The sequence below is a fragment of the Eschrichtius robustus genome, chromosome 9 (genome assembly GCF_028021215.1).
Source record: "Eschrichtius robustus isolate mEscRob2 chromosome 9, mEscRob2.pri, whole genome shotgun sequence".
In the NCBI taxonomy this organism is placed as follows: domain Eukaryota; kingdom Metazoa; phylum Chordata; class Mammalia; order Artiodactyla; family Eschrichtiidae; genus Eschrichtius; species Eschrichtius robustus.
The window spans coordinates 86,914,998-86,987,086 of NC_090832.1; positions in this window are offsets into that span (position 1 = coordinate 86,914,998).

Consider the following 72,089-nt stretch of genomic DNA (forward strand, 5'->3'; position numbering starts at 1 on the left):
ACTTGAACTGAATTACAAAACAGAAGAGAGTCACACGTTTAGGAAACACACTATGGCTCCTTAACGGGAAAGGTGAGGTGGGGTGATGCATAAAACAAGGGTTACAAATTAGCTCAGATACCGTTCCATAAACCCAATATGTAATAGACAAGACCTACTCCTTGCTCATTGAACGGGACCCAACACCCCCTATTCACCGCCCAAGAATATATCTGACTAGTAAGAATCTTAAAACCTATGTATTGCAATCTCTCTGTAAGTGAGTCAAGTGGGTGTAAAGCGGCATAAACACAGCACTGAAAAGCAGCTAAACCCCATTATAAAAATCAATTACTTTTAAACACCCGTGAAACAAAGACAGTGAAAGAGAGAGAAATTCTTACAAAATTCGTTCAGAGGCTGTGATGCCACCAGGATTGACCATATCTAGACCCACAGCTGATTGAGACATAGGGGTGGACACTCTTGGGGCTTTGAGGTTTGGTGAGGTTGGGTGAGCAAATGCAGACCCTTTAAGTAATACTGCGTGGTACCCATCCCATGGGTCCCAAATCTCCAGGTTCAAGGGCATCTTCCTACATCGAAAACATGCATGAGAAACCCAGAAGATGGTACACCGTGTGATCGGGAAAGGTTTCTAAAACGCACCTCATTTCTCATCTCCTTGTGCTCGGGTTCGCCATTCCAGCCGCTTTCCTAGCAATCTCCCTCCTTGGAGAATCAGCACCTTTAACCTCCTGTTCCGTACAGGTTGCAATTTGTCCTGAGGAGGAACGGGAAGAGGGGGAACCAATGAGAGACTAGCTCTAGGTCTTGGGACAGGCACAGGTCACTCTATTTTCCCAACAGGAAGAAGAATTAACCACAGGCTCAGCCTGCCGCCCGGAAGGAGATTAGGGCCTGAAGCAATCCTGCGCTTTTGCGGCCAGCTCCCAAGAAAGCGAGTTGAAAAATGGAGCTCAGGGGCACTGCAATTCACAAACCTGCAGAGTTATAAATGATAACTCTCGTCCACAAATATACTGAGGAAAGGCAACGAAGAGGATTTGAAAGCAAGGCAGAATTGCAGGAAACAGATTTCAGGAGGGAGATTCTAATTGCCTTTAAAGCACAGGAAAAGCGGCAAAACCTCGACAATGATGCCCTTGGCCAAAAAGGGCGTATGCGTTTTTTCCTGAATATATTCAGGAAAAAACGCATACGCCCTTTTTGGCCAAGCAAGCAACCTGGAAAGGCAAATCAGCGCTACAAAGAAGACTCGCTTCCCATTGGTCAAAAGGGCCATGCTGAAAAAAGTGTCAAAACCAGAAATGCAGGACAGGCCATGGAGAAACGGGAGCCTTGCTACGCTGATGGGCGGGATGTAAATTGCCCACAGCCAATCTGGAGAGGGGTACGGTTTGTCTTGAAACATCTAAAAAACTCAGCTTAGAGAGCATAGGGCACTTCCACTCATGGGCGTATAAATTGGGAAAACTAAAAATCAGCAAGACACAGGCACCCCAAAGTTTAGGGCTGCTCTGTTGACAAGAACCTCCACTTCGTTACACCTTAAATATCCCAGGAAAGAGAAAAATGGATAAAGAAGTTGTGGTCCTTATGTACAATGGAATATCACTCAGCCATGAAATCTACGTCATAAGGCTCATAGCAGCATGATGAGTGGATTTAGGTACGACGATTCTACGTGAAATAAGTCACACAGAAAAAGTCACTTATCATAAGATATCACTTATAGAGGGAATGTAAAAACCGCTACACCTGAACTAAATTACAAAACAGAAGAGAGTCACACGTTTAGAAAACACACTATGGCTGCTTAACGGGAAAGGTGAGGTGGGGTGATGCATAAAACCAGGGTTTCAAATTAGCTCAGATACCGTTCCATAAACCCAATATGTAATAGACAAGACCTACTCCTTGCTCAGTGAACGGGACTCAACACCACCTATTCACCGGCCAAGAATATATCTGACTAGTAAGAATCTTAAAACCTATGTGTTGATATCTCTCTGTAAGGGAGTCAAGTGGGTGTAAAACGGCATAAACACAGCAGTGAAAAGCAGCTAAACCCCATTATAAAAATCAATTACTTTTAAAAACCCGTGAAGCAAAGACAGTGAAAGAGAGAGAAATTCTTACAAAATTCGTTCAGGGGCTGTGATGCCACCTGGATTGACCATATCTAGACCCACAGCTGATTGAGACATAAGGGTGGACACTTTTGGGGCTGAGAGGTTTGGTGAGGTTGGGTGAGCAAACGCAGACCCTTTATAGTAATACTGCGTGGTACCCATCCCATGGGTCCCAAATCTCCAGGTTCAAGGGCACCTTCCTACATCGAAAACATGCATGAGAAACCCAGAAGATGGTACACCGTGTGATCGGGAAAGGTTTCTAAAACGCACCTCATTTCTCATCTCCTTCTGCTTGGGTTCGCCATTCCAGCCGCTTTCCTAGCAATCTCCCTCCTTGGAGTATCAGCACCTTTAACCTCCTGTTCCGTACAGGTTGCAATTGGTCCTGAGGATGAACGGGAAGACGGGGAACCAATGAGAGACTAGCTCTAGGTGTTGGGACAAGAACAGGTCACGCTATTTTCCCATCAGAAAGAAGAATTAACCAAAGGCTCAGCCTACCGCCCGGAAACAGAATAGGGCCTGAAGCAATCCTGCGCTTTTGCGGCCAGCTCCCAAGAAAGCGAGTTGAAAAATGGAGCTCAGGGGCACTGCGATTCACAAACCTGCAGAGTTATACATGATAACTCTCGTCCACAAATATATTGAGGGAAGGCAACCAAGAGGATTTGAAAGCAAGGCAGAATTGCAGGAAACAGATTTCAGGAGGGAGATTCGAATCGCCTTTAAAGCACAGGAAAAGCGGCAAAACCTCGACAATGATGCCCTTGGCCAAAAAGCGCGTATGCGTTTTTTCCTGAATATAGTCAGGAAAAAACGCATACGCCCTTTTTGGCCAACCAAGCAACCTGGAAAGGCAAATCAGCGCTACAAAGAAGTCTCGCTTCCCATCGGTCAAAAGGGCCATGCTGAATAAAGTGTCAAAACCAGAAATGCCGGACAGGCCATGGAGAAACGGGAGCCTTGCTACGCTGATGGGCGGGATGTAAATTGCCAACAGCCACTCTGGAGAGGTGTACGGTGTGTCCTGAGACATCTAAAAAACTCAGCTTAGAGAGCATAGGGCACTTCCACTCATGGGCGTATAAATTGGGAAAATTAAAAATCAGCAAGACACAGGCACCCCAAAGATTAGGGCTGCTCTGTTGGCAAGAATCTCCACTTCGTTACACCTTAAATATCCCAGGAAAGAGAAAAATGGATACAGAAGTTGTGGTCCTTATGTACAATGGAATATCACTCAGCCATGAAATCTACGTCATAAGGCTCATAGCAGCATGATGAGTGGATTTAGGTATGACGATTCTAGGTGAAATAAGTCACACAGAAAAAAAAAAAAAAACTTATCATAAGTTATCACTTATAGAGGGAAAGTAAAAACCACTACACTTGAACTGAATTACAAAACAGAAGAGAGTCACACGTTTAGAAAACACACTATGGCTGCTTAACGGGAAAGGTGAGGTGGGGTGATGCATAAAACCAGGGTTACAAATTAGCTCAGATAGCGTTCCATAAACCCAATATGTAATAGACAAGACCTACTCCTTACTCAGTGAACGGGACACAACACCCCCTATTCACCGACCAAGAATATATCTGACAAGTAACAATCTTAAAACCTATGTATTGAAATCTCTCTGTAAGTGAGTCAAGTGCGTGTAAAGCATCATAAACACAGCACTGAAAAGCAGCTAAACCCCATTATAAAAATCAATTACTTTTAAAAACCCGTGAAACAAAGACAGTGAAAGAGAGAGAAATTCTTACAAAATTCGTTCAGAGGCTGTGATGCCACCTGGGTTGACCATATCTAGACCCACAGCTGATTGAGACATAAGGGTGGACACTCTTGGGGCTGAGAGGTTTGCTGAGGTTGGGTGAGCAAATGCAGACCCTTTAAAGTAATACTGCGTGGTACCCATCCCATGGGTCCCAAATCTCCAGGTTCAAGGGCATTTTCCTACATCGAAAACATGCATGAGAAACCCAAAAAATGGTACACCGTGTGATCGGAAAAGGTTTCTATAACGCACCTCATTTCTCATCTCCTTGTTCTCGGGTTCGCCATTCCAGCCGCTTTCCTAGCCATCTCCCCCCTTGGAGAATCAGCACCTTTAACCTCCTGTTCCGTACAGGTTGCAATTTGTCCTGAGGATGAAAGGGAAGAGGGGGAACCAATGAGAGACTAGCTCTAGGTTTTGGGACAGGCACAGGTCACTCTATTTTCCCATCAGGAAGAAGAATTAACCACAGGCTCAGCCTGCCACCCGGAAGCAGAATAGGGCCTGAAGCAATCCTGCGCTTTTGCGGCCAGCTCCCAAGAAAGCGAGTTGAAAAATGGAGCTCAGGGGCACTGCGATTCACAAACCTGCAGAGTTATAAATGATAACTCTCGTCCACAAATATATTGAGGGAAGGCAACGAAGAGGATTTGAAAGCAAGGCAGAATTGCAGGAAACAGATTTCAGGAGGGAGATTCGAATCGCCTTTAAAGCACAGGAAAAGCGGCAAAACCTCGACAATGATGCCCTGGGCCAAAAAGGGCGTATGCGTTTTTTCCTGAATATATTCAGGAAAAAACGCATACGCCCTTTTTGGCCAACCAAGCAACCTGGAAAGGCAAATCAGCGCCACAAAGAAGTCTCGCTTCCCATCGGTCAAAAGGGCCATGCTGAATAAAGTGTCAAAACCAGAAATGCCGGACAGGCCATGGAGAAACGGGAGCCTTGCTACGCTGATGGACGAGATGTAAATTGCCAACAGCCACTCTGGAGAGGTGTACGGTGTGTCTTGAAACATCTAAAAAACTCAGCTTAGAGAGCATAGGGCACTTCCACTCATGGGCGTATAAATTGGGAAAACTAAAAATCAGCAAGACACAGGCACCCCAAAGTTTAGGGCTGCTCTGTTGACAAGATCCACTTCGTTACACCTTAAATATCCCAGGAAAGAGAAAAATGGATAAAGAAGTTGTGGTCCTTATGTACAATGGAATATCACTGAGCCATGACATCTACGTCATAAGGCTCGTAGCAGCATGATGAGTGGATTTAGGTACGACGATTCTACGTGAAATAATTCACACAGAAAAAAAAAAACTTATCATAAGATATCACTTATAGAGGGAAAGTAAAAACCGCTACACTTGAACTGAATTACAAAACAGAAGAGAGTCACACGTTTAGGAAACACACTATGGCTCCTTAACGGGAAAGGTGAGGTGGGGTGATGCATAAAACAAGGGTTACAAATTAGCTCAGATACCGTTCCATAAACCCAATATGTAATAGACAAGACCTACTCCTTGCTCATTGAACGGGACCCAACACCCCCTATTCACCGCCCAAGAATATATCTGACTAGTAAGAATCTTAAAACCTATGTGTTGATATCTCTCTGTAAGGGAGTCAAGTGGGTGTAAAGCGGCATAAACACAGCAGTGAAAAGCAGCTAAACCCCATTATAAAAATCAATTACTTTTAAAAACCCGTGAAGCAAACACAGTGAAAGAGAGAGAAATTCTTACAAAATTCGTTCAGGGGCTGTGATGCCACCTGGATCGACCATATCTAGACCCACAGCTGATTGAGACATAAGGGTGGACACTCCTGGGGCTGAGAGGTTTGGTGAGGTTGGGTGAGCAAACGCAGACCCTTTAAAGTAATACTGCGTGGTACCCATCCCATGGGTCCCAAATCTCCAGGTTCAAGGGCACCTTCCTACATCGAAAACATGCATGAGAAACCCAGAAGATGGTACACCGTGTGATCGGGAAAGGTTTCTAAAACGCACCTCATTTCTCATCTCCTTGTGCTCGGGTTCGCCATTCCAGCCGCTTTCCTAGCAATCTCCCTCCTTCGAGAATCAGCACCTTTAACCTCCTGTTCCGTACAGGTTGCAATTTGTCCTGAGGAGGAACGGGAAGAGGGGGAACCAATGAGAGACTAGCTCTAGGTCTTGGGACAGGCACAGGTCACTCTATTTTCCCAACAGGAAGAAGAATTAACCACAGGCTCAGCCTGCCGCCCGGAAGGAGAATAGGGCCTGAAGCAATCCTGCGCTTTTGCGGCCAGCTCCCAAGAAAGCGAGTTGAAAAATGGAGCTCAGGGGCACTGCAATTCACAAACCTGCAGAGTTATAAATGATAACTCTCGTCCACAAATATACTGAGGGAAGGCAACGAAGAGGATTTGAAAGCAAGGCAGAATTGCAGGAAACAGATTTCAGGAGGGAGATTCGAATTGCCTTTAAAGCACAGGAAAAGCGGCAAAACCTCGACAATGATGCCCTTGGCCAAAAAGGGCGTATGCGTTTTTTCCTGAATATATTCAGGAAAAAACGCATACGCCCTTTTTGGCCAAGCAAGCAACCTGGAAAGGCAAATCAGCGCTACAAAGAAGACTCGCTTCCCATTGGTCAAAAGGGCCATGCTGAAAAAAGTGTCAAAACCAGAAATGCAGGACAGGCCATGGAGAAACGGGAGCCTTGCTACGCTGATGGGCGGGATGTAAATTGCCCACAGCCACTCTGGAGAGGTGTACGGTGTGTCTTGAAACATCTAAAAAACTCAGCTTAGAGAGCATAGGGCACTTCCACTCATGGGCGTATAAATTGGGAAAACTAAAAATCAGCAAGACACAGGCACCCCAAAGTTTAGGGCTGCTCTGTTGACAAGAACCTCCACTTCGTTACACCTTAAATATCCCAGGAAAGAGAAAAATGGATAAAGAAGTTGTGGTCCTTATGTACAATGGAATATCACTCAGCCATGAAATCTACGTCATAAGGCTCATAGCAGCATGAAGAGTGAATTTAGGTACGACGATTCTACGTGAAATAAGTCACACAGAAAAAGTCACTTATCATAAGATATCACTTATAGAGGGAATGTAAAAACCGCTACACCTGAACTAAATTACAATACAGAAGAGAGTCACACGTTTAGAAAACACACTATGGCTGCTTAACGGGAAAGGTGAGGTGGGGTGATGCATAAAACCAGGGTTTCAAATTAGTTCAGATACCGTTCCATAAACCCAATATGTAATAGACAAGACCTACTCCTTGCTCAGTGAACGGGACTCAACACCCCCTATTCACCGCCCAAGAATATATCTGACTAGTAAGAATCTTAAAACCTATGTGTTGATATCTCTCTGTAAGGGAGTCAAGTGGGTGTAAAGCGGCATAAACACAGCAGTGAAAAGCAGCTAAACCCCATTATAAAAACCAATTACTTTTAAAAACCCGTGAAGCAAAGACAGTGAAAGAGAGAGAAATTCTTACAAAATTCGTTCAGGGGCTGTGATGCCACCTGGATCGACCATATCTAGACCCACAGCTGATTGAGACATAAGGGTGGACACTCCTGGGGCTGAGAGGTTTGCTGAGGTTGGGTGAGCAAACGCAGACCCTTTAAAGTAATACTGCGTGGTACCCATCCCATGGGTCCCAAATCTCCAGGTTCAAGGGCACCTTCCTACATCGAAAACATGCATGAGAAACCCAGAAGATGGTACACCGTGTGATCGGGAAAGGTTTCTAAAACGCACCTCATTTCTCATCTCCTTGTGCTCGGGTTCGCCGTTCCAGCCGCTTTCCTAGCAATCTCCCTCCTTGGAGAATCAGCACCTTTAACCTCCTGTTCCGTACAGGTTGCAATTTGTCCTGAGGAGGAACGGGAAGAGGGGGAACCAATGAGAGACTAGCTCTATGTCTTGGGACAGGCACAGCTCACTCTATTTTCCCGTCAGGAAGAAGAATTAACCACAGGCTCAGCCTGACGCCCGGAAGGAGAATAGGGCCTGAAGCAATCCTGCGCTTTTGCGGCCAGCTCCCAAGAAAGCGAGTTGAAAAATGGAGCTCAGGGGCACTGCAATTCACAAACCTGCAGAGTTATAAATGATAACTCTCGTCCACAAATATACTGAGGGAAGGCAACGAAGAGGATTTGAAAGCAAGGCAGAATTGCAGGAAACAGGTTTCAGGAGGGAGATTCGAATCGCCTTTAAAGCACAGGAAAAGCGGCAAAACCTCGACAATGATGCCCTTGGCCAAAAAGGGCGTATGCGTTTTTTCCTGAATATATTCAGGAAAAAACGCATACGCCCTTTTTGGCCAACCAAGCAACATGCAAAGGCAAATCAGCGCTACAAAGAAGTCTCGCTTCCCATCGGTCAAAAGGGCCATGCTGAATAAAGTGTCAAAACCAGAAATGCAGGACAGGCCATGGAGAAACGGGAGCCTTGCTACGCTGATGGGCGGGATGTAAATTGCCAACAGCCACTCTGGAGAGGTGTACGGTGTGTCTTGAAACATCTAAAAAACTCAGCTTAGAGAGCATAGGGCACTTCCACTCATGGGCGTATAAACTGGGAAAACTAAAAATCAGCAAGACACAGGCACCCCAAAGTTTAGGGCTGCTCTGTTGACAAGAACCTCCACTTCGTTACACCTTAAATATCCCAGGAAAAAGAAAAATGGATAAAGAAGTTGTGGTCCTTATGTACAATGGAATATCACTCAGCCATGAAATCTACGTCATAAGGCTCGTAGCAGCATGATGATTGGATTTAGGTACGACGATTTTACGTGAAATAAGTCACACAGAAAAAGACACTTATCATAAGATATCACTTATAGAGGGAATGTAAAAACCGCTACACTTGAACTGAATTACAAAACAGAAGAGAGTCACACGTTTAGAAAACACACTATGGCTGCTTAACGGGAAAGGTGAGGTGGGGTGATGCATAAAACCAGTGTTTCAAATTAGCTCAGATACCGTTCCATTAACCCAATATGTGATAGACAAGACCTACTCCTTGCTCAGTGAACGGGACTCAACACCCCCTATACACCGCCCAAGAATATATCTGACTAGTAAGAATCTTAAAACCTATGTGTTGATATCTCTCTGTAAGGGACTCAAGTGGGTGTAAAGCGTCATCAACACAGCAGTGAAAAGCAGCTAAACCCCATTATAAAAATCAATTACTTTTAAAAACCCGTGAAGCAAAGACAGTGAAAGAGAGAGAAATTCTTACAAAATTCGTTCAGGGGCTGTGATGCCACCTAGATTGACCATATCTAGACCCACAGCTGATTGAGACATAAGGGTGGACACTTTTGGGGCTGAGAGGTTTGGTGAGGTTGGGTGAGCAAACGCAGACCCTTTAAAGTAATACTGCGTGGTACCCATCCCATGGGTCCCAAATCTCCAGGTTCAAGGGCACCTTCCTACATCGAAAACATGCATGAGAAACCCAGAAGATGGTACACCGTGTGATCGGGAAAGGTTTCTAAAACGCACCTCATTTCTCATCTCCTTGTGCTCGGGTTCGCCGTTCCAGCCGCTTTCCTAGCAATCTCCCTCCTTGGAGAATCAGCACCTTTAACCTTCTGTTCCGTACAGGTTGCAATTTGTCCTGAGGAGGAACGGGAAGAGGGGGAACCAATGAGAGACTAGCTCTAGGTGTTGGGACAAGAACAGGTCACGCTATTTTCCCATCAGAAAGAAGAATTAACCAAAGGCTCAGCCTACCGCCCGGAAACAGAATAGGGCCTGAAGCAATCCTGCGCTTTTGCGGCCAGCTCCCAAGAAAGCGAGTTGAAAAATGGAGCTCAGGGGCACTGCGATTCACAAACCTGCAGAGTTATACATGATAACTCTCGTCCACAAATATATTGAGGGAAGGCAACCAAGAGGATTTGAAAGCAAGGCAGAATTGCAGGAAACAGATTTCAGGAGGGAGATTCGAATCGCCTTTAAAGCACAGGAAAAGCGGCAAAACCTCGACAATGATGCCCTTGGCCAAAAAGCGCGTATGCGTTTTTTCCTGAATATAGTCAGGAAAAAACGCATACGCCCTTTTTGGCCAACCAAGCAACCTGGAAAGGCAAATCAGCGCTACAAAGAAGTCTCGCTTCCCATCGGTCAAAAGGGCCATGCTGAATAAAGTGTCAAAACCAGAAATGCCGGACAGGCCATGGAGAAACGGGAGCCTTGCTACGCTGATGGGCGGGATGTAAATTGCCAACAGCCACTCTGGAGAGGTGTACGGTGTGTCCTGAGACATCTAAAAAACTCAGCTTAGAGAGCATAGGGCACTTCCACTCATGGGCGTATAAATTGGGAAAATTAAAAATCAGCAAGACACAGGCACCCCAAAGATTAGGGCTGCTCTGTTGGCAAGAATCTCCACTTCGTTACACCTTAAATATCCCAGGAAAGAGAAAAATGGATACAGAAGTTGTGGTCCTTATGTACAATGGAATATCACTCAGCCATGAAATCTACGTCATAAGGCTCATAGCAGCATGATGAGTGGATTTAGGTATGACGATTCTAGGTGAAATAAGTCACACAGAAAAAAAAAAAAAAACTTATCATAAGTTATCACTTATAGAGGGAAAGTAAAAACCACTACACTTGAACTGAATTACAAAACAGAAGAGAGTCACACGTTTAGAAAACACACTATGGCTGCTTAACGGGAAAGGTGAGGTGGGGTGATGCATAAAACCAGGGTTACAAATTAGCTCAGATAGCGTTCCATAAACCCAATATGTAATAGACAAGACCTACTCCTTACTCAGTGAACGGGACACAACACCCCCTATTCACCGACCAAGAATATATCTGACAAGTAACAATCTTAAAACCTATGTATTGAAATCTCTCTGTAAGTGAGTCAAGTGCGTGTAAAGCATCATAAACACAGCACTGAAAAGCAGCTAAACCCCATTATAAAAATCAATTACTTTTAAAAACCCGTGAAACAAAGACAGTGAAAGAGAGAGAAATTCTTACAAAATTCGTTCAGAGGCTGTGATGCCACCTGGGTTGACCATATCTAGACCCACAGCTGATTGAGACATAAGGGTGGACACTCTTGGGGCTGAGAGGTTTGCTGAGGTTGGGTGAGCAAATGCAGACCCTTTAAAGTAATACTGCGTGGTACCCATCCCATGGGTCCCAAATCTCCAGGTTCAAGGGCATTTTCCTACATCGAAAACATGCATGAGAAACCCAAAAAATGGTACACCGTGTGATCGGAAAAGGTTTCTATAACGCACCTCATTTCTCATCTCCTTGTTCTCGGGTTCGCCATTCCAGCCGCTTTCCTAGCCATCTCCCCCCTTGGAGAATCAGCACCTTTAACCTCCTGTTCCGTACAGGTTGCAATTTGTCCTGAGGATGAAAGGGAAGAGGGGGAACCAATGAGAGACTAGCTCTAGGTTTTGGGACAGGCACAGGTCACTCTATTTTCCCATCAGGAAGAAGAATTAACCACAGGCTCAGCCTGCCACCCGGAAGCAGAATAGGGCCTGAAGCAATCCTGCGCTTTTGCGGCCAGCTCCCAAGAAAGCGAGTTGAAAAATGGAGCTCAGGGGCACTGCGATTCACAAACCTGCAGAGTTATAAATGATAACTCTCGTCCACAAATATATTGAGGGAAGGCAACGAAGAGGATTTGAAAGCAAGGCAGAATTGCAGGAAACAGATTTCAGGAGGGAGATTCGAATCGCCTTTAAAGCACAGGAAAAGCGGCAAAACCTCGACAATGATGCCCTGGGCCAAAAAGGGCGTATGCGTTTTTTCCTGAATATATTCAGGAAAAAACGCATACGCCCTTTTTGGCCAACCAAGCAACCTGGAAAGGCAAATCAGCGCCACAAAGAAGTCTCGCTTCCCATCGGTCAAAAGGGCCATGCTGAATAAAGTGTCAAAACCAGAAATGCCGGACAGGCCATGGAGAAACGGGAGCCTTGCTACGCTGATGGACGAGATGTAAATTGCCAACAGCCACTCTGGAGAGGTGTACGGTGTGTCTTGAAACATCTAAAAAACTCAGCTTAGAGAGCATAGGGCACTTCCACTCATGGGCGTATAAATTGGGAAAACTAAAAATCAGCAAGACACAGGCACCCCAAAGTTTAGGGCTGCTCTGTTGACAAGATCCACTTCGTTACACCTTAAATATCCCAGGAAAGAGAAAAATGGATAAAGAAGTTGTGGTCCTTATGTACAATGGAATATCACTGAGCCATGACATCTACGTCATAAGGCTCGTAGCAGCATGATGAGTGGATTTAGGTACGACGATTCTACGTGAAATAATTCACACAGAAAAAAAAAAACTTATCATAAGATATCACTTATAGAGGGAAAGTAAAAACCGCTACACTTGAACTGAATTACAAAACAGAAGAGAGTCACACGTTTAGGAAACACACTATGGCTCCTTAACGGGAAAGGTGAGGTGGGGTGATGCATAAAACAAGGGTTACAAATTAGCTCAGATACCGTTCCATAAACCCAATATGTAATAGACAAGACCTACTCCTTGCTCATTGAACGGGACCCAACACCCCCTATTCACCGCCCAAGAATATATCTGACTAGTAAGAATCTTAAAACCTATGTGTTGATATCTCTCTGTAAGGGAGTCAAGTGGGTGTAAAGCGGCATAAACACAGCAGTGAAAAGCAGCTAAACCCCATTATAAAAATCAATTACTTTTAAAAACCCGTGAAGCAAACACAGTGAAAGAGAGAGAAATTCTTACAAAATTCGTTCAGGGGCTGTGATGCCACCTGGATCGACCATATCTAGACCCACAGCTGATTGAGACATAAGGGTGGACACTCCTGGGGCTGAGAGGTTTGGTGAGGTTGGGTGAGCAAACGCAGACCCTTTAAAGTAATACTGCGTGGTACCCATCCCATGGGTCCCAAATCTCCAGGTTCAAGGGCACCTTCCTACATCGAAAACATGCATGAGAAACCCAGAAGATGGTACACCGTGTGATCGGGAAAGGTTTCTAAAACGCACCTCATTTCTCATCTCCTTGTGCTCGGGTTCGCCATTCCAGCCGCTTTCCTAGCAATCTCCCTCCTTCGAGAATCAGCACCTTTAACCTCCTGTTCCGTACAGGTTGCAATTTGTCCTGAGGAGGAACGGGAAGAGGGGGAACCAATGAGAGACTAGCTCTAGGTCTTGGGACAGGCACAGGTCACTCTATTTTCCCAACAGGAAGAAGAATTAACCACAGGCTCAGCCTGCCGCCCGGAAGGAGAATAGGGCCTGAAGCAATCCTGCGCTTTTGCGGCCAGCTCCCAAGAAAGCGAGTTGAAAAATGGAGCTCAGGGGCACTGCAATTCACAAACCTGCAGAGTTATAAATGATAACTCTCGTCCACAAATATACTGAGGGAAGGCAACGAAGAGGATTTGAAAGCAAGGCAGAATTGCAGGAAACAGATTTCAGGAGGGAGATTCGAATTGCCTTTAAAGCACAGGAAAAGCGGCAAAACCTCGACAATGATGCCCTTGGCCAAAAAGGGCGTATGCGTTTTTTCCTGAATATATTCAGGAAAAAACGCATACGCCCTTTTTGGCCAAGCAAGCAACCTGGAAAGGCAAATCAGCGCTACAAAGAAGACTCGCTTCCCATTGGTCAAAAGGGCCATGCTGAAAAAAGTGTCAAAACCAGAAATGCAGGACAGGCCATGGAGAAACGGGAGCCTTGCTACGCTGATGGGCGGGATGTAAATTGCCCACAGCCACTCTGGAGAGGTGTACGGTGTGTCTTGAAACATCTAAAAAACTCAGCTTAGAGAGCATAGGGCACTTCCACTCATGGGCGTATAAATTGGGAAAACTAAAAATCAGCAAGACACAGGCACCCCAAAGTTTAGGGCTGCTCTGTTGACAAGAACCTCCACTTCGTTACACCTTAAATATCCCAGGAAAGAGAAAAATGGATAAAGAAGTTGTGGTCCTTATGTACAATGGAATATCACTCAGCCATGAAATCTACGTCATAAGGCTCATAGCAGCATGAAGAGTGAATTTAGGTACGACGATTCTACGTGAAATAAGTCACACAGAAAAAGTCACTTATCATAAGATATCACTTATAGAGGGAATGTAAAAACCGCTACACCTGAACTAAATTACAATACAGAAGAGAGTCACACGTTTAGAAAACACACTATGGCTGCTTAACGGGAAAGGTGAGGTGGGGTGATGCATAAAACCAGGGTTTCAAATTAGTTCAGATACCGTTCCATAAACCCAATATGTAATAGACAAGACCTACTCCTTGCTCAGTGAACGGGACTCAACACCCCCTATTCACCGCCCAAGAATATATCTGACTAGTAAGAATCTTAAAACCTATGTGTTGATATCTCTCTGTAAGGGAGTCAAGTGGGTGTAAAGCGGCATAAACACAGCAGTGAAAAGCAGCTAAACCCCATTATAAAAACCAATTACTTTTAAAAACCCGTGAAGCAAAGACAGTGAAAGAGAGAGAAATTCTTACAAAATTCGTTCAGGGGCTGTGATGCCACCTGGATCGACCATATCTAGACCCACAGCTGATTGAGACATAAGGGTGGACACTCCTGGGGCTGAGAGGTTTGCTGAGGTTGGGTGAGCAAACGCAGACCCTTTAAAGTAATACTGCGTGGTACCCATCCCATGGGTCCCAAATCTCCAGGTTCAAGGGCACCTTCCTACATCGAAAACATGCATGAGAAACCCAGAAGATGGTACACCGTGTGATCGGGAAAGGTTTCTAAAACGCACCTCATTTCTCATCTCCTTGTGCTCGGGTTCGCCGTTCCAGCCGCTTTCCTAGCAATCTCCCTCCTTGGAGAATCAGCACCTTTAACCTCCTGTTCCGTACAGGTTGCAATTTGTCCTGAGGAGGAACGGGAAGAGGGGGAACCAATGAGAGACTAGCTCTATGTCTTGGGACAGGCACAGCTCACTCTATTTTCCCGTCAGGAAGAAGAATTAACCACAGGCTCAGCCTGACGCCCGGAAGGAGAATAGGGCCTGAAGCAATCCTGCGCTTTTGCGGCCAGCTCCCAAGAAAGCGAGTTGAAAAATGGAGCTCAGGGGCACTGCAATTCACAAACCTGCAGAGTTATAAATGATAACTCTCGTCCACAAATATACTGAGGGAAGGCAACGAAGAGGATTTGAAAGCAAGGCAGAATTGCAGGAAACAGGTTTCAGGAGGGAGATTCGAATCGCCTTTAAAGCACAGGAAAAGCGGCAAAACCTCGACAATGATGCCCTTGGCCAAAAAGGGCGTATGCGTTTTTTCCTGAATATATTCAGGAAAAAACGCATACGCCCTTTTTGGCCAACCAAGCAACATGCAAAGGCAAATCAGCGCTACAAAGAAGTCTCGCTTCCCATCGGTCAAAAGGGCCATGCTGAATAAAGTGTCAAAACCAGAAATGCAGGACAGGCCATGGAGAAACGGGAGCCTTGCTACGCTGATGGGCGGGATGTAAATTGCCAACAGCCACTCTGGAGAGGTGTACGGTGTGTCTTGAAACATCTAAAAAACTCAGCTTAGAGAGCATAGGGCACTTCCACTCATGGGCGTATAAACTGGGAAAACTAAAAATCAGCAAGACACAGGCACCCCAAAGTTTAGGGCTGCTCTGTTGACAAGAACCTCCACTTCGTTACACCTTAAATATCCCAGGAAAAAGAAAAATGGATAAAGAAGTTGTGGTCCTTATGTACAATGGAATATCACTCAGCCATGAAATCTACGTCATAAGGCTCGTAGCAGCATGATGATTGGATTTAGGTACGACGATTTTACGTGAAATAAGTCACACAGAAAAAGACACTTATCATAAGATATCACTTATAGAGGGAATGTAAAAACCGCTACACTTGAACTGAATTACAAAACAGAAGAGAGTCACACGTTTAGAAAACACACTATGGCTGCTTAACGGGAAAGGTGAGGTGGGGTGATGCATAAAACCAGTGTTTCAAATTAGCTCAGATACCGTTCCATTAACCCAATATGTGATAGACAAGACCTACTCCTTGCTCAGTGAACGGGACTCAACACCCCCTATACACCGCCCAAGAATATATCTGACTAGTAAGAATCTTAAAACCTATGTGTTGATATCTCTCTGTAAGGGACTCAAGTGGGTGTAAAGCGTCATCAACACAGCAGTGAAAAGCAGCTAAACCCCATTATAAAAATCAATTACTTTTAAAAACCCGTGAAGCAAAGACAGTGAAAGAGAGAGAAATTCTTACAAAATTCGTTCAGGGGCTGTGATGCCACCTAGATTGACCATATCTAGACCCACAGCTGATTGAGACATAAGGGTGGACACTTTTGGGGCTGAGAGGTTTGGTGAGGTTGGGTGAGCAAACGCAGACCCTTTAAAGTAATACTGCGTGGTACCCATCCCATGGGTCCCAAATCTCCAGGTTCAAGGGCACCTTCCTACATCGAAAACATGCATGAGAAACCCAGAAGATGGTACACCGTGTGATCGGGAAAGGTTTCTAAAACGCACCTCATTTCTCATCTCCTTGTGCTCGGGTTCGCCGTTCCAGCCGCTTTCCTAGCAATCTCCCTCCTTGGAGAATCAGCACCTTTAACCTTCTGTTCCGTACAGGTTGCAATTTGTCCTGAGGAGGAACGGGAAGAGGGGGAACCAATGAGAGACTAGCTCTATGTCTTGGGACAGGCACAGCTCACTCTATTTTCCCGTCAGGAAGAAGAATTAACCACAGGCTCAGCCTGACGCCCGGAAGGAGAATAGGGCCTGAAGCAATCCTGCGCTTTTGCGGCCAGCTCCCAAGAAAGCTAGTTGAAAAATGGAGCTCAGGGGCACTGCAATTCACAAACCTGCAGAGTTATAAATGATAACTCTCGTCCACAAATATACTGAGGAAAGGCAACGAAGAGGATTTGAAAGCAAGGCAGAATTGCAGGAAACAGATTTCAGGAGGGAGATTCTAATTGCCTTTAAAGCACAGGAAAAGCGGCAAAACCTCGACAATGATGCCCTTGGCCAAAAAGGGCGTATGCGTTTTTTCCTGAATATATTCAGGAAAAAACGCATACGCCCTTTTTGGCCAAGCAAGCAACCTGGAAAGGCAAATCAGCGCTACAAAGAAGACTCGCTTCCCATTGGTCAAAAGGGCCATGCTGAAAAAAGTGTCAAAACCAGAAATGCAGGACAGGCCATGGAGAAACGGGAGCCTTGCTACGCTGATGGGCGGGATGTAAATTGCCCACAGCCACTCTGGAGAGGTGTACGGTGTGTCTTGAAACATCTAAAAAACTCAGCTTAGAGAGCATAGGGCACTTCCACTCATGGGCGTATAAATTGGGAAAACTAAAAATCAGCAAGACACAGGCACCCCAAAGTTTAGGGCTGCTCTGTTGACAAGAACCTCCACTTCGTTACACCTTAAATATCCCAGGAAAGAGAAAAATGGATAAAGAAGTTGTGGTCCTTATGTACAATGGAATATCACTCAGCCATGAAATCTACGTCATAAGGCTCGTAGCAGCATGATGAGTGGATTTAGGTACGACGATTCTACGTGAAATAAGTCACACAGAAAAAGTCAGTTATCATAAGATATCACTTATAGAGGGAATGTAAAAACCGCTACACTTGAACTAAATTACAAAACAGAAGAGAGTCACACGTTTAGAAAACACACTATGGCTGCTTAACGGGAAAGGTGAGGTGGGGTGATGCATAAAACAAGGGTTTCAAATTAGCTCAGATACCGTTCCATAAACCCAATATGTAATAGACAAGACCTACTCCTTGCTCAGTGAACGGGACTCAGCACCACCTATTCACCGCCCAAGAATATATCTGACTAGTAAGAAACTTAAAACCTATGTGTTGATATCTCTCTGTAAGTGAGGCAAGTGGGTGTAAAGCTGCTTCAACACAGCAGTGAAAAGCAGCTAAACCCCATTATAAAAATCAATTACTTTTTAAAACCCGTGAAGCAAAGACAGTGAAAGAGAGAGAAATTCTTACAAAATTCGTTCAGGGGCTGTGATGCCACCTGGATCGACCATATCTAGACCCACAGGTGATTGAGACATAAGGGTGGACACTCCTGGGGCTGAGAGGTTTGGTGAGGTTGGGTGAGCAAACGCAGACCCTTTAAAGTAATACTGCGTGGTACCCATCCCATGGGTCCCAAATCTCCAGGTTCAAGGGCACCTTCCTACATCGAAAACATGCATGAGAAACCCAGAAGATGGTACACCGTGTGATCGGGAAAGGTTTCTAAAACGCACCTCATTTCTCATCTCCTTGTGCTCGGGTTCGCCATTCCAGCCGCTTTCCTAGCAATCTCCCTCCTTGGAGAATCAGCACCTTTAACCTCCTGTTCCGTACAGGTTGCAATTTGTCCTGAGGAGGAACGGGAAGAGGGGGAACCAATGAGAGACTAGCTCTATGTCTTGGGACAGGCACAGCTCACTCTATTTTCCCGTCAGAAGAAGAATTAACCACAGGCTCAGCCTGCCGCCTGGAAGGAGAATAGGGCCTGAAGCAATCCTGCGCTTTTGCGGCCAGCTCCCAAGAAAGCGAGTTGAAAAATGAAGCTCAGGGGCACTGCAATTCACAAACCTGCAGAGTTATAAATGATAACTCTCGTCCACAAATATACTGAGGGAAGGCAACGAAGAGGATTTGAAAACAAGGCAGAATTGCAGGAAACAGGTTTCAGGAGGGAGATTCGAATCGCCTTTAAAGCACAGGAAAAGCGGCAAAACCTCGACAATGATGCCCTTGGCCAAAAAGGGCGTATGCGTTTTTTCCTGAATATATTCAGGAAAAAACGCATACGCCCTTTTTGGCCAACCAAGCAACCTGCAAAGGCAAATCAGCGCTACAAAGAAGTCTCGCTTCCCATCGGTCAAAAGGGCCATGCTGAATAAAGTGTCAAAACCAGAAATGCAGGACAGGCCATGGAGAAACGGGAGCCTTGCTACGCTGATGGGCGGGATGTAAATTGCCAACAGCCACTCTGGAGAGGTGTACGGTGTGTCTTGAAACATCTAAAAAACTCAGCTTAGAGAGCATAGGGCACTTCCACTCATGGGCGTATAAACTGGGAAAACTAAAAATCAGCAAGACACAGGCACCCCAAAGTTTAGGGCTGCTCTGTTGACAAGAACCTCCACTTCGTTACACCTTAAATATCCCAGAAAAAGAAAAATGGATAAAGAAGTTGTGGTCCTTATGTACAATGGAATATCACTCAGCCATGAAATCTACGTCATAAGGCTCGTAGCAGCATGATGAGTGGATTTAGGTACGACGATTCTACGTGAAATAAGTCACACATAAAAAGAAACTTATCATAAGATATCACTTATAGAGGGAATGTAAAAACCGCTACACTTGAACTGAATTACAAAACAGAAGAGAGTCACACGTTTAGAAAACACACTATGGCTGCTTAACGGGAAAGGTGAGGTGGGGTGATGCATAAAACCAGTGTTTCAAATTAGCTCAGATACCGTTCCATTAACCCAATATGTGATAGACAGGACCTACTCCTTGCTCAGTGAACGGGACTCAACACCCCCTATTCACCGCCCAAGAATATATCTGACTAGTAAGAATCTTAAAACCTATGTGTTGATATCTCTCTGTAAGGGAGTCAAGTGGGTGTAAAGCGGCATAAACACAGCAGTGAAAAGCAGCTAAACCCCATTATAAAAATCAATTACTTTTAAAAACCCGTGAAGCAAAGACAGTGAAAGAGAGAGAAATTCTTACAAAATTCGTTCAGGGGCTGTGATGCCACCTGGATCGACCATATCTAGACCCACAGCTGATTGAGACATAAGGGTAGACACTCCTGGGGCTGAGAGGTTTGGTGAGGTTGGGTGAGCAAACGCAGACCCTTTAAAGTAATACTGCGTGGTACCCATCCCATGGGTCCCAAATCTCCAGGTTCAAGGGCACCTTCCTACATCGAAAACATGCATGAGAAACCCAGAAGATGGTACACCGTGTGATCGGGAAAGGTTTCTAAAATGCACCTCATTTCTCATCTCCTTGTGCTCGGGTTCGCCATTCCAGCCGCTTTCCTAGCAATCTCCCTCCTTGGAGAATCAGCACCTTTAACCTCCTGTTCCGTACAGGTTGCAATTTGTCCTGAGGAGGAAAGGGAAGAGGGGGAACCAATGAGAGACTAGCTCTAGGTCCTGGGACAGGCACAGGTCACTCTATTTTCCCAACAGGAAGAAGAATTAACCACAGGCTCAGCCTGCCGCCCGGAAGGAGAATAGGGCCTGAAGCAATCCTGCGCTTTTGCGGCCAGCTCCCAAGAAAGCGAGTTGAAAAATGGAGCCCAGGGGCACTGCAATTCACAAACCTGCAGAGTTATAAATGATAACTCTCGTCCACAAATATACTGAGGAAAGGCAATGAAGAGGATTTGAAAGCAAGGCAGAATTGCAGGAAACAGGTTTCAGGAGGGAGATTCGAATTGCCTTTAAAGCACAGGAAAAGCGGCAAAACCTCGACAATGATGCCCTTGGCCAAAAAGGGCGTATGCGTTTTTTCCTGAATATATTCAGGAAAAAACGCATACGCCCTTTTTGGCCAACCAAGCAACCTGCAAAGGCAAATCAGCGCTACAAAGAAGTCTCGCTTCCCATCGGTCAAAAGGGCCATGCTGAATAAAGTGTCAAAACCAGAAATGCAGGACAGGCCATGGAGAAACGGGAGCCTTGCTACGCTGTTGGGCGGGATGTAAATTGCCAACAGCCACTCTGGAGAGGTGTACGGTGTGTCTTGAAACATCTAAAAATCTCAGCTAAGAGACCATAGAGCACTTCCACTCGTGGGCGTATAAATTGGGAAAACTAAAAATCAGCAAGACACAGGCACCCCAAAGTTTAGGGCTGCTCTGTTGACAAGAACCTCCACTTCGTTACACCTTAAATATCCCAGGAAAGAGAAAAATGGATAAAGAAGTTGTGGTCCTTATGTACAATGGAATATCACTCAGCCATGAAATCTACGTCATAAGGCTCATAGCAGCATGATGAGTGGATTTAGGTACGACGATTCTACATGAAATAAGTCACACAGAAAAAGACACTTATCATAAGATATCACATATAGAGGGAATGTAAAAACCGCTACACTTGAATTGAATTACAAAACAGAAGACAGTCACACGTTTAGAAAACACACTATGGCTGCTTAACGGGAAAGGTGAGGTGGGGTGATGCATAAAACAAGGGTTTCAAATTAGCTCAGATACCGTTCCATAAACCCAATATGTAATAGACAAGACCTACTCCTTGCTCAGTGGACGGGACTCAACACCCCCTATTCACCGCCCAAGAATATATCTGACTAGTAAGAATCTTAAAACCTATGTGTTGATATCTCTCTGTAAGGGACTCAAGTGGGTGTAAAGCGGCATAAACACAGCAGTGAAAAGCAGCTAAACCCCATTATAAAAATCAATTACTTTTAAAAACCCGTGAAGCAAAGACAGTGAAAGAGAGAGAAATTCTTACAAAATTCGTTCAGGGGCTGTGATGCCACCTGGATCGACCATATCTAGACCCACAGGTGATTGAGACATAAGGGTGGACACTCCTGGGGCTGAGAGGTTTGGTGAGGTTGGGTGAGCAAACGCAGACCCTTTAAAGTAATACTGCGTGGTACCCATCCCATGGGTCCCAAATCTCCAGGTTCAAGGGCACCTTCCTACATCGAAAACATGCATGAGAAACCCAGAAGATGGTACACCGTGTGATCGGGAAAGGTTTCTAAAACGCACCTCATTTCTCATCTCCTTGTGCTCGGGTTCGCCATTCCAGCCGCTTTCCTAGCAATCTCCCTCCTTGGAGAATCAGCACCTTTAACCTCCTGTTCCGTACAGGTTGCAATTTGTCCTGAGGAGGAACGGGAAGAGGGGGAACCAATGAGAGACTAGCTCTATGTCTTGGGACAGGCACAGCTCACTCTATTTTCCCGTCAGAAGAAGAATTAACCACAGGCTCAGCCTGCCGCCTGGAAGGAGAATAGGGCCTGAAGCAATCCTGCGCTTTTGCGGCCAGCTCCCAAGAAAGCGAGTTGAAAAATGAAGCTCAGGGGCACTGCAATTCACAAACCTGCAGAGTTATAAATGATAACTCTCGTCCACAAATATACTGAGGGAAGGCAACGAAGAGGATTTGAAAACAAGGCAGAATTGCAGGAAACAGGTTTCAGGAGGGAGATTCGAATCGCCTTTAAAGCACAGGAAAAGCGGCAAAACCTCGACAATGATGCCCTTGGCCAAAAAGGGCGTATGCGTTTTTTCCTGAATATATTCAGGAAAAAACGCATACGCCCTTTTTGGCCAACCAAGCAACCTGCAAAGGCAAATCAGCGCTACAAAGAAGTCTCGCTTCCCATCGGTCAAAAGGGCCATGCTGAATAAAGTGTCAAAACCAGAAATGCAGGACAGGCCATGGAGAAACGGGAGCCTTGCTACGCTGATGGGCGGGATGTAAATTGCCAACAGCCACTCTGGAGAGGTGTACGGTGTGTCTTGAAACATCTAAAAAACTCAGCTTAGAGAGCATAGGGCACTTCCACTCATGGGCGTATAAACTGGGAAAACTAAAAATCAGCAAGACACAGGCACCCCAAAGTTTAGGGCTGCTCTGTTGACAAGAACCTCCACTTCGTTACACCTTAAATATCCCAGAAAAAGAAAAATGGATAAAGAAGTTGTGGTCCTTATGTACAATGGAATATCACTCAGCCATGAAATCTACGTCATAAGGCTCGTAGCAGCATGATGAGTGGATTTAGGTACGACGATTCTACGTGAAATAAGTCACACATAAAAAGAAACTTATCATAAGATATCACTTATAGAGGGAATGTAAAAACCGCTACACTTGAACTGAATTACAAAACAGAAGAGAGTCACACGTTTAGAAAACACACTATGGCTGCTTAACGGGAAAGGTGAGGTGGGGTGATGCATAAAACCAGTGTTTCAAATTAGCTCAGATACCGTTCCATTAACCCAATATGTGATAGACAGGACCTACTCCTTGCTCAGTGAACGGGACTCAACACCCCCTATTCACCGCCCAAGAATATATCTGACTAGTAAGAATCTTAAAACCTATGTGTTGATATCTCTCTGTAAGGGAGTCAAGTGGGTGTAAAGCGGCATAAACACAGCAGTGAAAAGCAGCTAAACCCCATTATAAAAATCAATTACTTTTAAAAACCCGTGAAGCAAAGACAGTGAAAGAGAGAGAAATTCTTACAAAATTCGTTCAGGGGCTGTGATGCCACCTGGATCGACCATATCTAGACCCACAGCTGATTGAGACATAAGGGTAGACACTCCTGGGGCTGAGAGGTTTGGTGAGGTTGGGTGAGCAAACGCAGACCCTTTAAAGTAATACTGCGTGGTACCCATCCCATGGGTCCCAAATCTCCAGGTTCAAGGGCACCTTCCTACATCGAAAACATGCATGAGAAACCCAGAAGATGGTACACCGTGTGATCGGGAAAGGTTTCTAAAATGCACCTCATTTCTCATCTCCTTGTGCTCGGGTTCGCCATTCCAGCCGCTTTCCTAGCAATCTCCCTCCTTGGAGAATCAGCACCTTTAACCTCCTGTTCCGTACAGGTTGCAATTTGTCCTGAGGAGGAACGGGAAGAGGGGGAACCAATGAGAGACTAGCTCTAGGTCCTGGGACAGGCACAGGTCACTCTATTTTCCCAACAGGAAGAAGAATTAACCACAGGCTCAGCCTGCCGCCCGGAAGGAGAATAGGGCCTGAAGCAATCCTGCGCTTTTGCGGCCAGCTCCCAAGAAAGCGAGTTGAAAAATGGAGCCCAGGGGCACTGCAATTCACAAACCTGCAGAGTTATAAATGATAACTCTCGTCCACAAATATACTGAGGAAAGGCAATGAAGAGGATTTGAAAGCAAGGCAGAATTGCAGGAAACAGGTTTCAGGAGGGAGATTCGAATTGCCTTTAAAGCACAGGAAAAGCGGCAAAACCTCGACAATGATGCCCTTGGCCAAAAAGGGCGTATGCGTTTTTTCCTGAATATATTCAGGAAAAAACGCATACGCCCTTTTTGGCCAACCAAGCAACCTGCAAAGGCAAATCAGCGCTACAAAGAAGTCTCGCTTCCCATCGGTCAAAAGGGCCATGCTGAATAAAGTGTCAAAACCAGAAATGCAGGACAGGCCATGGAGAAACGGGAGCCTTGCTACGCTGTTGGGCGGGATGTAAATTGCCAACAGCCACTCTGGAGAGGTGTACGGTGTGTCTTGAAACATCTAAAAATCTCAGCTAAGAGACCATAGAGCACTTCCACTCGTGGGCGTATAAATTGGGAAAACTAAAAATCAGCAAGACACAGGCACCCCAAAGTTTAGGGCTGCTCTGTTGACAAGAACCTCCACTTCGTTACACCTTAAATATCCCAGGAAAGAGAAAAATGGATAAAGAAGTTGTGGTCCTTATGTACAATGGAATATCACTCAGCCATGAAATCTACGTCATAAGGCTCATAGCAGCATGATGAGTGGATTTAGGTACGACGATTCTACATGAAATAAGTCACACAGAAAAAGACACTTATCATAAGATATCACATATAGAGGGAATGTAAAAACCGCTACACTTGAATTGAATTACAAAACAGAAGACAGTCACACGTTTAGAAAACACACTATGGCTGCTTAACGGGAAAGGTGAGGTGGGGTGATGCATAAAACAAGGGTTTCAAATTAGCTCAGATACCGTTCCATAAACCCAATATGTAATAGACAAGACCTACTCCTTGCTCAGTGGACGGGACTCAACACCCCCTATTCACCGCCCAAGAATATATCTGACTAGTAAGAATCTTAAAACCTATGTGTTGATATCTCTCTGTAAGGGACTCAAGTGGGTGTAAAGCGGCATAAACACAGCAGTGAAAAGCAGCTAAACCCCATTATAAAAATCAATTACTTTTAAAAACCCGTGAAGCAAAGACAGTGAAAGAGAGAGAAATTCTTACAAAATTCGTTCAGGGGCTGTGATGCCACCTGGATCGACCATATCTAGACCCACAGGTGATTGAGACATAAGGGTGGACACTCCTGGGGCTGAGAGGTTTGGTGAGGTTGGGTGAGCAAACGCAGACCCTTTAAAGTAATACTGCGTGGTACCCATCCCATGGGTCCCAAATCTCCAGGTTCAAGGGCACCTTCCTACATCGAAAACATGCATGAGAAACCCAGAAGATGGTACACCGTGTGATCGGGAAAGGTTTCTAAAACGCACCTCATTTCTCATCTCCTTGTGCTCGGGTTCGCCATTCCAGCCGCTTTCCTAGCAATCTCCCTCCTTGGAGAATCAGCACCTTTAACCTCCTGTTCCGTACAGGTTGCAATTTGTCCTGAGGAGGAACGGGAAGAGGGGGAACCAATGAGAGACTAGCTCTATGTCTTGGGACAGGCACAGCTCACTCTATTTTCCCGTCAGAAGAAGAATTAACCACAGGCTCAGCCTGCCGCCTGGAAGGAGAATAGGGCCTGAAGCAATCCTGCGCTTTTGCGGCCAGCTCCCAAGAAAGCGAGTTGAAAAATGAAGCTCAGGGGCACTGCAATTCACAAACCTGCAGAGTTATAAATGATAACTCTCGTCCACAAATATACTGAGGGAAGGCAACGAAGAGGATTTGAAAACAAGGCAGAATTGCAGGAAACAGGTTTCAGGAGGGAGATTCGAATCGCCTTTAAAGCACAGGAAAAGCGGCAAAACCTCGACAATGATGCCCTTGGCCAAAAAGGGCGTATGCGTTTTTTCCTGAATATATTCAGGAAAAAACGCATACGCCCTTTTTGGCCAACCAAGCAACCTGCAAAGGCAAATCAGCGCTACAAAGAAGTCTCGCTTCCCATCGGTCAAAAGGGCCATGCTGAATAAAGTGTCAAAACCAGAAATGCAGGACAGGCCATGGAGAAACGGGAGCCTTGCTACGCTGATGGGCGGGATGTAAATTGCCAACAGCCACTCTGGAGAGGTGTACGGTGTGTCTTGAAACATCTAAAAAACTCAGCTTAGAGAGCATAGGGCACTTCCACTCATGGGCGTATAAACTGGGAAAACTAAAAATCAGCAAGACACAGGCACCCCAAAGTTTAGGGCTGCTCTGTTGACAAGAACCTCCACTTCGTTACACCTTAAATATCCCAGAAAAAGAAAAATGGATAAAGAAGTTGTGGTCCTTATGTACAATGGAATATCACTCAGCCATGAAATCTACGTCATAAGGCTCGTAGCAGCATGATGAGTGGATTTAGGTACGACGATTCTACGTGAAATAAGTCACACATAAAAAGACACTTATCATAAGATATCACTTATAGAGGGAATGTAAAAACCGCTACACTTGAACTGAATTACAAAACAGAAGAGAGTCACACGTTTAGAAAACACACTATGGCTGCTTAACGGGAAAGGTGAGGTGGGGTGATGCATAAAACCAGTGTTTCAAATTAGCTCAGATACCGTTCCATTAACCCAATATGTGATAGACAGGACCTACTCCTTGCTCAGTGAACGGGACTCAACACCCCCTATTCACCGCCCAAGAATATATCTGACTAGTAAGAATCTTAAAACCTATGTGTTGATATCTCTCTGTAAGGGAGTCAAGTGGGTGTAAAGCGGCATAAACACAGCAGTGAAAAGCAGCTAAACCCCATTATAAAAATCAATTACTTTTAAAAACCCGTGAAGCAAAGACAGTGAAAGAGAGAGAAATTCTTACAAAATTCGTTCAGGGGCTGTGATGCCACCTGGATCGACCATATCTAGACCCACAGCTGATTGAGACATAAGGGTAGACACTCCTGGGGCTGAGAGGTTTGGTGAGGTTGGGTGAGCAAACGCAGACCCTTTAAAGTAATACTGCGTGGTACCCATCCCATGGGTCCCAAATCTCCAGGTTCAAGGGCACCTTCCTACATCGAAAACATGCATGAGAAACCCAGAAGATGGTACACCGTGTGATCGGGAAAGGTTTCTAAAATGCACCTCATTTCTCATCTCCTTGTGCTCGGGTTCGCCATTCCAGCCGCTTTCCTAGCAATCTCCCTCCTTGGAGAATCAGCACCTTTAACCTCCTGTTCCGTACAGGTTGCAATTTGTCCTGAGGAGGAACGGGAAGAGGGGGAACCAATGAGAGACTAGCTCTAGGTCCTGGGACAGGCACAGGTCACTCTATTTTCCCAACAGGAAGAAGAATTAACCACAGGCTCAGCCTGCCGCCCGGAAGGAGAATAGGGCCTGAAGCAATCCTGCGCTTTTGCGGCCAGCTCCCAAGAAAGCGAGTTGAAAAATGGAGCCCAGGGGCACTGCAATTCACAAACCTGCAGAGTTATAAATGATAACTCTCGTCCACAAATATACTGAGGAAAGGCAATGAAGAGGATTTGAAAGCAAGGCAGAATTGCAGGAAACAGGTTTCAGGAGGGAGATTTGAATTGCCTTTAAAGCACAGGAAAAGCGGCAAAACCTCGACAATGATGCACTTGGCCAAAAAGGGCGTATGCGTTTTTTCCTGAATATATTCAGGAAAAAACGCATACGCCCTTTTTGGCCAACCAAGCAACCTGCAAAGGCAAATCAGCGCTACAAAGAAGTCTCGCTTCCCATCGGTCAAAAGGGCCATGCTGAATAAAGTGTCAAAACCAGAAATGCAGGACAGGCCATGGAGAAACGGGAGCCTTGCTACGCTGTTGGGCGGGATGTAAATTGCCAACAGCCACTCTGGAGAGGTGTACGGTGTGTCTTGAAACATCTAAAAATCTCAGCTAAGAGACCATAGAGCACTTCCACTCGTGGGCGTATAAATTGGGAAAACTAAAAATCAGCAAGACACAGGCACCCCAAATTTTAGGGCTGCTCTGTTGACAAGAACCTCCACTTCGTTACACCTTAAATATCCCAGGAAAGAGAAAAATGGATAAAGAAGTTGTGGTCCTTATGTACAATGGAATATCACTCAGCCATGAAATCTACGTCATAAGGCTCATAGCAGCATGATGAGTGGATTTAGGTACGACGATTCTACATGAAATAAGTCACACAGAAAAAGACACTTATCATAAGATATCACATATAGAGGGAATGTAAAAACCGCTACACTTGAATTGAATTACAAAACAGAAGACAGTCACACGTTTAGAAAACACACTATGGCTGCTTAACGGGAAAGGTGAGGTGGGGTGATGCATAAAACAAGGGTTTCAAATTAGCTCAGATACCGTTCCATAAACCCAATATGTAATAGACAAGACCTACTCCTTGCTCAGTGGACGGGACTCAACACCCCCTATTCACCGCCCAAGAATATATCTGACTAGTAAGAATCTTAAAACCTATGTGTTGATATCTCTCTGTAAGGGACTCAAGTGGGTGTAAAGCGGCATAAACACAGCAGTGAAAAGCAGCTAAACCCCATTATAAAAATCAATTACTTTTAAAAACCCGTGAAGCAAAGACAGTGAAAGAGAGAGAAATTCTTACAAAATTCGTTCAGGGGCTGTGATGCCACCTGGATCGACCATATCTAGACCCACAGGTGATTGAGACATAAGGGTGGACACTCCTGGGGCTGAGAGGTTTGGTGAGGTTGGGTGAGCAAACGCAGACCCTTTAAAGTAATACTGCGTGGTACCCATCCCATGGGTCCCAAATCTCCAGGTTCAAGGGCACCTTCCTACATCGAAAACATGCATGAGAAACCCAGAAGATGGTACACCGTGTGATCGGGAAAGGTATCTAAAACGCACCTCATTTCTCATCTCCTTGTGCTCGGGTTCGCCATTCCAGCCGCTTTCCTAGCAATCTCCCTCCTTGGAGAATCAGCACCTTTAACCTCCTGTTCCGTACAGGTTGCAATTTGTCCTGAGGAGGAACGGGAAGAGGGGGAACCAATGAGAGACTAGCTCTATGTCTTGGGACAGGCACAGCTCACTCTATTTTCCCGTCAGAAGAAGAATTAACCACAGGCTCAGCCTGCCGCCTGGAAGGAGAATAGGGCCTGAAGCAATCCTGCGCTTTTGCGGCCAGCTCCCAAGAAAGCGAGTTGAAAAATGAAGCTCAGGGGCACTGCAATTCACAAACCCGCAGAGTTATAAATGATAACTCTCGTCCACAAATATACTGAGGGAAGGCAACGAAGAGGATTTGAAAACAAGGCAGAATTGCAGGAAACAGGTTTCAGGAGGGAGATTCGAATCGCCTTTAAAGCACAGGAAAAGCGGCAAAACCTCGACAATGATGCCCTTGGCCAAAAAGGGCGTATGCGTTTTTTCCTGAATATATTCAGGAAAAAACGCATACGCCCTTTTTGGCCAACCAAGCAACCTGCAAAGGCAAATCAGCGCTACAAAGAAGTCTCGCTTCCCATCGGTCAAAAGGGCCATGCTGAATAAAGTGTCAAAACCAGAAATGCAGGACAGGCCATGGAGAAACGGGAGCCTTGCTACGCTGATGGGCGGGATGTAAATTGCCAACAGCCACTCTGGAGAGGTGTACGGTGTGTCTTGAAACATCTAAAAAACTCAGCTTAGAGAGCATAGGGCACTTCCACTCATGGGCGTATAAACTGGGAAAACTAAAAATCAGCAAGACACAGGCACCCCAAAGTTTAGGGCTGCTCTGTTGACAAGAACCTCCACTTCGTTACACCTTAAATATCCCAGAAAAAGAAAAATGGATAAAGAAGTTGTGGTCCTTATGTACAATGGAATATCACTCAGCCATGAAATCTACGTCATAAGGCTCGTAGCAGCATGATGAGTGGATTTAGGTACGACGATTCTACGTGAAATAAGTCACACATAAAAAGACACTTATCATAAGATATCACTTATAGAGGGAATGTAAAAACCGCTACACTTGAACTGAATTACAAAACAGAAGAGAGTCACACGTTTAGAAAACACACTATGGCTGCTTAACGGGAAAGGTGAGGTGGGGTGATGCATAAAACCAGTGTTTCAAATTAGCTCAGATACCGTTCCATTAACCCAATATGTGATAGACAGGACCTACTCCTTGCTCAGTGAACGGGACTCAACACCCCCTATTCACCGCCCAAGAATATATCTGACTAGTAAGAATCTTAAAACCTATGTGTTGATATCTCTCTGTAAGGGAGTCAAGTGGGTGTAAAGCGGCATAAACACAGCAGTGAAAAGCAGCTAAACCCCATTATAAAAATCAATTACTTTTAAAAACCCGTGAAGCAAAGACAGTGAAAGAGAGAGAAATTCTTACAAAATTCGTTCAGGGGCTGTGATGCCACCTGGATCGACCATATCTAGACCCACAGCTGATTGAGACATAAGGGTAGACACTCCTGGGGCTGAGAGGTTTGGTGAGGTTGGGTGAGCAAACGCAGACCCTTTAAAGTAATACTGCGTGGTACCCATCCCATGGGTCCCAAATCTCCAGGTTCAAGGGCACCTTCCTACATCGAAAACATGCATGAGAAACCCAGAAGATGGTACACCGTGTGATCGGGAAAGGTTTCTAAAATGCACCTCATTTCTCATCTCCTTGTGCTCGGGTTCGCCATTCCAGCCGCTTTCCTAGCAATCTCCCTCCTTGGAGAATCAGCACCTTTAACCTCCTGTTCCGTACAGGTTGCAATTTGTCCTGAGGAGGAACGAGAAGAGGGGGAACCAATGAGAGACTAGCTCTAGGTCTTGGGACAGGCACAGGTCACTCTATTTTCCCAACAGGAAGAAGAATTAACCACAGGCTCAGCCTGCCGCCCGGAAGGAGAATAGGGCCTGAAGCAATCCTGCGCTTTTGCGGCCAGCTCCCAAGAAAGCGAGTTGAAAAATGGAGCTCAGGGGCACTGCAATTCACAAACCTGCAGAGTTATAAATGATAACTCTCTTCCACAAATATACTGAGGAAAGGCAATGAAGAGGATTTGAAAGCAAGGCAGAATTGCAGGAAACAGGTTTCAGGAGGGAGATTCGAATCGCCTTTAAAGCACAGGAAAAGCGGCAAAACCTCGACAATGATGCCCTTGGCCAAAAAGGGCGTATGCGTTTTTTCCTGAATATATTCAGGAAAAAACGCATACGCCCTTTTTGGCCAACCAAGCAACCTGCAAAGGCAAATCAGCGCTACAAAGAAGTCTCGCTTCCCATCGGTCAAAAGGGCCATGCTGAATAAAGTGTCAAAACCAGAAATGCAGGACAGGCCATGGAGAAACGGGAGCCTTGCTCCGCTGTTGGGCGGGATGTAAATTGCCAACAGCCACTCTGGAGAGGTGTACGGTGTGTCTTGAAACATCTAAAAAACTCAGCTAAGAGAGCATAGAGCACTTCCACTCGTGGGCGTATAAATTGGGAAAACTAAAAATCAGCAAGACACAGGCACCCCAAAGTTTAGGGCTGCTCTGTTGACAAGAACCTCCACTTCGTTACACCTTAAATATCCCAGGAAAGAGAAAAATGGATAAAGAAGTTGTGGTCCTTATGTACAATGGAATATCACTCAGCCATGAAATCTACGTCATAAGGCTCATAGCAGCATGATGAGTGGATTTAGGTACGACGATTCTACATGAAATAAGTCACACAGAAAAAGACACTTATCATAAGATATCACATATAGAGGGAATGTAAAAACCGCTACACTTGAATTGAATTACAAAACAGAAGACAGTCACACGTTTAGAAAACACACTATGGCTGCTTAACGGGAAAGGTGAGGTGGGGTGATGCATAAAACAAGGGTTTCAAATTAGCTCAGATACCGTTCCATAAACCCAATATGTAATAGACAAGACCTACTCCTTGCTCAGTGGACGGGACTCAACACCCCCTATTCACCGCCCAAGAATATATCTGACTAGTAAGAATCTTAAAACCTATGTGTTGATATCTCTCTGTAAGGGACTCAAGTGGGTGTAAAGCGGCATAAACACAGCAGTGAAAAGCAGCTAAACCCCATTATAAAAATCAATTACTTTTAAAAACCCGTGAAGCAAAGACAGTGAAAGAGAGAGAAATTCTTACAAAATTCGTTCAGGGGCTGTGATGCCACCTGGATCGACCATATCTAGACCCACAGGTGATTGAGACATAAGGGTGGACACTCCTGGGGCTGAGAGGTTTGGTGAGGTTGGGTGAGCAAACGCAGACCCTTTAAAGTAATACTGCGTGGTACCCATCCCATGGGTCCCAAATCTCCAGGTTCAAGGGCACCTTCCTACATCGAAAACATGCATGAGAAACCCAGAAGATGGTACACCGTGTGATCGGGAAAGGTTTCTAAAATGCACCTCATTTCTCATCTCCTTGTGCTCGGGTTCGCCATTCCAGCCGCTTTCCTAGCAATCTCCCTCCTTGGAGAATCAGCACCTTTAACCTCCTGTTCCGTACAGGTTGCAATTTGTCCTGAGGAGGAACGGGAAGAGGGGGAACCAATGAGAGACTAGCTCTAGGTCTTGGGACAGGCACAGCTCACTCTATTTTCCCGTCAGAAGAAGAATTAACCACAGGCTCAGCCTGCCGCCTGGAAGGAGAATAGGGCCTGAAGCAATCCTGCGCTTTTGCGGCCAGCTCCCAAGAAAGCGAGTTGAAAAATGAAGCTCAGGGGCACTGCAATTCACAAACCTGCAGAGTTATAAATGATAACTCTCGTCCACAAATATACTGAGGGAAGGCAACGAAGAGGATTTGAAAACAAGGCAGAATTGCAGGAAACAGGTTTCAGGAGGGAGATTCGAATCGCCTTTAAAGCACAGGAAAAGCGGCAAAACCTCGACAATGATGCCCTTGGCCAAAAAGGGCGTATGCGTTTTTTCCTGAATATATTCAGGAAAAAACGCATACGCCCTTTTTGGCCAACCAAGCAACCTGCAAAGGCAAATCAGCGCTACAAAGAAGTCTCGCTTCCCATCGGTCAAAAGGGCCATGCTGAATAAAGTGTCAAAACCAGAAATGCAGGACAGGCCATGGAGAAACGGGAGCCTTGCTACGCTAATGGGCGGGATGTAAATTGCCAACAGCCACTCTGGAGAGGTGTACGGTGTGTCTTGAAACATCTAAAAAACTCAGCTTAGAGAGCATAGGGCACTTCCACTCATGGGCGTATAAACTGGGAAAACTAAAAATCAGCAAGACACAGGCACCCCAAAGTTTAGGGCTGCTCTGTTGACAAGAACCTCCACTTCGTTACACCTTAAATATCCCAGAAAAAGAAAAATGGATAAAGAAGTTGTGGTCCTTATGTACAATGGAATATCACTCAGCCATGAAATCTACGTCATAAGGCTCGTAGCAGCATGATGAGTGGATTTAGGTACGACGATTCTACGTGAAATAAGTCACACATAAAAAGACACTTATCATAAGATATCACTTATAGAGGGAATGTAAAAACCGCTACACTTGAACTGAATTACAAAACAGAAGAGAGTCACACGTTTAGAAAACACACTATGGCTGCTTAACGGGAAAGGTGAGGTGGGGTGATGCATAAAACCAGTGTTTCAAATTAGCTCAGATACCGTTCCATTAACCCAATATGTGATAGACAGGACCTACTCCTTGCTCAGTGAACGGGACTCAACACCCCCTATTCACCGCCCAAGAATATATCTGACTAGTAAGAATCTTAAAACCTATGTGTTGATATCTCTCTGTAAGGGAGTCAAGTGGGTGTAAAGCGGCATAAACACAGCAGTGAAAAGCAGCTAAACCCCATTATAAAAATCAATTACTTTTAAAAACCCGTGAAGCAAAGACAGTGAAAGAGAGAGAAATTCTTACAAAATTCGTTCAGGGGCTGTGATGCCACCTGGATCGACCATATCTAGACCCACAGCTGATTGAGACATAAGGGTAGACACTCCTGGGGCTGAGAGGTTTGGTGAGGTTGGGTGAGCAAACGCAGACCCTTTAAAGTAATACTGCGTGGTACCCATCCCATGGGTCCCAAATCTCCAGGTTCAAGGGCACCTTCCTACATCGAAAACATGCATGAGAAACCCAGAAGATGGTACACCGTGTGATCGGGAAAGGTTTCTAAAATGCACCTCATTTCTCATCTCCTTGTGCTCGGGTTCGCCATTCCAGCCGCTTTCCTAGCAATCTCCCTCCTTGGAGAATCAGCACCTTTAACCTCCTGTTCCGTACAGGTTGCAATTTGTCCTGAGGAGGAACGGGAAGAGGGGGAACCAATGAGAGACTAGCTCTAGGTCCTGGGACAGGCACAGGTCACTCTATTTTCCCAACAGGAAGAAGAATTAACCACAGGCTCAGCCTGCCGCCCGGAAGGAGAATAGGGCCTGAAGCAATCCTGCGCTTTTGCGGCCAGCTCCCAAGAAAGCGAGTTGAAAAATGGAGCCCAGGGGCACTGCAATTCACAAACCTGCAGAGTTATAAATGATAACTCTCGTCCACAAATATACTGAGGAAAGGCAATGAAGAGGATTTGAAAGCAAGGCAGAATTGCAGGAAACAGGTTTCAGGAGGGAGATTCGAATTGCCTTTAAAGCACAGGAAAAGCGGCAAAACCTCGACAATGATGCCCTTGGCCAAAAAGGGCGTATGCGTTTTTTCCTGAATATATTCAGGAAAAAACGCATACGCCCTTTTTGGCCAACCAAGCAACCTGCAAAGGCAAATCAGCGCTACAAAGAAGTCTCGCTTCCCATCGGTCAAAAGGGCCATGCTGAATAAAGTGTCAAAACCAGAAATGCAGGACAGGCCATGGAGAAACGGGAGCCTTGCTACGCTGTTGGGCGGGATGTAAATTGCCAACAGCCACTCTGGAGAGGTGTACGGTGTGTCTTGAAACATCTAAAAATCTCAGCTAAGAGACCATAGAGCACTTCCACTCGTGGGCGTATAAATTGGGAAAACTAAAAATCAGCAAGACACAGGCACCCCAAAGTTTAGGGCTGCTCTGTTGACAAGAACCTCCACTTCGTTACACCTTAAATATCCCAGGAAAGAGAAAAATGGATAAAGAAGTTGTGGTCCTTATGTACAATGGAATATCACTCAGCCATGAAATCTACGTCATAAGGCTCATAGCAGCATGATGAGTGGATTTAGGTACGACGATTCTACATGAAATAAGTCACACAGAAAAAGACACTTATCATAAGATATCACTTACAGAGGGAATGTAAAAACCGCTACACTTGAACTGAATTACAAAACAGAAGAGAGTCACACGTTTAGAAAACACACTATGGCTGCTTAACGGGAAAGGTGAGGTGGGGTGATGCATAAAACCAGTGTTTCAAATTAGCTCAGATACCGTTCCATTAACCCAATATGTGATAGACAAGACCTACTCCTTGCTCAGTGAACGGGACTCAACACCCCCTATACACCGCCCAAGAATATATCTGACTAGTAAGAATCTTAAAACCTATGTGTTGATATCTCTCTGTAAGGGACTCAAGTGGGTGTAAAGCGTCATCAACACAGCAGTGAAAAGCAGCTAAACCCCATTATAAAAATCAATTACTTTTTAAAACCCGTGAAGCAAAGACAGTGAAAGAGAGAGAAATTCTTACAAAATTCGTTCAGGGGCTGTGATGCCACCTGGATTGTCCATATCTAGACCCACAGCTGATTGAGACATAAGGGTGGACACTTTTGGGGCTGAGAGGTTTGGTGAGGTTGGGTGAGCAAACGCAGACACTTTATAGTAATACTGCGTGGTACACATCCCATGGGTCCCAAATCTCCAGGTTCAAGGGCACCTTCCTACATCGAAAACATGCATGAGAAACCCAGAAGATGGTACACCGTGTGATCGGGAAAGGTTTCTAAAACGCACCTCATTTCTCATCTCCTTGTGCTCGGGTTCGCCATTCCAGCCGCTTTCCTAGCAATCTCCCTCCTTGGAGAATCAGCACCTTTAACCTCCTGTTCCGTACAGGTTGCAATTTGTCCTGAGGAGGAACGGGAAGAGGGGGAACCAATGAGAGAGTAGCTCTAGGTCTTGGGACAGGCACAGCTCACTCTATTTTCCCATCAGGAAGAAGAATTAACCACAGGCTCAGCCTGCCGCCCGGAAGGAGAATAGGGCCTGAAGCAATCCTGCGCTTTTGCGGCCAGCTCCCAAAAAAGCGAGTTGAAAAATGGAGCCCAGGGGCACTGCAATTCACAAACCTGCAGAGTTATAAATGATAACTCTCGTCCACAAATATACTGAGGGAAGGCAACGAAGAGGATTTGAAAGCAAGGCAGAATTGCAGGAAACAGGTTTCAGGAGGGAGATTCGAATTGCCTTTAAAGCACAGGAAAAGCGGCAAAACCTCGACAATGATGCCCTTGGCCAAAAAGGGCGTATGCGTTTTTTCCTGAATATATTCAGGAAAAAACGCATACGCCCTTTTTGGCCAACCAAGCAACCTGCAAAGGCAAATCAGCGCTACAAAGAAGTCTCGCTTCCCATCGGTCAAAAGGGCCATGCTGAATAAAGTGTCAAAACCAGAAATGCAGGACAGGCCATGGAGAAACGGGAGCCTTTCTACGCTGATGGGCGGGATGTAAATTGCCAACAGCCACTCTGGAGAGGTGTACGGTGTGTCTTAAAACATCTAAAAAACTCAGCTTAGAGAGCATAGGGCACTTCCACTCATGGGCGTATATATTGGGAAAACTAAAAATCAGCAAGACACAGGCACCCCAAAGTTTAGGGCTGCTCTGTTGACAAGAACCTCCACTTCGTTACACCTTAAATATCCCAGGAAAGAGAAAAATGGATAAAGAAGTTGTGGTCCTTATGTACAATGGAATATCACTCAGCCATGAAATCTACGTCATAAGGCTCGTAGCAGCATGATGAGTGGATTTGGTATGACGATTCTACGTGAAATAAGTCACACAGAAGAAGACACTTATCATAAGATATCACTTATAGAGGGAATGTAAAAACCACTACACTTGAATTGAATTACAAAACAGAAGACAGTCACACGTTTAGAAAACACACTATGGCTGCTTAACGGGAAAGGTGAGGTGGGGTGATGCATAAAACAAGGGTTTCAAATTAGCTCAGATACCGTTCCATAAACCCAATTTGTAATAGACAAGACCTACTCCTTGCTCAGTGGACGGGACTCAACACCCCCTATTCACCGCCCAAGAATATATCTGACTAGTAAGAATCTTAAAACCTATGTGTTGATATCTCTCTGTAAGGGAGTCAAGTGGGTGTAAAGCGGCATAAACCCAGCAGTGAAAAGCAGCTAAACCCCATTATAAAAATCAATTACTTTTAAAAACCCGTGAAGCAAAGACAGTGAAAGAGAGAGAAATTCTTACAAAATTCGTTCAGGGGCTGTGATGCCACCTGGATCGACCATATCTAGACCCACAGCTGATTGAGACATAAGGGTGGACACTCCTGGGGCTGAGAGGTTTGGTGAGGTTGGGTGAGCAAACGCAGACCCTTTAAGTAATACTGCGTGGTACCCATCCCATGGGTCCCAAATCTCCAGGTTCAAGGGCACCTTCCTACATCGAAAACATGCATGAGAAACCCAGAAGATGGTACACCGTGTGATCGGGAAAGGTTTCTAAAACGCACCTCATTTCTCATCTCCTTGTGCTCGGGTTCGCCATTCCAGCCGCTTTCCTAGCAATCTCCCTCCTTGGAGAATCAGCACCTTTAACCTCCTGTTCCGTACAGGTTGCAATTTGTCCTGAGGAGGAACGGGAAGAGGGGGAACCAATGAGAGACTAGCTCTAGGTCTTGGGACAGGCACAGGTCACTCTATTTTCCCAACAGGACGAAGAATTAACCACAGGCTCAGCCTGCGCCCGGAAGGAGAATAGGGCCTGAAGCAATCCTGCGCTTTTGCGGCCAGCTCCCAAGAAAGCGAGTTGAAAAATGGAGCTCAGGGGCACTGCAATTCACAAACCTGCAGAGTTATAAATGATAACTCTCTTCCACAAATATACTGAGGAAAGGCAACGAAGAGGATTTGAAAGCATGGCAGAATTGCAGGAAACAGGTTTCAGGAGGGAGATTCGAATCGCCTTTAAAGCACAGGAAAAGCGGCAAAACCTCGACAATGATGCCCTTGGCCAAAAAGGGCGTATGCGTTTTTTCCTGAATATATTCAGGAAAAAACGCATACGCCCTTTTTGGCCAACCAAGCAACCTGCAAAGGCAAATCAGCGCTACAAAGAAGTCTCGCTTCCCATCGGTCAAAAGGGCCATGCTGAATAAAGTGTCAAAACCAGAAATGCAGGACAGGCCATGGAGAAACGGGAGCCTTGCTACGCTGTTGGGCGGGATGTAAATTGCCAACAGCCACTCTGGAGAGGTGTACGGTGTGTCTTGAAACATCTAAAAAACTCAGCTTAGAGAGCATAGGGCACTTCCACTCGTGGGTGTATAAATTGGGAAAACTAAAAATCAGCAAGACACAGGCACCCCAAAGTTTAGGGCTGCTCTGTTGACAAGAACCTCCACTTCGTTACACCTTAAATATCCCAGGAAAAAGAAAAATGGATAAAGAAGTTGTGGTCCTTATGTACAATGGAATATCACTCAGCCATGAAATCTACGTCATAAGGCTCGTAGCAGCATGATGAGTGGATTTAGGTACGACGATTCTACGTGAAATAAGTCACACAGAAAAAGACACCTATCATAAGATATCACTTAATGAGGGAATGTAAAAACCGCTACACTTGAACTGAATTGCAAAACAGAATAGAGTCACACGTTTAGAAAACACACTATGGCTGCTTAACGGGAAAGGTGAGGTGGGGTGATGCATAAAACCAGGGTTTCAAATTAGCTCAGATACCGTTCCATAAACCCAATATGTAATAGACAGGAACTCCTCCTTGCTCAGTGAACGGGACTCAACACCCCCTATTCACCGGCCAAGAATATATCTGACTAGTAAGAATCTTAAAACCTATGTGTTGATATCTCTCTGTAAGGGAGTCAAGTGGGTGTAAAACGGCATAAACACAGCAGTGAAAAGCAGCTAAACCCCATTATAAAAATCAATTACTTTTAAAAACCCGTGAAGCAAAGACAGTGAAAGAGAGAAAAATTCTTACAAAATTCGTTCAGGGGCTGTGATGCCACCTGGATCGACCATATCTAGACCCACAGCTGATTGAGACATAAGGGTAGACACTCCTGGGGCTGAGAGATTTGGTGAGGTTGGGTGAGCACACGCAGACCCTTTAAAGTAATACTGCGTGGTACCCATCCCATGGGTCCCAAATCTCCAGGTTCAAGGGCACCTTCCTACATCGAAAACATGCATGAGAAACCCAGAAGATGGTACACCGTGTGATCGGGAAAGGTTTCTAAAATGCACCTCATTTCTCATCTCCTTGTGCTCGGGTTCGCCATTCCAGCCGCTTTCCTAGCAATCTCCCTCCTTGGAGAATCAGCACCTTTAACCTCCTGTACCGTACAGGTTGCAATTTGTCCTGAGGAGGAACGGGAAGAGGGGGAACCAATGAGAGACTAGCTCTAGGTCTTGGGACAGGCACAGGTCACTCTATTTTCCCAACAGGAAGAAGAATTAACCACAGGCTCAGCCTGCCGGCCGGAAGGAGAATAGGGCCTGAAGCAATCCTGCGCTTTTGCGGCCAGCTCCCAAGAAAGCGAGTTGAAAAATGGAGCTCAGGGGCACTGCAATTCACAAACCTGCAGAGTTATAAATGATAACTCTCTTCCACAAATTTACTGAGGAAAGGCAATGAAGAGGATTTGAAAGCAAGGCAGAATTGCAGGAAACAGGTTTCAGGAGGGAGATTCGAATCGCCTTTAAAGCACAGGAAAAGCGGCAAAACCTCGACAATGATGCCCTTGGCCAAAAAGGGCGTATGCGTTTTTTCCTGAATATATTCAGGAAAAAACGCATACGCCCTTTTTGGCCAACCAAGCAACCTGCAAAGGCAAATCAGCGCTACAAAGAAGTCTCGCTTCCCATCGGTCAAAAGGGCCATGCTGAATAAAGTGTCAAAACCAGAAATGCAGGACAGGCCATGGAGAAACGGGAGCCTTGCTACGCTGTTGGGCGGGATGTAAATTGCCAACAGCCACTCTGGAGAGGTGTACGGTGTGTCTTGAAACATCTAAAAAACTCAGCTAAGAGAGCATAGAGCACTTCCACTCGTGGGCGTATAAATTGGGAAAACTAAAAATCAGCAAGACACAGGCACCCCAAAGTTTAGGGCTGCTCTGTTGACAAGAACCTCCACTTCGTTACACCTTAAATATCCCAGGAAAGAGAAAAATGGATAAAGAAGTTGTGGTCCTTATGTACAATGGAATATCACTCAGCCATGAAATCTACGTCATAAGGCTCATAGCAGCATGATGAGTGGATTTAGGTACGACGATTCTACATGAAATAAGTCACACAGAAAAAGACACTTATCATAAGATATCACATATAGAGGGAATGTAGAAACCGCTACACTTGAATGAATTACAAAACAGAAGAGAGTCACACGTTTAGAAAACACACTATGGCTGCTTAACGGGAAAGGTGAGGTGGGGTGATGCATAAAACAAGGGTTTCAAATTAGCTCAGATACCGTTCCATAAACCCAATATATAATAGACAAGACCTACTCCTTGCTCAGTGAACGGGATTCAGCACCCCCTATTCACCGCCCAAGAATATATCTGACTAGTAAGAATCTTAAAACCTATGTGTTGATATCTCTCTGTAAGGGACTCAAGTGGGTGTAAAGCGGCATAAACACAGCAGTGAAAAGCAGCTAAACCCCATTATAAAAATCAATTACTTTTAAAAACCCGTGAAGCAAAGACAGTGAAAGAGAGAGAAATTCTTACAAAATTCGTTCAGGGGCTGTGATGCCACCTGGGTTGACCATATCTAGACCCACAGCTGATTGAGACATAAGGGTGGACACTCCTGGGGCTGAGAGGTTTGGTGAGGTTGGGTGAGCAAACGCAGACCCTTTAAAGTAATACTGCGTGGTACCCATCCCATGGGTCCCAAATCTCCAGGTTCAAGGGCACCTTCCTACATCGAAAACATGCATGAGAAACCCAGAAGATGGTACACCGTGTGATCGGGAAAGGTTTCTAAAACGCACCTCATTTCTCATCTCCTTCTGCTCGGGTTCGCCATTCCAGCCGCTTTCCTAGCAATCTCCCTCCTTGGAGAATCAGCACCTTTAACCTCCTGTTCCGTACAGGTTGCAATTTGTCCTGAGGAGGAACGGGAAGAGGGGGAACCAATGAGAGACTAGCTCTAGGTCTTGGGACAGGCACAGGTCACTCTATTTTCCCAACAGGAAGAAGAATTAACCACAGGCTCAGCCTGCGCCCGGAAGGAGAATAGGGCCTGAAGCAATCCTGCGCTTTTGCGGCCAGCTCCCAAGAAAGCGAGTTGAAAAATGGAGCTCAGGGGCACTGCAATTCACAAACCTGCAGAGTTATAAATGATAACTCTCTTCCACAAATATACTGAGGAAAGGCAATGAAGAGGATTTGAAAGCAAGGCAGAATTGCAGGAAACAGGTTTCAGGAGGGAGATTCGAATCGCCTTTAAAGCACAGGAAAAGCGGCAAAACCTCGACAATGATGCCCTTGGCCAAAAAGGGCGTATGCGTTTTTTCCTGAATATATTCAGGAAAAAACGCATACGCCCTTTTTGGCCAAGCAAGCAACCTGGAAAGGCAAATCAGCGCTACAAAGAAGACTCGCTTCCCATTGGTCAAAAGGGCCATGCTGAAAAAAGTGTCAAAACCAGAAATGCAGGACAGGCCATGGAGAAACGGGAGCCTTGCTACGCTGATGGGCGGGATGTAAATTGCCCACAGCCACTCTGGAGAGGTGTACGGTGTGTCTTGAAACATCTAAAAAACTCAGCTTAGAGAGCATAGGGCACTTCCACTCATGGGCGTATAAATTGGGAAAACTAAAAATCAGCAAGACACAGGCACCCCAAAGTTTAGGGCTGCTCTGTTGACAAGAACCTCCACTTCGTTACACCTTAAATATCCCAGGAAAGAGAAAAATGGATAAAGAAGTTGTGGTCCTTATGTACAATGGAATATCACTCAGCCATGAAATCTACGTCATAAGGCTCGTAGCAGCATGATGAGTGGATTTAGGTACGACGATTCTACGTGAAATAAGTCACACAGAAAAAGACACTTATCATAAGATATCACTTATAGAGGGAATGTAAAAACCGCTACACTTGAACTGAATTACAAAACAGAAGAGAGTCACACGTTTAGAAAACACACTATGGCTGCTTAACGGGAAAGGTGAGGTGGGGTGATGCATAAAACAAGGGTTTCAAATTAGCTCAGATACCGTTCCATAAACCCAATATGTAATAGACAAGACCTACTCCTTGCTCAGTGAACGGGACTCAACACCCCCTATTCACCGCCCAAGAATATATCTGACTAGTAAGAATCTTAAAACCTATGTGTTGATATCTCTCTGTAAGGGAGTCAAGTGGGTGTAAAGCGGCATAAACACAGCAGTGAAAAGCAGCTAAACCCCATTATAAAAATCAATTACTTTTAAAAACCCGTGAAGCAAAGACAGTGAAAGAGAGAGAAATTCTTACAAAATTTGTTCAGGGGCTGTGATGCCACCTGGATCGACCATATCTAGACCCACAGCTGATTGAGACATAAGGGTAGACACTCCTGGGGCTGAGAGGTTTGGTGAGGTTGGGTGAGCAAACGCAGACCCTTTAAAGTAATACTGCGTGGTACCCATCCCATGGGTCCCAAATCTCCAGGTTCAAGGGCACCTTCCTACATCGAAAACATGCATGAGAAACCCAGAAGATGGTACACCGTGTGATCGGGAAAGGTTTCTAAAACGCACCTCATTTCTAATCTCCTTGTGCTCGGGTTCGCCATTCCAGCCGCTTTCCTAGCAATCTCCCTCCTTGGAGAATCAGCACCTTTAACCTCCTGTTCCGTACAGGTTGCAATTTGTCCTGAGGAGGAACGGGAAGAGGGGGAACCAATGAGAGACTAGCTCTAGGTCTTGGGACAGGCACAGGTCACTCTATTTTCCCAACAGGAAGAAGAATTAACCACAGGCTCTGCCTGCCGCCCGGAAGGAGAATAGGGCCTGAAGCAATCCTGTGCTTTTGCGGCCAGCTCCCAAGAAAGCGAGTTGAAAAATGAAGCTCAGGGGCACTGCAATTCACAAACCTGCAGAGTTATAAATGATAACTCTCGTCCACAAATATACTGAGGGAAGGCAACGAAGAGGATTTGAAAACAAGGCAGAATTGCAGGAAACAGGTTTCAGGAGGGAGATTCGAATCGCCTTTAAAGCACAGGAAAAGCGGCAAAACCTCGACAATGATGCCCTTGGCCAAAAAGGGCGTATGCGTTTTTTCCTGAATATATTCAGGAAAAAACGCATACGCCCTTTTTGGCCAACCAAGCAACCTGCAAAGGCAAATCAGCGCTACAAAGAAGTCTCGCTTCCCATCGGTCAAAAGGGCCATGCTGAATAAAGTGTCAAAACCAGAAATGCAGGACAGGCCATGGAGAAACGGGAGCCTTGCTACGCTGATGGGCGGGATGTAAATTGCCAACAGCCACTCTGGAGAGGTGTACGGTGTGTCTTGAAACATCTAAAAAACTCAGCTTAGAGAGCATAGGGCACTTCCACTCATGGGCGTATAAACTGGGAAAACTAAAAATCAGCAAGACACAGGCACCCCAAAGTTTAGGGCTGCTCTGTTGACAAGAACCTCCACTTCGTTACACCTTAAATATCCCAGAAAAAGAAAAATGGATAAAGAAGTTGTGGTCCTTATGTACAATGGAATATCACTCAGCCATGAAATCTACGTCATAAGGCTCGTAGCAGCATGATGAGTGGATTTAGGTACGACGATTCTACGTGAAATAAGTCACACATAAAAAGAAACTTATCATAAGATATCACTTATAGAGGGAATGTAAAAACCGCTACACTTGAACTGAATTACAAAACAGAAGAGAGTCACACGTTTAGAAAACACACTATGGCTGCTTAACGGGAAAGGTGAGGTGGGGTGATGCATAAAACCAGTGTTTCAAATTAGCTCAGATACCGTTCCATTAACCCAATATGTGATAGACAGGACCTACTCCTTGCTCAGTGAACGGGACTCAACACCCCCTATTCACCGCCCAAGAATATATCTGACTAGTAAGAATCTTAAAACCTATGTGTTGATATCTCTCTGTAAGGGAGTCAAGTGGGTGTAAAGCGGCATAAACACAGCAGTGAAAAGCAGCTAAACCCCATTATAAAAATCAATTACTTTTAAAAACCCGTGAAGCAAAGACAGTGAAAGAGAGAGAAATTCTTACAAAATTCGTTCAGGGGCTGTGATGCCACCTGGATCGACCATATCTAGACCCACAGCTGATTGAGACATAAGGGTAGACACTCCTGGGGCTGAGAGGTTTGGTGAGGTTGGGTGAGCAAACGCAGACCCTTTAAAGTAATACTGCGTGGTACCCATCCCATGGGTCCCAAATCTCCAGGTTCAAGGGCACCTTCCTACATCGAAAACATGCATGAGAAACCCAGAAGATGGTACACCGTGTGATCGGGAAAGGTTTCTAAAATGCACCTCATTTCTCATCTCCTTGTGCTCGGGTTCGCCATTCCAGCCGCTTTCCTAGCAATCTCCCTCCTTGGAGAATCAGCACCTTTAACCTCCTGTTCCGTACAGGTTGCAATTTGTCCTGAGGAGGAACGGGAAGAGGGGGAACCAATGAGAGACTAGCTCTAGGTCCTGGGACAGGCACAGGTCACTCTATTTTCCCAACAGGAAGAAGAATTAACCACAGGCTCAGCCTGCCGCCCGGAAGGAGAATAGGGCCTGAAGCAATCCTGCGCTTTTGCGGCCAGCTCCCAAGAAAGCGAGTTGAAAAATGGAGCCCAGGGGCACTGCAATTCACAAACCTGCAGAGTTATAAATGATAACTCTCGTCCACAAATATACTGAGGAAAGGCAATGAAGAGGATTTGAAAGCAAGGCAGAATTGCAGGAAACAGGTTTCAGGAGGGAGATTCGAATTGCCTTTAAAGCACAGGAAAAGCGGCAAAACCTCGACAATGATGCCCTTGGCCAAAAAGGGCGTATGCGTTTTTTCCTGAATATATTCAGGAAAAAACGCATACGCCCTTTTTGGCCAACCAAGCAACCTGCAAAGGCAAATCAGCGCTACAAAGAAGTCTCGCTTCCCATCGGTCAAAAGGGCCATGCTGAATAAAGTGTCAAAACCAGAAATGCAGGACAGGCCATGGAGAAACGGGAGCCTTGCTACGCTGTTGGGCGGGATGTAAATTGCCAACAGCCACTCTGGAGAGGTGTACGGTGTGTCTTGAAACATCTAAAAATCTCAGCTAAGAGACCATAGAGCACTTCCACTCGTGGGCGTATAAATTGGGAAAACTAAAAATCAGCAAGACACAGGCACCCCAAAGTTTAGGGCTGCTCTGTTGACAAGAACCTCCACTTCGTTACACCTTAAATATCCCAGGAAAGAGAAAAATGGATAAAGAAGTTGTGGTCCTTATGTACAATGGAATATCACTCAGCCATGAAATCTACGTCATAAGGCTCATAGCAGCATGATGAGTGGATTTAGGTACGACGATTCTACATGAAATAAGTCACACAGAAAAAGACACTTATCATAAGATATCACATATAGAGGGAATGTAAAAACCGCTACACTTGAATTGAATTACAAAACAGAAGACAGTCACACGTTTAGAAAACACACTATGGCTGCTTAACGGGAAAGGTGAGGTGGGGTGATGCATAAAACAAGGGTTTCAAATTAGCTCAGATACCGTTCCATAAACCCAATATGTAATAGACAAGACCTACTCCTTGCTCAGTGGACGGGACTCAACACCCCCTATTCACCGCCCAAGAATATATCTGACTAGTAAGAATCTTAAAACCTATGTGTTGATATCTCTCTGTAAGGGACTCAAGTGGGTGTAAAGCGGCATAAACACAGCAGTGAAAAGCAGCTAAACCCCATTATAAAAATCAATTACTTTTAAAAACCCGTGAAGCAAAGACAGTGAAAGAGAGAGAAATTCTTACAAAATTCGTTCAGGGGCTGTGATGCCACCTGGATCGACCATATCTAGACCCACAGGTGATTGAGACATAAGGGTGGACACTCCTGGGGCTGAGAGGTTTGGTGAGGTTGGGTGAGCAAACGCAGACCCTTTAAAGTAATACTGCGTGGTACCCATCCCATGGGTCCCAAATCTCCAGGTTCAAGGGCACCTTCCTACATCGAAAACATGCATGAGAAACCCAGAAGATGGTACACCGTGTGATCGGGAAAGGTTTCTAAAACGCACCTCATTTCTCATCTCCTTGTGCTCGGGTTCGCCATTCCAGCCGCTTTCCTAGCAATCTCCCTCCTTGGAGAATCAGCACCTTTAACCTCCTGTTCCGTACAGGTTGCAATTTGTCCTGAGGAGGAACGGGAAGAGGGGGAACCAATGAGAGACTAGCTCTATGTCTTGGGACAGGCACAGCTCACTCTATTTTCCCGTCAGAAGAAGAATTAACCACAGGCTCAGCCTGCCGCCTGGAAGGAGAATAGGGCCTGAAGCAATCCTGCGCTTTTGCGGCCAGCTCCCAAGAAAGCGAGTTGAAAAATGAAGCTCAGGGGCACTGCAATTCACAAACCTGCAGAGTTATAAATGATAACTCTCGTCCACAAATATACTGAGGGAAGGCAACGAAGAGGATTTGAAAACAAGGCAGAATTGCAGGAAACAGGTTTCAGGAGGGAGATTCGAATCGCCTTTAAAGCACAGGAAAAGCGGCAAAACCTCGACAATGATGCCCTTGGCCAAAAAGGGCGTATGCGTTTTTTCCTGAATATATTCAGGAAAAAACGCATACGCCCTTTTTGGCCAACCAAGCAACCTGCAAAGGCAAATCAGCGCTACAAAGAAGTCTCGCTTCCCATCGGTCAAAAGGGCCATGCTGAATAAAGTGTCAAAACCAGAAATGCAGGACAGGCCATGGAGAAACGGGAGCCTTGCTACGCTGATGGGCGGGATGTAAATTGCCAACAGCCACTCTGGAGAGGTGTACGGTGTGTCTTGAAACATCTAAAAAACTCAGCTTAGAGAGCATAGGGCACTTCCACTCATGGGCGTATAAACTGGGAAAACTAAAAATCAGCAAGACACAGGCACCCCAAAGTTTAGGGCTGCTCTGTTGACAAGAACCTCCACTTCGTTACACCTTAAATATCCCAGAAAAAGAAAAATGGATAAAGAAGTTGTGGTCCTTATGTACAATGGAATATCACTCAGCCATGAAATCTACGTCATAAGGCTCGTAGCAGCATGATGAGTGGATTTAGGTACGACGATTCTACGTGAAATAAGTCACACATAAAAAGAAACTTATCATAAGATATCACTTATAGAGGGAATGTAAAAACCGCTACACTTGAACTGAATTACAAAACAGAAGAGAGTCACACGTTTAGAAAACACACTATGGCTGCTTAACGGGAAAGGTGAGGTGGGGTGATGCATAAAACCAGTGTTTCAAATTAGCTCAGATACCGTTCCATTAACCCAATATGTGATAGACAGGACCTACTCCTTGCTCAGTGAACGGGACTCAACACCCCCTATTCACCGCCCAAGAATATATCTGACTAGTAAGAATCTTAAAACCTATGTGTTGATATCTCTCTGTAAGGGAGTCAAGTGGGTGTAAAGCGGCATAAACACAGCAGTGAAAAGCAGCTAAACCCCATTATAAAAATCAATTACTTTTAAAAACCCGTGAAGCAAAGACAGTGAAAGAGAGAGAAATTCTTACAAAATTCGTTCAGGGGCTGTGATGCCACCTGGATCGACCATATCTAGACCCACAGCTGATTGAGACATAAGGGTAGACACTCCTGGGGCTGAGAGGTTTGGTGAGGTTGGGTGAGCAAACGCAGACCCTTTAAAGTAATACTGCGTGGTACCCATCCCATGGGTCCCAAATCTCCAGGTTCAAGGGCACCTTCCTACATCGAAAACATGCATGAGAAACCCAGAAGATGGTACACCGTGTGATCGGGAAAGGTTTCTAAAATGCACCTCATTTCTCATCTCCTTGTGCTCGGGTTCGCCATTCCAGCCGCTTTCCTAGCAATCTCCCTCCTTGGAGAATCAGCACCTTTAACCTCCTGTTCCGTACAGGTTGCAATTTGTCCTGAGGAGGAACGGGAAGAGGGGGAACCAATGAGAGACTAGCTCTAGGTCCTGGGACAGGCACAGGTCACTCTATTTTCCCAACAGGAAGAAGAATTAACCACAGGCTCAGCCTGCCGCCCGGAAGGAGAATAGGGCCTGAAGCAATCCTGCGCTTTTGCGGCCAGCTCCCAAGAAAGCGAGTTGAAAAATGGAGCCCAGGGGCACTGCAATTCACAAACCTGCAGAGTTATAAATGATAACTCTCGTCCACAAATATACTGAGGAAAGGCAATGAAGAGGATTTGAAAGCAAGGCAGAATTGCAGGAAACAGGTTTCAGGAGGGAGATTCGAATTGCCTTTAAAGCACAGGAAAAGCGGCAAAACCTCGACAATGATGCCCTTGGCCAAAAAGGGCGTATGCGTTTTTTCCTGAATATATTCAGGAAAAAACGCATACGCCCTTTTTGGCCAACCAAGCAACCTGCAAAGGCAAATCAGCGCTACAAAGAAGTCTCGCTTCCCATCGGTCAAAAGGGCCATGCTGAATAAAGTGTCAAAACCAGAAATGCAGGACAGGCCATGGAGAAACGGGAGCCTTGCTACGCTGATGGGCGGGATGTAAATTGCCAACAGCCACTCTGGAGAGGTGTACGGTGTGTCTTGAAACATCTAAAAAACTCAGCTTAGAGAGCATAGGGCACTTCCACTCATGGGCGTATAAACTGGGAAAACTAAAAATCAGCAAGACACAGGCACCCCAAAGTTTAGGGCTGCTCTGTTGACAAGAACCTCCACTTCGTTACACCTTAAATATCCCAGAAAAAGAAAAATGGATAAAGAAGTTGTGGTCCTTATGTACAATGGAATATCACTCAGCCATGAAATCTACGTCATAAGGCTCGTAGCAGCATGATGAGTGGATTTAGGTACGACGATTCTACGTGAAATAAGTCACACATAAAAAGAAACTTATCATAAGATATCACTTATAGAGGGAATGTAAAAACCGCTACACTTGAACTGAATTACAAAACAGAAGAGAGTCACACGTTTAGAAAACACACTATGGCTGCTTAACGGGAAAGGTGAGGTGGGGTGATGCATAAAACCAGTGTTTCAAATTAGCTCAGATACCGTTCCATTAACCCAATATGTGATAGACAGGACCTACTCCTTGCTCAGTGAACGGGACTCAACACCCCCTATTCACCGCCCAAGAATATATCTGACTAGTAAGAATCTTAAAACCTATGTGTTGATATCTCTCTGTAAGGGAGTCAAGTGGGTGTAAAGCGGCATAAACACAGCAGTGAAAAGCAGCTAAACCCCATTATAAAAATCAATTACTTTTAAAAACCCGTGAAGCAAAGACAGTGAAAGAGAGAGAAATTCTTACAAAATTCGTTCAGGGGCTGTGATGCCACCTGGATCGACCATATCTAGACCCACAGCTGATTGAGACATAAGGGTAGACACTCCTGGGGCTGAGAGGTTTGGTGAGGTTGGGTGAGCAAACGCAGACCCTTTAAAGTAATACTGCGTGGTACCCATCCCATGGGTCCCAAATCTCCAGGTTCAAGGGCACCTTCCTACATCGAAAACATGCATGAGAAACCCAGAAGATGGTACACCGTGTGATCGGGAAAGGTTTCTAAAATGCACCTCATTTCTCATCTCCTTGTGCTCGGGTTCGCCATTCCAGCCGCTTTCCTAGCAATCTCCCTCCTTGGAGAATCAGCACCTTTAACCTCCTGTTCCGTACAGGTTGCAATTTGTCCTGAGGAGGAACGGGAAGAGGGGGAACCAATGAGAGACTAGCTCTAGGTCCTGGGACAGGCACAGGTCACTCTATTTTCCCAACAGGAAGAAGAATTAACCACAGGCTCAGCCTGCCGCCCGGAAGGAGAATAGGGCCTGAAGCAATCCTGCGCTTTTGCGGCCAGCTCCCAAGAAAGCGAGTTGAAAAATGGAGCCCAGGGGCACTGCAATTCACAAACCTGCAGAGTTATAAATGATAACTCTCGTCCACAAATATACTGAGGAAAGGCAATGAAGAGGATTTGAAAGCAAGGCAGAATTGCAGGAAACAGGTTTCAGGAGGGAGATTCGAATTGCCTTTAAAGCACAGGAAAAGCGGCAAAACCTCGACAATGATGCCCTTGGCCAAAAAGGGCGTATGCGTTTTTTCCTGAATATATTCAGGAAAAAACGCATACGCCCTTTTTGGCCAACCAAGCAACCTGCAAAGGCAAATCAGCGCTACAAAGAAGTCTCGCTTCCCATCGGTCAAAAGGGCCATGCTGAATAAAGTGTCAAAACCAGAAATGCAGGACAGGCCATGGAGAAACGGGAGCCTTGCTACGCTGTTGGGCGGGATGTAAATTGCCAACAGCCACTCTGGAGAGGTGTACGGTGTGTCTTGAAACATCTAAAAATCTCAGCTAAGAGACCATAGAGCACTTCCACTCGTGGGCGTATAAATTGGGAAAACTAAAAATCAGCAAGACACAGGCACCCCAAAGTTTAGGGCTGCTCTGTTGACAAGAACCTCCACTTCGTTACACCTTAAATATCCCAGGAAAGAGAAAAATGGATAAAGAAGTTGTGGTCCTTATGTACAATGGAATATCACTCAGCCATGAAATCTACGTCATAAGGCTCATAGCAGCATGATGAGTGGATTTAGGTACGACGATTCTACATGAAATAAGTCACACAGAAAAAGACACTTATCATAAGATATCACATATAGAGGGAATGTAAAAACCGCTACACTTGAATTGAATTACAAAACAGAAGACAGTCACACGTTTAGAAAACACACTATGGCTGCTTAACGGGAAAGGTGAGGTGGGGTGATGCATAAAACAAGGGTTTCAAATTAGCTCAGATACCGTTCCATAAACCCAATATGTAATAGACAAGACCTACTCCTTGCTCAGTGGACGGGACTCAACACCCCCTATTCACCGCCCAAGAATATATCTGACTAGTAAGAATCTTAAAACCTATGTGTTGATATCTCTCTGTAAGGGACTCAAGTGGGTGTAAAGCGGCATAAACACAGCAGTGAAAAGCAGCTAAACCCCATTATAAAAATCAATTACTTTTAAAAACCCGTGAAGCAAAGACAGTGAAAGAGAGAGAAATTCTTACAAAATTCGTTCAGGGGCTGTGATGCCACCTGGATCGACCATATCTAGACCCACAGGTGATTGAGACATAAGGGTGGACACTCCTGGGGCTGAGAGGTTTGGTGAGGTTGGGTGAGCAAACGCAGACCCTTTAAAGTAATACTGCGTGGTACCCATCCCATGGGTCCCAAATCTCCAGGTTCAAGGGCACCTTCCTACATCGAAAACATGCATGAGAAACCCAGAAGATGGTACACCGTGTGATCGGGAAAGGTTTCTAAAACGCACCTCATTTCTCATCTCCTTGTGCTCGGGTTCGCCATTCCAGCCGCTTTCCTAGCAATCTCCCTCCTTGGAGAATCAGCACCTTTAACCTCCTGTTCCGTACAGGTTGCAATTTGTCCTGAGGAGGAACGGGAAGAGGGGGAACCAATGAGAGACTAGCTCTATGTCTTGGGACAGGCACAGCTCACTCTATTTTCCCGTCAGAAGAAGAATTAACCACAGGCTCAGCCTGCCGCCTGGAAGGAGAATAGGGCCTGAAGCAATCCTGCGCTTTTGCGGCCAGCTCCCAAGAAAGCGAGTTGAAAAATGAAGCTCAGGGGCACTGCAATTCACAAACCTGCAGAGTTATAAATGATAACTCTCGTCCACAAATATACTGAGGGAAGGCAACGAAGAGGATTTGAAAACAAGGCAGAATTGCAGGAAACAGGTTTCAGGAGGGAGATTCGAATCGCCTTTAAAGCACAGGAAAAGCGGCAAAACCTCGACAATGATGCCCTTGGCCAAAAAGGGCGTATGCGTTTTTTCCTGAATATATTCAGGAAAAAACGCATACGCCCTTTTTGGCCAACCAAGCAACCTGCAAAGGCAAATCAGCGCTACAAAGAAGTCTCGCTTCCCATCGGTCAAAAGGGCCATGCTGAATAAAGTGTCAAAACCAGAAATGCAGGACAGGCCATGGAGAAACGGGAGCCTTGCTACGCTGATGGGCGGGATGTAAATTGCCAACAGCCACTCTGGAGAGGTGTACGGTGTGTCTTGAAACATCTAAAAAACTCAGCTTAGAGAGCATAGGGCACTTCCACTCATGGGCGTATAAACTGGGAAAACTAAAAATCAGCAAGACACAGGCACCCCAAAGTTTAGGGCTGCTCTGTTGACAAGAACCTCCACTTCGTTACACCTTAAATATCCCAGAAAAAGAAAAATGGATAAAGAAGTTGTGGTCCTTATGTACAATGGAATATCACTCAGCCATGAAATCTACGTCATAAGGCTCGTAGCAGCATGATGAGTGGATTTAGGTACGACGATTCTACGTGAAATAAGTCACACATAAAAAGAAACTTATCATAAGATATCACTTATAGAGGGAATGTAAAAACCGCTACACTTGAACTGAATTACAAAACAGAAGAGAGTCACACGTTTAGAAAACACACTATGGCTGCTTAACGGGAAAGGTGAGGTGGGGTGATGCATAAAACCAGTGTTTCAAATTAGCTCAGATACCGTTCCATTAACCCAATATGTGATAGACAGGACCTACTCCTTGCTCAGTGAACGGGACTCAACACCCCCTATTCACCGCCCAAGAATATATCTGACTAGTAAGAATCTTAAAACCTATGTGTTGATATCTCTCTGTAAGGGAGTCAAGTGGGTGTAAAGCGGCATAAACACAGCAGTGAAAAGCAGCTAAACCCCATTATAAAAATCAATTACTTTTAAAAACCCGTGAAGCAAAGACAGTGAAAGAGAGAGAAATTCTTACAAAATTCGTTCAGGGGCTGTGATGCCACCTGGATCGACCATATCTAGACCCACAGCTGATTGAGACATAAGGGTAGACACTCCTGGGGCTGAGAGGTTTGGTGAGGTTGGGTGAGCAAACGCAGACCCTTTAAAGTAATACTGCGTGGTACCCATCCCATGGGTCCCAAATCTCCAGGTTCAAGGGCACCTTCCTACATCGAAAACATGCATGAGAAACCCAGAAGATGGTACACCGTGTGATCGGGAAAGGTTTCTAAAATGCACCTCATTTCTCATCTCCTTGTGCTCGGGTTCGCCATTCCAGCCGCTTTCCTAGCAATCTCCCTCCTTGGAGAATCAGCACCTTTAACCTCCTGTTCCGTACAGGTTGCAATTTGTCCTGAGGAGGAACGGGAAGAGGGGGAACCAATGAGAGACTAGCTCTAGGTCCTGGGACAGGCACAGGTCACTCTATTTTCCCAACAGGAAGAAGAATTAACCACAGGCTCAGCCTGCCGCCCGGAAGGAGAATAGGGCCTGAAGCAATCCTGCGCTTTTGCGGCCAGCTCCCAAGAAAGCGAGTTGAAAAATGGAGCCCAGGGGCACTGCAATTCACAAACCTGCAGAGTTATAAATGATAACTCTCGTCCACAAATATACTGAGGAAAGGCAATGAAGAGGATTTGAAAGCAAGGCAGAATTGCAGGAAACAGGTTTCAGGAGGGAGATTCGAATTGCCTTTAAAGCACAGGAAAAGCGGCAAAACCTCGACAATGATGCCCTTGGCCAAAAAGGGCGTATGCGTTTTTTCCTGAATATATTCAGGAAAAAACGCATACGCCCTTTTTGGCCAACCAAGCAACCTGCAAAGGCAAATCAGCGCTACAAAGAAGTCTCGCTTCCCATCGGTCAAAAGGGCCATGCTGAATAAAGTGTCAAAACCAGAAATGCAGGACAGGCCATGGAGAAACGGGAGCCTTGCTACGCTGTTGGGCGGGATGTAAATTGCCAACAGCCACTCTGGAGAGGTGTACGGTGTGTCTTGAAACATCTAAAAATCTCAGCTAAGAGACCATAGAGCACTTCCACTCGTGGGCGTATAAATTGGGAAAACTAAAAATCAGCAAGACACAGGCACCCCAAAGTTTAGGGCTGCTCTGTTGACAAGAACCTCCACTTCGTTACACCTTAAATATCCCAGGAAAGAGAAAAATGGATAAAGAAGTTGTGGTCCTTATGTACAATGGAATATCACTCAGCCATGAAATCTACGTCATAAGGCTCATAGCAGCATGATGAGTGGATTTAGGTACGACGATTCTACATGAAATAAGTCACACAGAAAAAGACACTTATCATAAGATATCACATATAGAGGGAATGTAAAAACCGCTACACTTGAATTGAATTACAAAACAGAAGACAGTCACACGTTTAGAAAACACACTATGGCTGCTTAACGGGAAAGGTGAGGTGGGGTGATGCATAAAACAAGGGTTTCAAATTAGCTCAGATACCGTTCCATAAACCCAATATGTAATAGACAAGACCTACTCCTTGCTCAGTGGACGGGACTCAACACCCCCTATTCACCGCCCAAGAATATATCTGACTAGTAAGAATCTTAAAACCTATGTGTTGATATCTCTCTGTAAGGGACTCAAGTGGGTGTAAAGCGGCATAAACACAGCAGTGAAAAGCAGCTAAACCCCATTATAAAAATCAATTACTTTTAAAAACCCGTGAAGCAAAGACAGTGAAAGAGAGAGAAATTCTTACAAAATTCGTTCAGGGGCTGTGATGCCACCTGGATCGACCATATCTAGACCCACAGGTGATTGAGACATAAGGGTGGACACTCCTGGGGCTGAGAGGTTTGGTGAGGTTGGGTGAGCAAACGCAGACCCTTTAAAGTAATACTGCGTGGTACCCATCCCATGGGTCCCAAATCTCCAGGTTCAAGGGCACCTTCCTACATCGAAAACATGCATGAGAAACCCAGAAGATGGTACACCGTGTGATCGGGAAAGGTTTCTAAAACGCACCTCATTTCTCATCTCCTTGTGCTCGGGTTCGCCATTCCAGCCGCTTTCCTAGCAATCTCCCTCCTTGGAGAATCAGCACCTTTAACCTCCTGTTCCGTACAGGTTGCAATTTGTCCTGAGGAGGAACGGGAAGAGGGGGAACCAATGAGAGACTAGCTCTATGTCTTGGGACAGGCACAGCTCACTCTATTTTCCCGTCAGAAGAAGAATTAACCACAGGCTCAGCCTGCCGCCTGGAAGGAGAATAGGGCCTGAAGCAATCCTGCGCTTTTGCGGCCAGCTCCCAAGAAAGCGAGTTGAAAAATGAAGCTCAGGGGCACTGCAATTCACAAACCTGCAGAGTTATAAATGATAACTCTCGTCCACAAATATACTGAGGGAAGGCAACGAAGAGGATTTGAAAACAAGGCAGAATTGCAGGAAACAGGTTTCAGGAGGGAGATTCGAATCGCCTTTAAAGCACAGGAAAAGCGGCAAAACCTCGACAATGATGCCCTTGGCCAAAAAGGGCGTATGCGTTTTTTCCTGAATATATTCAGGAAAAAACGCATACGCCCTTTTTGGCCAACCAAGCAACCTGCAAAGGCAAATCAGCGCTACAAAGAAGTCTCGCTTCCCATCGGTCAAAAGGGCCATGCTGAATAAAGTGTCAAAACCAGAAATGCAGGACAGGCCATGGAGAAACGGGAGCCTTGCTACGCTGATGGGCGGGATGTAAATTGCCAACAGCCACTCTGGAGAGGTGTACGGTGTGTCTTGAAACATCTAAAAAACTCAGCTTAGAGAGCATAGGGCACTTCCACTCATGGGCGTATAAACTGGGAAAACTAAAAATCAGCAAGACACAGGCACCCCAAAGTTTAGGGCTGCTCTGTTGACAAGAACCTCCACTTCGTTACACCTTAAATATCCCAGAAAAAGAAAAATGGATAAAGAAGTTGTGGTCCTTATGTACAATGGAATATCACTCAGCCATGAAATCTACGTCATAAGGCTCGTAGCAGCATGATGAGTGGATTTAGGTACGACGATTCTACGTGAAATAAGTCACACATAAAAAGACACTTATCATAAGATATCACTTATAGAGGGAATGTAAAAACCGCTACACTTGAACTGAATTACAAAACAGAAGAGAGTCACACGTTTAGAAAACACACTATGGCTGCTTAACGGGAAAGGTGAGGTGGGGTGATGCATAAAACCAGTGTTTCAAATTAGCTCAGATACCGTTCCATTAACCCAATATGTGATAGACAGGACCTACTCCTTGCTCAGTGAACGGGACTCAACACCCCCTATTCACCGCCCAAGAATATATCTGACTAGTAAGAATCTTAAAACCTATGTGTTGATATCTCTCTGTAAGGGAGTCAAGTGGGTGTAAAGCGGCATAAACACAGCAGTGAAAAGCAGCTAAACCCCATTATAAAAATCAATTACTTTTAAAAACCCGTGAAGCAAAGACAGTGAAAGAGAGAGAAATTCTTACAAAATTCGTTCAGGGGCTGTGATGCCACCTGGATCGACCATATCTAGACCCACAGCTGATTGAGACATAAGGGTAGACACTCCTGGGGCTGAGAGGTTTGGTGAGGTTGGGTGAGCAAACGCAGACCCTTTAAAGTAATACTGCGTGGTACCCATCCCATGGGTCCCAAATCTCCAGGTTCAAGGGCACCTTCCTACATCGAAAACATGCATGAGAAACCCAGAAGATGGTACACCGTGTGATCGGGAAAGGTTTCTAAAATGCACCTCATTTCTCATCTCCTTGTGCTCGGGTTCGCCATTCCAGCCGCTTTCCTAGCAATCTCCCTCCTTGGAGAATCAGCACCTTTAACCTCCTGTTCCGTACAGGTTGCAATTTGTCCTGAGGAGGAACGGGAAGAGGGGGAACCAATGAGAGACTAGCTCTAGGTCCTGGGACAGGCACAGGTCACTCTATTTTCCCAACAGGAAGAAGAATTAACCACAGGCTCAGCCTGCCGCCCGGAAGGAGAATAGGGCCTGAAGCAATCCTGCGCTTTTGCGGCCAGCTCCCAAGAAAGCGAGTTGAAAAATGGAGCCCAGGGGCACTGCAATTCACAAACCTGCAGAGTTATAAATGATAACTCTCGTCCACAAATATACTGAGGAAAGGCAATGAAGAGGATTTGAAAGCAAGGCAGAATTGCAGGAAACAGGTTTCAGGAGGGAGATTTGAATTGCCTTTAAAGCACAGGAAAAGCGGCAAAACCTCGACAATGATGCACTTGGCCAAAAAGGGCGTATGCGTTTTTTCCTGAATATATTCAGGAAAAAACGCATACGCCCTTTTTGGCCAACCAAGCAACCTGCAAAGGCAAATCAGCGCTACAAAGAAGTCTCGCTTCCCATCGGTCAAAAGGGCCATGCTGAATAAAGTGTCAAAACCAGAAATGCAGGACAGGCCATGGAGAAACGGGAGCCTTGCTACGCTGTTGGGCGGGATGTAAATTGCCAACAGCCACTCTGGAGAGGTGTACGGTGTGTCTTGAAACATCTAAAAATCTCAGCTAAGAGACCATAGAGCACTTCCACTCGTGGGCGTATAAATTGGGAAAACTAAAAATCAGCAAGACACAGGCACCCCAAATTTTAGGGCTGCTCTGTTGACAAGAACCTCCACTTCGTTACACCTTAAATATCCCAGGAAAGAGAAAAATGGATAAAGAAGTTGTGGTCCTTATGTACAATGGAATATCACTCAGCCATGAAATCTACGTCATAAGGCTCATAGCAGCATGATGAGTGGATTTAGGTACGACGATTCTACATGAAATAAGTCACACAGAAAAAGACACTTATCATAAGATATCACATATAGAGGGAATGTAAAAACCGCTACACTTGAATTGAATTACAAAACAGAAGACAGTCACACGTTTAGAAAACACACTATGGCTGCTTAACGGGAAAGGTGAGGTGGGGTGATGCATAAAACAAGGGTTTCAAATTAGCTCAGATACCGTTCCATAAACCCAATATGTAATAGACAAGACCTACTCCTTGCTCAGTGGACGGGACTCAACACCCCCTATTCACCGCCCAAGAATATATCTGACTAGTAAGAATCTTAAAACCTATGTGTTGATATCTCTCTGTAAGGGACTCAAGTGGGTGTAAAGCGGCATAAACACAGCAGTGAAAAGCAGCTAAACCCCATTATAAAAATCAATTACTTTTAAAAACCCGTGAAGCAAAGACAGTGAAAGAGAGAGAAATTCTTACAAAATTCGTTCAGGGGCTGTGATGCCACCTGGATCGACCATATCTAGACCCACAGGTGATTGAGACATAAGGGTGGACACTCCTGGGGCTGAGAGGTTTGGTGAGGTTGGGTGAGCAAACGCAGACCCTTTAAAGTAATACTGCGTGGTACCCATCCCATGGGTCCCAAATCTCCAGGTTCAAGGGCACCTTCCTACATCGAAAACATGCATGAGAAACCCAGAAGATGGTACACCGTGTGATCGGGAAAGGTTTCTAAAACGCACCTCATTTCTCATCTCCTTGTGCTCGGGTTCGCCATTCCAGCCGCTTTCCTAGCAATCTCCCTCCTTGGAGAATCAGCACCTTTAACCTCCTGTTCCGTACAGGTTGCAATTTGTCCTGAGGAGGAACGGGAAGAGGGGGAACCAATGAGAGACTAGCTCTATGTCTTGGGACAGGCACAGCTCACTCTATTTTCCCGTCAGAAGAAGAATTAACCACAGGCTCAGCCTGCCGCCTGGAAGGAGAATAGGGCCTGAAGCAATCCTGCGCTTTTGCGGCCAGCTCCCAAGAAAGCGAGTTGAAAAATGAAGCTCAGGGGCACTGCAATTCACAAACCCGCAGAGTTATAAATGATAACTCTCGTCCACAAATATACTGAGGGAAGGCAACGAAGAGGATTTGAAAACAAGGCAGAATTGCAGGAAACAGGTTTCAGGAGGGAGATTCGAATCGCCTTTAAAGCACAGGAAAAGCGGCAAAACCTCGACAATGATGCCCTTGGCCAAAAAGGGCGTATGCGTTTTTTCCTGAATATATTCAGGAAAAAACGCATACGCCCTTTTTGGCCAACCAAGCAACCTGCAAAGGCAAATCAGCGCTACAAAGAAGTCTCGCTTCCCATCGGTCAAAAGGGCCATGCTGAATAAAGTGTCAAAACCAGAAATGCAGGACAGGCCATGGAGAAACGGGAGCCTTGCTACGCTGATGGGCGGGATGTAAATTGCCAACAGCCACTCTGGAGAGGTGTACGGTGTGTCTTGAAACATCTAAAAAACTCAGCTTAGAGAGCATAGGGCACTTCCACTCATGGGCGTATAAACTGGGAAAACTAAAAATCAGCAAGACACAGGCACCCCAAAGTTTAGGGCTGCTCTGTTGACAAGAACCTCCACTTCGTTACACCTTAAATATCCCAGAAAAAGAAAAATGGATAAAGAAGTTGTGGTCCTTATGTACAATGGAATATCACTCAGCCATGAAATCTACGTCATAAGGCTCGTAGCAGCATGATGAGTGGATTTAGGTACGACGATTCTACGTGAAATAAGTCACACATAAAAAGACACTTATCATAAGATATCACTTATAGAGGGAATGTAAAAACCGCTACACTTGAACTGAATTACAAAACAGAAGAGAGTCACACGTTTAGAAAACACACTATGGCTGCTTAACGGGAAAGGTGAGGTGGGGTGATGCATAAAACCAGTGTTTCAAATTAGCTCAGATACCGTTCCATTAACCCAATATGTGATAGACAGGACCTACTCCTTGCTCAGTGAACGGGACTCAACACCCCCTATTCACCGCCCAAGAATATATCTGACTAGTAAGAATCTTAAAACCTATGTGTTGATATCTCTCTGTAAGGGAGTCAAGTGGGTGTAAAGCGGCATAAACACAGCAGTGAAAAGCAGCTAAACCCCATTATAAAAATCAATTACTTTTAAAAACCCGTGAAGCAAAGACAGTGAAAGAGAGAGAAATTCTTACAAAATTCGTTCAGGGGCTGTGATGCCACCTGGATCGACCATATCTAGACCCACAGCTGATTGAGACATAAGGGTAGACACTCCTGGGGCTGAGAGGTTTGGTGAGGTTGGGTGAGCAAACGCAGACCCTTTAAAGTAATACTGCGTGGTACCCATCCCATGGGTCCCAAATCTCCAGGTTCAAGGGCACCTTCCTACATCGAAAACATGCATGAGAAACCCAGAAGATGGTACACCGTGTGATCGGGAAAGGTTTCTAAAATGCACCTCATTTCTCATCTCCTTGTGCTCGGGTTCGCCATTCCAGCCGCTTTCCTAGCAATCTCCCTCCTTGGAGAATCAGCACCTTTAACCTCCTGTTCCGTACAGGTTGCAATTTGTCCTGAGGAGGAACGAGAAGAGGGGGAACCAATGAGAGACTAGCTCTAGGTCTTGGGACAGGCACAGGTCACTCTATTTTCCCAACAGGAAGAAGAATTAACCACAGGCTCAGCCTGCCGCCCGGAAGGAGAATAGGGCCTGAAGCAATCCTGCGCTTTTGCGGCCAGCTCCCAAGAAAGCGAGTTGAAAAATGGAGCTCAGGGGCACTGCAATTCACAAACCTGCAGAGTTATAAATGATAACTCTCTTCCACAAATATACTGAGGAAAGGCAATGAAGAGGATTTGAAAGCAAGGCAGAATTGCAGGAAACAGGTTTCAGGAGGGAGATTCGAATCGCCTTTAAAGCACAGGAAAAGCGGCAAAACCTCGACAATGATGCCCTTGGCCAAAAAGGGCGTATGCGTTTTTTCCTGAATATATTCAGGAAAAAACGCATACGCCCTTTTTGGCCAACCAAGCAACCTGCAAAGGCAAATCAGCGCTACAAAGAAGTCTCGCTTCCCATCGGTCAAAAGGGCCATGCTGAATAAAGTGTCAAAACCAGAAATGCAGGACAGGCCATGGAGAAACGGGAGCCTTGCTCCGCTGTTGGGCGGGATGTAAATTGCCAACAGCCACTCTGGAGAGGTGTACGGTGTGTCTTGAAACATCTAAAAAACTCAGCTAAGAGAGCATAGAGCACTTCCACTCGTGGGCGTATAAATTGGGAAAACTAAAAATCAGCAAGACACAGGCACCCCAAAGTTTAGGGCTGCTCTGTTGACAAGAACCTCCACTTCGTTACACCTTAAATATCCCAGGAAAGAGAAAAATGGATAAAGAAGTTGTGGTCCTTATGTACAATGGAATATCACTCAGCCATGAAATCTACGTCATAAGGCTCATAGCAGCATGATGAGTGGATTTAGGTACGACGATTCTACATGAAATAAGTCACACAGAAAAAGACACTTATCATAAGATATCACATATAGAGGGAATGTAAAAACCGCTACACTTGAATTGAATTACAAAACAGAAGACAGTCACACGTTTAGAAAACACACTATGGCTGCTTAACGGGAAAGGTGAGGTGGGGTGATGCATAAAACAAGGGTTTCAAATTAGCTCAGATACCGTTCCATAAACCCAATATGTAATAGACAAGACCTACTCCTTGCTCAGTGGACGGGACTCAACACCCCCTATTCACCGCCCAAGAATATATCTGACTAGTAAGAATCTTAAAACCTATGTGTTGATATCTCTCTGTAAGGGACTCAAGTGGGTGTAAAGCGGCATAAACACAGCAGTGAAAAGCAGCTAAACCCCATTATAAAAATCAATTACTTTTAAAAACCCGTGAAGCAAAGACAGTGAAAGAGAGAGAAATTCTTACAAAATTCGTTCAGGGGCTGTGATGCCACCTGGATCGACCATATCTAGACCCACAGGTGATTGAGACATAAGGGTGGACACTCCTGGGGCTGAGAGGTTTGGTGAGGTTGGGTGAGCAAACGCAGACCCTTTAAAGTAATACTGCGTGGTACCCATCCCATGGGTCCCAAATCTCCAGGTTCAAGGGCACCTTCCTACATCGAAAACATGCATGAGAAACCCAGAAGATGGTACACCGTGTGATCGGGAAAGGTTTCTAAAACGCACCTCATTTCTCATCTCCTTGTGCTCGGGTTCGCCATTCCAGCCGCTTTCCTAGCAATCTCCCTCCTTGGAGAATCAGCACCTTTAACCTCCTGTTCCGTACAGGTTGCAATTTGTCCTGAGGAGGAACGGGAAGAGGGGGAACCAATGAGAGACTAGCTCTAGGTCTTGGGACAGGCACAGCTCACTCTATTTTCCCGTCAGAAGAAGAATTAACCACAGGCTCAGCCTGCCGCCTGGAAGGAGAATAGGGCCTGAAGCAATCCTGCGCTTTTGCGGCCAGCTCCCAAGAAAGCGAGTTGAAAAATGAAGCTCAGGGGCACTGCAATTCACAAACCTGCAGAGTTATAAATGATAACTCTCGTCCACAAATATACTGAGGGAAGGCAACGAAGAGGATTTGAAAACAAGGCAGAATTGCAGGAAACAGGTTTCAGGAGGGAGATTCGAATCGCCTTTAAAGCACAGGAAAAGCGGCAAAACCTCGACAATGATGCCCTTGGCCAAAAAGGGCGTATGCGTTTTTTCCTGAATATATTCAGGAAAAAACGCATACGCCCTTTTTGGCCAACCAAGCAACCTGCAAAGGCAAATCAGCGCTACAAAGAAGTCTCGCTTCCCATCGGTCAAAAGGGCCATGCTGAATAAAGTGTCAAAACCAGAAATGCAGGACAGGCCATGGAGAAACGGGAGCCTTGCTACGCTAATGGGCGGGATGTAAATTGCCAACAGCCACTCTGGAGAGGTGTACGGTGTGTCTTGAAACATCTAAAAAACTCAGCTTAGAGAGCATAGGGCACTTCCACTCATGGGCGTATAAACTGGGAAAACTAAAAATCAGCAAGACACAGGCACCCCAAAGTTTAGGGCTGCTCTGTTGACAAGAACCTCCACTTCGTTACACCTTAAATATCCCAGAAAAAGAAAAATGGATAAAGAAGTTGTGGTCCTTATGTACAATGGAATATCACTCAGCCATGAAATCTACGTCATAAGGCTCGTAGCAGCATGATGAGTGGATTTAGGTACGACGATTCTACGTGAAATAAGTCACACATAAAAAGACACTTATCATAAGATATCACTTATAGAGGGAATGTAAAAACCGCTACACTTGAACTGAATTACAAAACAGAAGAGAGTCACACGTTTAGAAAACACACTATGGCTGCTTAACGGGAAAGGTGAGGTGGGGTGATGCATAAAACCAGTGTTTCAAATTAGCTCAGATACCGTTCCATTAACCCAATATGTGATAGACAGGACCTACTCCTTGCTCAGTGAACGGGACTCAACACCCCCTATTCACCGCCCAAGAATATATCTGACTAGTAAGAATCTTAAAACCTATGTGTTGATATCTCTCTGTAAGGGAGTCAAGTGGGTGTAAAGCGGCATAAACACAGCAGTGAAAAGCAGCTAAACCCCATTATAAAAATCAATTACTTTTAAAAACCCGTGAAGCAAAGACAGTGAAAGAGAGAGAAATTCTTACAAAATTCGTTCAGGGGCTGTGATGCCACCTGGATCGACCATATCTAGACCCACAGCTGATTGAGACATAAGGGTAGACACTCCTGGGGCTGAGAGGTTTGGTGAGGTTGGGTGAGCAAACGCAGACCCTTTAAAGTAATACTGCGTGGTACCCATCCCATGGGTCCCAAATCTCCAGGTTCAAGGGCACCTTCCTACATCGAAAACATGCATGAGAAACCCAGAAGATGGTACACCGTGTGATCGGGAAAGGTTTCTAAAATGCACCTCATTTCTCATCTCCTTGTGCTCGGGTTCGCCATTCCAGCCGCTTTCCTAGCAATCTCCCTCCTTGGAGAATCAGCACCTTTAACCTCCTGTTCCGTACAGGTTGCAATTTGTCCTGAGGAGGAACGGGAAGAGGGGGAACCAATGAGAGACTAGCTCTAGGTCCTGGGACAGGCACAGGTCACTCTATTTTCCCAACAGGAAGAAGAATTAACCACAGGCTCAGCCTGCCGCCCGGAAGGAGAATAGGGCCTGAAGCAATCCTGCGCTTTTGCGGCCAGCTCCCAAGAAAGCGAGTTGAAAAATGGAGCCCAGGGGCACTGCAATTCACAAACCTGCAGAGTTATAAATGATAACTCTCGTCCACAAATATACTGAGGAAAGGCAATGAAGAGGATTTGAAAGCAAGGCAGAATTGCAGGAAACAGGTTTCAGGAGGGAGATTCGAATTGCCTTTAAAGCACAGGAAAAGCGGCAAAACCTCGACAATGATGCCCTTGGCCAAAAAGGGCGTATGCGTTTTTTCCTGAATATATTCAGGAAAAAACGCATACGCCCTTTTTGGCCAACCAAGCAACCTGCAAAGGCAAATCAGCGCTACAAAGAAGTCTCGCTTCCCATCGGTCAAAAGGGCCATGCTGAATAAAGTGTCAAAACCAGAAATGCAGGACAGGCCATGGAGAAACGGGAGCCTTGCTACGCTGTTGGGCGGGATGTAAATTGCCAACAGCCACTCTAGAGAGGTGTACGGTGTGTCTTGAAACATCTAAAAATCTCAGCTAATAGACCATAGAGCACTTCCACTCGTGGGCGTATAAATTGGGAAAACTAAAAATCAGCAAGACACAGGCACCCCAAAGTTTAGGGCTGCTCTGTTGACAAGAACCTCCACTTCGTTACACCTTAAATATCCCAGGAAAGAGAAAAATGGATAAAGAAGTTGTGGTCCTTATGTACAATGGAATATCACTCAGCCATGAAATCTACGTCATAAGGCTCATAGCAGCATGATGAGTGGATTTAGGTACGACGATTCTACATGAAATAAGTCACACAGAAAAAGACACTTATCATAAGATATCACTTACAGAGGGAATGTAAAAACCGCTACACTTGAACTGAATTACAAAACAGAAGAGAGTCACACGTTTAGAAAACACACTATGGCTGCTTAACGGGAAAGGTGAGGTGGGGTGATGCATAAAACCAGTGTTTCAAATTAGCTCAGATACCGTTCCATTAACCCAATATGTGATAGACAAGACCTACTCCTTGCTCAGTGAACGGGACTCAACACCCCCTATACACCGCCCAAGAATATATCTGACTAGTAAGAATCTTAAAACCTATGTGTTGATATCTCTCTGTAAGGGACTCAAGTGGGTGTAAAGCGTCATCAACACAGCAGTGAAAAGCAGCTAAACCCCATTATAAAAATCAATTACTTTTTAAAACCCGTGAAGCAAAGACAGTGAAAGAGAGAGAAATTCTTACAAAATTCGTTCAGGGGCTGTGATGCCACCTGGATTGTCCATATCTAGACCCACAGCTGATTGAGACATAAGGGTGGACACTTTTGGGGCTGAGAGGTTTGGTGAGGTTGGGTGAGCAAACGCAGACACTTTATAGTAATACTGCGTGGTACACATCCCATGGGTCCCAAATCTCCAGGTTCAAGGGCACCTTCCTACATCGAAAACATGCATGAGAAACCCAGAAGATGGTACACCGTGTGATCGGGAAAGGTTTCTAAAACGCACCTCATTTCTCATCTCCTTGTGCTCGGGTTCGCCATTCCAGCCGCTTTCCTAGCAATCTCCCTCCTTGGAGAATCAGCACCTTTAACCTCCTGTTCCGTACAGGTTGCAATTTGTCCTGAGGAGGAACGGGAAGAGGGGGAACCAATGAGAGAGTAGCTCTAGGTCTTGGGACAGGCACAGCTCACTCTATTTTCCCATCAGGAAGAAGAATTAACCACAGGCTCAGCCTGCCGCCCGGAAGGAGAATAGGGCCTGAAGCAATCCTGCGCTTTTGCGGCCAGCTCCCAAGAAAGCGAGTTGAAAAATGGAGCCCAGGGGCACTGCAATTCACAAACCTGCAGAGTTATAAATGATAACTCTCGTCCACAAATATACTGAGGGAAGGCAACGAAGAGGATTTGAAAGCAAGGCAGAATTGCAGGAAACAGGTTTCAGGAGGGAGATTCGAATTGCCTTTAAAGCACAGGAAAAGCGGCAAAACCTCGACAATGATGCCCTTGGCCAAAAAGGGCGTATGCGTTTTTTCCTGAATATATTCAGGAAAAAACGCATACGCCCTTTTTGGCCAACCAAGCAACCTGCAAAGGCAAATCAGCGCTACAAAGAAGTCTCGCTTCCCATCGGTCAAAAGGGCCATGCTGAATAAAGTGTCAAAACCAGAAATGCAGGACAGGCCATGGAGAAACGGGAGCCTTTCTACGCTGATGGGCGGGATGTAAATTGCCAACAGCCACTCTGGAGAGGTGTACGGTGTGTCTTAAAACATCTAAAAAACTCAGCTTAGAGAGCATAGGGCACTTCCACTCATGGGCGTATATATTGGGAAAACTAAAAATCAGCAAGACACAGGCACCCCAAAGTTTAGGGCTGCTCTGTTGACAAGAACCTCCACTTCGTTACACCTTAAATATCCCAGGAAAGAGAAAAATGGATAAAGAAGTTGTGGTCCTTATGTACAATGGAATATCACTCAGCCATGAAATCTACGTCATAAGGCTCGTAGCAGCATGATGAGTGGATTTGGTATGACGATTCTACGTGAAATAAGTCACACAGAAGAAGACACTTATCATAAGATATCACTTATAGAGGGAATGTAAAAACCACTACACTTGAATTGAATTACAAAACAGAAGACAGTCACACGTTTAGAAAACACACTATGGCTGCTTAACGGGAAAGGTGAGGTGGGGTGATGCATAAAACAAGGGTTTCAAATTAGCTCAGATACCGTTCCATAAACCCAATTTGTAATAGACAAGACCTACTCCTTGCTCAGTGGACGGGACTCAACACCCCCTATTCACCGCCCAAGAATATATCTGACTAGTAAGAATCTTAAAACCTATGTGTTGATATCTCTCTGTAAGGGAGTCAAGTGGGTGTAAAGCGGCATAAACCCAGCAGTGAAAAGCAGCTAAACCCCATTATAAAAATCAATTACTTTTAAAAACCCGTGAAGCAAAGACAGTGAAAGAGAGAGAAATTCTTACAAAATTCGTTCAGGGGCTGTGATGCCACCTGGATCGACCATATCTAGACCCACAGCTGATTGAGACATAAGGGTGGACACTCCTGGGGCTGAGAGGTTTGGTGAGGTTGGGTGAGCAAACGCAGACCCTTTAAGTAATACTGCGTGGTACCCATCCCATGGGTCCCAAATCTCCAGGTTCAAGGGCACCTTCCTACATCGAAAACATGCATGAGAAACCCAGAAGATGGTACACCGTGTGATCGGGAAAGGTTTCTAAAACGCACCTCATTTCTCATCTCCTTGTGCTCGGGTTCGCCATTCCAGCCGCTTTCCTAGCAATCTCCCTCCTTGGAGAATCAGCACCTTTAACCTCCTGTTCCGTACAGGTTGCAATTTGTCCTGAGGAGGAACGGGAAGAGGGGGAACCAATGAGAGACTAGCTCTAGGTCTTGGGACAGGCACAGGTCACTCTATTTTCCCAACAGGACGAAGAATTAACCACAGGCTCAGCCTGCGCCCGGAAGGAGAATAGGGCCTGAAGCAATCCTGCGCTTTTGCGGCCAGCTCCCAAGAAAGCGAGTTGAAAAATGGAGCTCAGGGGCACTGCAATTCACAAACCTGCAGAGTTATAAATGATAACTCTCTTCCACAAATATACTGAGGAAAGGCAACGAAGAGGATTTGAAAGCATGGCAGAATTGCAGGAAACAGGTTTCAGGAGGGAGATTCGAATCGCCTTTAAAGCACAGGAAAAGCGGCAAAACCTCGACAATGATGCCCTTGGCCAAAAAGGGCGTATGCGTTTTTTCCTGAATATATTCAGGAAAAAACGCATACGCCCTTTTTGGCCAACCAAGCAACCTGCAAAGGCAAATCAGCGCTACAAAGAAGTCTCGCTTCCCATCGGTCAAAAGGGCCATGCTGAATAAAGTGTCAAAACCAGAAATGCAGGACAGGCCATGGAGAAACGGGAGCCTTGCTACGCTGTTGGGCGGGATGTAAATTGCCAACAGCCACTCTGGAGAGGTGTACGGTGTGTCTTGAAACATCTAAAAAACTCAGCTTAGAGAGCATAGGGCACTTCCACTCGTGGGTGTATAAATTGGGAAAACTAAAAATCAGCAAGACACAGGCACCCCAAAGTTTAGGGCTGCTCTGTTGACAAGAACCTCCACTTCGTTACACCTTAAATATCCCAGGAAAAAGAAAAATGGATAAAGAAGTTGTGGTCCTTATGTACAATGGAATATCACTCAGCCATGAAATCTACGTCATAAGGCTCGTAGCAGCATGATGAGTGGATTTAGGTACGACGATTCTACGTGAAATAAGTCACACAGAAAAAGACACCTATCATAAGATATCACTTAATGAGGGAATGTAAAAACCGCTACACTTGAACTGAATTGCAAAACAGAATAGAGTCACACGTTTAGAAAACACACTATGGCTGCTTAACGGGAAAGGTGAGGTGGGGTGATGCATAAAACCAGGGTTTCAAATTAGCTCAGATACCGTTCCATAAACCCAATATGTAATAGACAGGAACTCCTCCTTGCTCAGTGAACGGGACTCAAGACCCCCTATTCACCGGCCAAGAATATATCTGACTAGTAAGAATCTTAAAACCTATGTGTTGATATCTCTCTGTAAGGGAGTCAAGTGGGTGTAAAACGGCATAAACACAGCAGTGAAAAGCAGCTAAACCCCATTATAAAAATCAATTACTTTTAAAAACCCGTGAAGCAAAGACAGTGAAAGAGAGAAAAATTCTTACAAAATTCGTTCAGGGGCTGTGATGCCACCTGGATCGACCATATCTAGACCCACAGCTGATTGAGACATAAGGGTAGACACTCCTGGGGCTGAGAGGTTTGGTGAGGTTGGGTGAGCACACGCAGACCCTTTAAAGTAATACTGCGTGGTACCCATCCCATGGGTCCCAAATCTCCAGGTTCAAGGGCACCTTCCTACATCGAAAACATGCATGAGAAACCCAGAAGATGGTACACCGTGTGATCGGGAAAGGTTTCTAAAATGCACCTCATTTCTCATCTCCTTGTGCTCGGGTTCGCCATTCCAGCCGCTTTCCTAGCAATCTCCCTCCTTGGAGAATCAGCACCTTTAACCTCCTGTACCGTACAGGTTGCAATTTGTCCTGAGGAGGAACGGGAAGAGGGGGAACCAATGAGAGACTAGCTCTAGGTCTTGGGACAGGCACAGGTCACTCTATTTTCCCAACAGGAAGAAGAATTAACCACAGGCTCAGCCTGCCGGCCGGAAGGAGAATAGGGCCTGAAGCAATCCTGCGCTTTTGCGGCCAGCTCCCAAGAAAGCGAGTTGAAAAATGGAGCTCAGGGGCACTGCAATTCACAAACCTGCAGAGTTATAAATGATAACTCTCTTCCACAAATATACTGAGGAAAGGCAATGAAGAGGATTTGAAAGCAAGGCAGAATTGCAGGAAACAGGTTTCAGGAGGGAGATTCGAATCGCCTTTAAAGCACAGGAAAAGCGGCAAAACCTCGACAATGATGCCCTTGGCCAAAAAGGGCGTATGCGTTTTTTCCTGAATATATTCAGGAAAAAACGCATACGCCCTTTTTGGCCAACCAAGCAACCTGCAAAGGCAAATCAGCGCTACAAAGAAGTCTCGCTTCCCATCGGTCAAAAGGGCCATGCTGAATAAAGTGTCAAAACCAGAAATGCAGGACAGGCCATGGAGAAACGGGAGCCTTGCTACGCTGTTGGGCGGGATGTAAATTGCCAACAGCCACTCTGGAGAGGTGTACGGTGTGTCTTGAAACATCTAAAAAACTCAGCTAAGAGAGCATAGAGCACTTCCACTCGTGGGCGTATAAATTGGGAAAACTAAAAATCAGCAAGACACAGGCACCCCAAAGTTTAGGGCTGCTCTGTTGACAAGAACCTCCACTTCGTTACACCTTAAATATCCCAGGAAAGAGAAAAATGGATAAAGAAGTTGTGGTCCTTATGTACAATGGAATATCACTCAGCCATGAAATCTACGTCATAAGGCTCATAGCAGCATGATGAGTGGATTTAGGTACGACGATTCTACATGAAATAAGTCACACAGAAAAAGACACTTATCATAAGATATCACATATAGAGGGAATGTAGAAACCGCTACACTTGAATGAATTACAAAACAGAAGAGAGTCACACGTTTAGAAAACACACTATGGCTGCTTAACGGGAAAGGTGAGGTGGGGTGATGCATAAAACAAGGGTTTCAAATTAGCTCAGATACCGTTCCATAAACCCAATATATAATAGACAAGACCTACTCCTTGCTCAGTGAACGGGATTCAGCACCCCCTATTCACCGCCCAAGAATATATCTGACTAGTAAGAATCTTAAAACCTATGTGTTGATATCTCTCTGTAAGGGACTCAAGTGGGTGTAAAGCGGCATAAACACAGCAGTGAAAAGCAGCTAAACCCCATTATAAAAATCAATTACTTTTAAAAACCCGTGAAGCAAAGACAGTGAAAGAGAGAGAAATTCTTACAAAATTCGTTCAGGGGCTGTGATGCCACCTGGGTTGACCATATCTAGACCCACAGCTGATTGAGACATAAGGGTGGACACTCCTGGGGCTGAGAGGTTTGGTGAGGTTGGGTGAGCAAACGCAGACCCTTTAAAGTAATACTGCGTGGTACCCATCCCATGGGTCCCAAATCTCCAGGTTCAAGGGCACCTTCCTACATCGAAAACATGCATGAGAAACCCAGAAGATGGTACACCGTGTGATCGGGAAAGGTTTCTAAAACGCACCTCATTTCTCATCTCCTTCTGCTCGGGTTCGCCATTCCAGCCGCTTTCCTAGCAATCTCCCTCCTTGGAGAATCAGCACCTTTAACCTCCTGTTCCGTACAGGTTGCAATTTGTCCTGAGGAGGAACGGGAAGAGGGGGAACCAATGAGAGACTAGCTCTAGGTCTTGGGACAGGCACAGGTCACTCTATTTTCCCAACAGGAAGAAGAATTAACCACAGGCTCAGCCTGCGCCCGGAAGGAGAATAGGGCCTGAAGCAATCCTGCGCTTTTGCGGCCAGCTCCCAAGAAAGCGAGTTGAAAAATGGAGCTCAGGGGCACTGCAATTCACAAACCTGCAGAGTTATAAATGATAACTCTCTTCCACAAATATACTGAGGAAAGGCAATGAAGAGGATTTGAAAGCAAGGCAGAATTGCAGGAAACAGGTTTCAGGAGGGAGATTCGAATCGCCTTTAAAGCACAGGAAAAGCGGCAAAACCTCGACAATGATGCCCTTGGCCAAAAAGGGCGTATGCGTTTTTTCCTGAATATATTCAGGAAAAAACGCATACGCCCTTTTTGGCCAAGCAAGCAACCTGGAAAGGCAAATCAGCGCTACAAAGAAGACTCGCTTCCCATTGGTCAAAAGGGCCATGCTGAAAAAAGTGTCAAAACCAGAAATGCAGGACAGGCCATGGAGAAACGGGAGCCTTGCTACGCTGATGGGCGGGATGTAAATTGCCCACAGCCACTCTGGAGAGGTGTACGGTGTGTCTTGAAACATCTAAAAAACTCAGCTTAGAGAGCATAGGGCACTTCCACTCATGGGCGTATAAATTGGGAAAACTAAAAATCAGCAAGACACAGGCACCCCAAAGTTTAGGGCTGCTCTGTTGACAAGAACCTCCACTTCGTTACACCTTAAATATCCCAGGAAAGAGAAAAATGGATAAAGAAGTTGTGGTCCTTATGTACAATGGAATATCACTCAGCCATGAAATCTACGTCATAAGGCTCGTAGCAGCATGATGAGTGGATTTAGGTACGACGATTCTACGTGAAATAAGTCACACAGAAAAAG